This window comes from Grus americana, chromosome 5 (genome assembly GCF_028858705.1).
Source record: "Grus americana isolate bGruAme1 chromosome 5, bGruAme1.mat, whole genome shotgun sequence".
Classification (NCBI taxonomy): Eukaryota; Metazoa; Chordata; class Aves; order Gruiformes; family Gruidae; genus Grus; species Grus americana.
In genome coordinates this window covers 62,114,091-62,186,179 of record NC_072856.1, presented here as the reverse complement: position 1 = coordinate 62,186,179, position 72,089 = coordinate 62,114,091, and the positions used below count along the sequence as shown (strand labels likewise).

Genomic DNA, 72,089 nt, shown 5'->3' with positions numbered 1-72,089 from the left:
TGTCCTCCCACTACTGCACATGACATAAATGAAATACTGAGGGAAAAAAACAGCTATAGATCCACTCTTCTGCAGATGGCTAATGTACATAAAAAGGATTTTGTATTATGTATTTGCATAAATAAAGGGAAGACAGCATTACTGGTAGGTAGTACCTGGCTGGCATTTACATCTGTCAAGCCTAAATGAGAGCAGGGTGTTTATGAAGTGGAATGATTTAACATGCCAGTCTTCTCTCAGCTGTCATCTATTTCAGGAATTTCAAATCTTTCTAAATTAAGCTTATTTCTCCTTCTTGCCTGGCTCCAGAGTGGGAAAAACTTTACTGGAATAAACAAATAATTCATTTTAGTTAAATCATACTGGTGGTAGGGAGGAAAAGGTGAAGGCAGAACAGAGCAACTACTTTAGCACAATAAAATATTGACATGGATAAGTGAAAGAGGGAATAAAAGGGAGGGAGAACATGTGATTATCCAGCATCCCAAATGTGCAGTGTAAACAAAACTTTTGTGGTGACGGATGGCTAGAGATCGGCTTGGCTTGTCAGGATGGAGAGCAATGGCTCAGCCTGCTGGGAAGCCTCATTGCTCAGGTGATGGAGCAAGTATTCTGTATTTATTCAACAACTTTGCTGTGAGCCAGGGAATCGGGTCCTGGTGTCAGGCTCAGAAAGGGAGGCTGGCAAGTTATCTCTCCTAATCCTGAAAGAGAGTTTCTTCTAACAGCTGATCCTGCATGGTGGAAGCCAGGGTGAGTGCTGCCCTTACACATGGTTACTTCATCATACGCTCCTCGGGAGGGAATTGCAACTCCCAGCCAGCTGGAAGAATTGTCTCGTGACTATTCCAGATTTTTTGCCTCTCACATCTAGCTCTTACCAGTTCCCACTACTCTCTGCTTGTTTTCTTCTTATCTTCCTTCCCTTCTCTGCCTTGTCCTAGATTAGATCTTCCTCCATGCCACACCTGACTCGTGCTGGCACAGACTCTTTCTCCAGGGAAGCTGGATGCACCTGGTAAGATAAATCCTGCTGCTAGAAGCTGCGGACAGTGAACATTAAGCAGCAATTAGTGTGACCTGAGCTCTTTGTGGTGGTGCAATACCAGGAAACTGGATAGCGTGCAATTCCCGTTGGTGGATTTACCGCAGTCACTTGGTGTGGGCGATACGAAGATGAGAACAAGCTCTTGGTGACTAATTGTACTTCCTCAAGGGCCTGGACTTTTCTTGGAGGTCTTTCTCAATGCTAGACTTCTCCAAAGAACTCCTGATAGTTTCTCGCCAGCTCACCTGTCTGGCTTCTTATCAGCCTGCTGAGCCATGAATCCCAGATGGGTGTTTAAGAACCCCAGGCACCCAACAAGACCTGGCCGGTTGCACCAAAGTTCAGAAGACCTTGATTCACACTTGCAGGTTGTGATGTGCTTTTCAGAGGTGCAGGCCTTTGAAGCAGCAGCAGCAGCGATGGATTTTAAACTTATTTCAAGGAGTAGGTGATGGAGACACTGTGCCAGTTCTAATCTGAAGCAGCTACGGTTTCATTGCTGTGTGCCAGACTAGCAGCTGGAGAATGCTGGGGAGCATGTTGTGCTTTGATGTTTCCAAAATGCAGTCCTGGGGGATTTCAGTGTAACCAAAAATGTTTGAAGTGCTGGCCTCTTGCCACATTTTGGGATGAAGAATGTTTCTGAAAACCTTTGCAGTTCTGTTTGGAACTGGAGTGCGTTTTGCCCATGCAGCCCCAGGCAGGACTGAGATGGATGTACTGTGGAATTGTCTCACTGTCTTACAGCACCTCTAATTCATAACCCCAGGTCAACAGCAAAATGCTAAGGACCAGATTTTCAGAACTTAACTCTAACTGAAGATCTTATTCTTATTGTCCTGGGGAAAAGGAATATCCAGTAGCTCACATTCCTATATGTACATCTCCACTTCTATACATGCAAAAATTCCTGCAGAAAGCAATGTGTTGGGTTTGGTTTTTTTTTTTTTTTTTTAATAAGGCGGTAACATGTCTTCTCAGTTGAAATGGCTGTAAAAGGTAAAATACAGAATGTAAGCCACTAGATTAATTGTATTTAGCATGTTTCTAATTCTGGCCTGAAAGGAATTAGTGTCACAGCAGCGGGAAAAAATAACTGTGCTGTTTTGTTGTTCTTCAGTGAAGATTCAAATATAAATTACTCATATATCCATTAGAAAAATGTGAGTTCTGGAGCTCATAAAAGATTAGCAGAGAAGGGACTTTGTCATACATTGGTGTTAGCGTGGCTCTAATCAGCAAGGCTTAGCAGGATCTTGTCCATGTAATTTATAAAGAAGTGCTATGAATGGAGGGCTTTTCCCTCACGCTCCTCACAGCCCCTTACTTTGCTTTTCTTTCTCACCTTCCTTCAAGGTCTATGCCTTCGTTTGGCTTGCTGAGCCCTCACACAAGTCACTGAGAAGCCTTTGGCCAAGAAATGGGTTAAAGAGTCAGCCTTGCAGTAGACAATTAGTCTCTTCTGGCAATATTCTAATTAATCCTGTTATTAGGCTTTGCCTCTAATTGCTGTAGGTGAGGCTTGACCCCAATAAAAGCCACCCCCTTTGGCATGGTGCCTCCAACATGCCACGACCCAGGTGATGGAGCAGCAGATGCTCTGGATGGAGTTACGTGTGCAGGAATTTGCCTTTGCGCTGCTTCATTGGCCACCGCCGCAGATGGCAGCCTGCAAGGAGTAATGTAGCGCGAAGTCTCCTTCCTGGATGTCTGGGCAATTTGATTCAGGGGCCGGTACCGCACCGCGTTTGCTCAGTGGGGCGTCCCAGTCTTCAGGTGCATGATGTGCCACCGCAGCCTGCTGTCGATAAAAGGCTTTAGATTAAAAGCCTTGATCATCTCCCGTTAATGCTTCACACCAACGGTGCTTTTAAAAGATTGTCTCGATGATAAAATGAGTGACCTTCACATCCAAGAGTTTCAGAAGTGCCAGCTATGCCCTCCCATTCGATTATTATTACTGGTTATAATGTCGTGCTATAAATTGTATTAAGACTAGGCGTAGCACTGAGACAGAGCTATCCGTTCTCCCCAGTCTCCATCTCACTGGGAGCATGTTTCTCTTTGTGCTCATTCAACAACAGTTCACACCTTCACAGTTTCCTGCACTTCACCCTGAATTTTGCTCCTCAGCATTTTTTAAGCTGGGTAGAGTGCTTCATCCTCCAAAGCAGCTTCAATTTTAATGATAAAAGCAACTGCTAGCCTCATGTAGGTGGTGTCAGGTGCTTCTGGCCCATCAGCCAGAGGTAGAGCGTTTTCCCTGATGCTGCAAAAAATGGGAGAAAAGTCTCTGAACAGGGGTGAGGGTAGGGAAGAGGACAAACTCAAAATAAGTGACTGTAACAGTGCTTTTGTATTTTAAAGAGTCCTTGCATGCCAAACAGGAACCTCTTGTTTTTCAGGCACTGCATGTGCTTGAATTGGCTGATGGTTACATCTCTTGATGAGTTCTTAAAGCTGCTTCCTGCTGAATCATGCAACCTCATCTCGCTGTGCCTGTGCGGATACTGCAGCAGGGAGGACAGTGCTGGGTTCAAGAGAGGCTCTGAAACTTTAATGAAACGCCTCTGAACTAAGCAAGGTTCGTACACCATGCATGTTTGAAAAGCTCGTTTGCCGCTCACGTTATGGTTTGAAAGAGCCACCACTATTTCTGTCCTGTTTCATTCTTCCTTCCCTGGCTGTTCTGTACTGGCTTCAGAGTATTTTTGCTGCCATTCAGTCACCTGCCAGAGCCTGCTTCTGCAGCCCTTCCTTGGATGGGTGCGTCTGATTTGGTGGGTGCTGCAGCAAGCAATGGTGACCGCTGGCAGTGGTTGTGTTCATGTTACTCATCTGAATCACTGTGCATGAAGCCCTTCATGCTTTTCTGGATGCATGTACCAGACTCTGTTTTGCTGGGTTGCTTTGGACCATTCAGAAGCTGTACATTTTCAGCAGGTTCAGAGGGTGCTCAGTATCTCTCTGAAAGCTCTCAGCGCCATGCAGTGTTGGGCAATCTCATTACTCCTCTTCTGCCACCAGTGTTAGATTGAAATCAGAAGGCTTACCTTCAGGAACAGCATCCCAAATGGCTGTAGCAGGAATAAAACCCTGTGCTTGGTCCAGTTGGCAGTTTATAGCCCAAGATTTGCCTTGGACATGGTATTTCCAGCAGAGGGTTAATTCTGTCATCCTTAGTCCATGCCAGTTGAACCCTTGGGTGTGATGCAAAATAACAGATGCCTACAAGGCATCTTCTTACCTCTCCAGAAATGCGCTGCTTTAGACACAAGGAAGGTGCCTGTGGACATTAACAGAATTGATACACAGAGGGTGAAAATTTTCCCAGAAATGTCTTTCTGTTCAAGAGTGTGACTCTTCCACTCCTACTCACTGGATAAATGCTGTGTTGGTAGGGATGCTACAGACCAGGGGAGAGGAACCTGCTGTGGGATTACCCATGAGATAAGGCTGGCATGGTTTGGTCCAACTTCTGTATCCCATCTCTCCTCTGGCCTTTGCAAGCTCACCTTTCTGGCCACATTTATGACTGAGCTTTATGGGTTTTCAGAATGATTTCTGGAGCTCTTTCTGATCAATACACAGTAGCGGCCCCTCTCTGGAGAGCATGTTCTGACATGATATTACCCTGCCATCCGTTCTCTTCTCAGTTTATAGCTCTACTTAATATTTAAATGGGTTTCTTGCTGCAGTGCTTGTGCCCCGTTTACCCAAATAATCTATATCTCAATGACTTCTAAATCCACTTCACAAGTTGTTATATTCATTATAAATGAGTTGTAGTGCAACCTGCATCACAAGTAGATATTCTCATCTGGAGGTCTATGCTGAGATCCAGTATGAGCAGCGAATATATTAAACCCATAAAACCCCCAAGACATACTGTACCATACAAAATGAGCTCTAACTACATGCTTTATTCCTCCTTATCACTTGTATTCACCACTCGTTCAATGAAAATGTACTACACGTGCACCAGGCAGCTGTTCACGCAGCCACAGCACCTCGTACAGCTCCGACCGAGGTTTTGCAAGCGGCTGGCACTTGTAGCAAGGCTATTTGGAGATGGCTGAGACAGCCATCTCTGCCGTTAGATGTGTGACTCTAACTGCTTATGCAGGAGGGGCCCAGTCCAGCAGAGTCCTGGGCCCTGCAGCGCAAGAGGAACCAGCATCCCATGCTCGGTTTCAAGCCTGTGACTGCTCTCACTGATTTCAGTGGCACCAGGCTTGCTGGCTGCTTTTTCAAAGTTGAAGATGCAGCTTGGTGTTGAATGGCCAAAGGATTCAGGGGCCAAGGATTCAGACGTGCCTCTGCATCTGTCACAGTCAGCTTCATCTGCCTAAGAGCTTTGTCTGGTAGGATCTTAGCTCCATTTTAATCTCAAATCCCGGCTGATTGCTCTGCTAAAGCCAACTTCACGACTGCTTCACTCCCAAAATGCTGTGTATCTGAGAATCCTGTATAGATGTTGCTCTTGAGATTTAACTTCCTTTTTAACTCTCTCTTTTTTTTTTTTTTTTTTTTATCACCATGGAGTAGTAGCTTTAAAAGGGATTTGAAAAAAAGGAAATCTGGAGTTTGGAAGAGACTCCCTACCCCATTCTGACAATGAATGCAGGAGAAATATTAGAACTTGGCAATATTCCTTTACTTGTAAAATTTGATAGATTTAGATTTGACTGGTTTGCCTTGGATTGAGTAGGAATGTTATTAGTGCATGAAATTCAATGAGCTCTAATGCTATTTAAAAAGCCCTAATGAGAAGGGTGCTTTTGTGTCAAATTCTATTGTTTTTTTCTTCCTTTTCTGCTTTCCTTATTTGAAGAGCTCTAAAAATATTTTTAACAGCTAAGGAGGGAAATAGACTTTTGTCTGAAGGACCTGGGGGAGGAGGGGAGTCTGGGGGAAGGAGAGTGAATTGATTTGGTTGGTAGCTTTTACTGTATGTATGTGTTCTCCTGTGAACCATTAAATTGGGGAGTTTGCTCCGGTTACAGCTGGTGCTAATTGTGATCTCAGTTTACTGACTGGCCTCCTTGTCTTTCCAATCAAGATTCATTGTCTTTCCTGTCTGTTGAGATTTTTGTGTGACTTACGGGGAAAGTATCAGCTTAAAGGACAAAAATTTGAGATGATCAGTTTTTACAGTGAATTATTTTTGGTTTTAAGTCATCTCTTTATTAAATGCAATATTCCTGTCCATAAGACCTGGTAAGGAACAGTGCACTTTGATTATTTGTGATGGGGGATGCAGTTTCTACAAAATTGTCATTTGGTGTAAGGAAACCCTTTATTTATTTTAACAAAATCCACAAGGTTAAAAAAAAATCTAAACAATATTTTTTGATCTGAATAAAAACGTTTAGTTTGTTGAACCAAACTGAAGCAGCTTATTTCAAATCAGCTCATTGTTAAATTGGGTCTGTCCATGTCTTGAAAGTGCTGTCCACTGCCCAGATGTGGCTCCCTGAGTGTTATTTTTGCTTTGATTGGGCTTTGTGGTGCATTATGGAAGTTGTTCCTATAGGCACATTATAGGAGCTATATTCTGGGTATGAAACCCAACCCACAAAAAGGATAAGAGCAATGCACTCACAAACACCCGCTTGCAGTAGGCACCAAGGACCGTAAGCTGATGCAGTTACCGTCAAATAGCCTTGAAGCAAACTGTTTCTAACGACATGTTAAAATAAGATCTTTCATGGTTTAAATAATCTTTGAACTTAAATTCTGAGAAGGACTTTGATATTTTAGCTTTTTCTCCAGCTTGGAGACAAAACCAAACAATTTATGATCATAATTTACTGTGCAATATTAAATCTGATTTTTTTTTGCTTTGTTCTAGTACTACACACACAAGCAAAATTGATCAAAACCTCCTGCTTCAGATTTGTATTTTATACCATTTTATGCCCTTTTATTTTTTTTTTTTCACATTTTAAAACGTTTCAGCTCCAAAAGCTTGACAGGTCCCTGCACAGAAAGCCCTAGGACAAGGAACCCCAAATATACTGTTTCCTTCTTTCTCACTAGCCTCTTAAAACAAAGTCTGTATTTTATGTCAACAGACAGAACAGCCTTCTTCTAACTGCAATACATTTGATGACAATTCACTTTATATGAGGTCTTACGTAATGCACAGTTTATCTCCTAGGTAGAATTTCTTTTTGACTTCTTAGCTGGAAGTACAAATGATTACTCCTGCAGCAGGGAAAACCACCCCTTCTGCATGCCCCGTGTTTGCATGTCTTGCTTCTGCTGCACTGCATGGATAGGAGGTAACACTAGTTTTCAAAAACTCCTAAGTCAGTCAAAAGCTAGGTTTTAAGGTTTTTTTGCAGATCCAGTGTGCAGATTTAGCTGCAGCACCCAGAAGCCTGGAAGTAGTGCAATAATTCCAGTTTGCACCTTCACAAAGGCTGTCTGGGCTGTGTCCCAGGGCAAAGAGATGAGCTGCTCCTATATGTAGCTGAAAACTCTCTGCACCTTGTGGCCCTGAAGCTGTTTGCTCAGCTAAATCTGTTTGCTCAGCTAAATATTCCTAGAACAAAGCAAAAAATGGGTCCAAGTCATCTGGCCTGACTTGTGCAGAACACAGTCAAGTCACAGGTGGGGCGACTCTGGCAAAGTGGGGGGCAATGGTCCTCTCCTGTTGTCTCCAGATAACTGGAGGAAGCTCAGCACCTTGCAGGATGCAGCCATTATAAAATCTCCTCTGACATTGATCATGGCATCGTGCAAAGTATCAGAGATCGGCAAATAATTATTACTAATTATGTCCAATAGTGGTTTCAAATCTGTTGCTTATTTTCTGTTTTCAGATGTTCTGCTCTGGTTGCCCAAACCAGAAGTTCTAAAACACCTTGCAAAAGGCAGCTTTTGCAGTATAGTGTCTCCTCCTCTTTGAAAAGGATACAGTCCCATAAATCATGCACAGGAGCCCGGTCTTTGCAATCATCTAGTCCAGGCTACAGACTTAAGAGAGAAAAAATAATCAGCTCAGTCTGTGGATGCCTCATCCCCAGAATTAATTGTTCAGGTTTTGATCATTATCTCTTGGCTCTTTTGCAGATATTTTTTCCCAAGTTCATTTAAGATAAAGCTAAAAATGAAGCTTTCATCGCAATATCAAACATCTTTCTGTAAACATTAAAAAAATACCTCTCTATATAGTTCAAGGATCTATTATTGTTCTATTAACTGTGTGACATCTACATATTGGCACAGGGTTTCATGTCCTGGTCGTTCTCGAGGGACTATACCACTGCTATATTGCTGGCACAGCCGTTTTTCCGGGGTAACTGGTGCACAAGGGCAGTGCTGTATTAAGTGCAACATATGCTAGAAATCAGAAATGGAAATGCCTCATCATTACAGTAAGAGCAGTAAGCCAAGGCTTAGTTAGCAGCTGGGACACAATATAAAAATAGTAAACCTGGGTGAGAAGGGCTCATAGGAGAAAAATGCAATAAAAGAAGCAGGAACTTCTAATTTTCATTTTCAAAACTGACTGGGGAAAACATTGTTGCACAGATCTTTCATCAACATAGAAACAATGGACCCCCAAAACGAGTCTGTTGAAATCGTCAGTGAAAAATCTCAAGGGTTTTGGCTGAATACTCTTGTTTTCTTCTGAAGTGGTTGTTCTTTTTCAGTTAAAAATGGAAAATTTCAAGGAAAGAAGATGCTTCTTTTTAAAATCTGCCTTTCATCAAAACCTCAAGTACAAGCAGAAAAGGGAAGACTTCTGAGATAAAACTTCTACACATTTTCAAATTTTTTTTATGCAGTTATTTGTAGAGCATATTACTAATACTTTAGGCTTTTTTTTTTTTTTTTTGCTGGGTGAAAAGGGTAAATATATTCCAGAAAGGATATCTTGTTATAAATCTCAGTGTCACATCACAAAGAAAAACTTCTTCACCTGCCCTGAAATAACTGTAGATACTTGGGGAACCTTGAGATAGGGACCAAACTGCACTGCTGCTAGACTGGATGTGGAGCAGGGGACCGAGGACCTGCGCCTCAGGAGGGCTCTGGGGTGGCGCAGGCATGGCATTAGTCTCCTTTGCTCTGTAGGGATGCACCCAGCTTCATAACGGTTGGACTTGATGTTCTTAAAGGTCTTTTCCAACCTAAATGATTCTATAACCAGAGTACTATGTGCTGTGCTGTTCCGTGTCTGGGCCTTTTCTATGGTGTGCTGATACCTGTGGTCTGTCAGAAAGAAGTTAGCTCAAAAAATAGTTGTAGGCTAAAGCCAGCCAGTACTGGCATGGCTCTTTGCAGTAGCCAGTGGGGCAGACTGGATGAGCTTCTGGCCTTAAATCCTTGAAGAGCAATGATGAACCTTTTGGGACTGTATGCAGCAGGCTGCAAATTGGCAAGGCTAAAGGTGTCTAGAAGGGAGTAGCCTGTGGAACATATGGAAGAGCAGGGACCTGGCAATCATGAAGCCTGGGAAAAGAAAGTCCTTGGGTTAGGAAGAATTTTTTCTGCGTAAGGGAGTGGCTTGTGGTCAGCGAGAGCACAACAACCATCTCAGCAGCTGCGCTGTCTGCTAGTTATATGACTGTGCTGACCCCAGCGAGAACTTCTGCATCCCCATATGTGATCAATGGGCAGCACCTGGGGTTTGGCACACTGGGCTCTGGTTTAGGGTCTCAGGATTCAGCTAATCAGGAATTTGTTGTTGAACTGTTATGTTCCATTTAGTATTATGACATGTAGCTCCACGGGATGTTTCATGCCTCGTCGTCTTTTGTAGCACCTTACACCAAGGTGCTGCTTGCACAGGGTTCCCCGAGCAGCTTCTCAGAGCCATCTGCTGCTTAGAGAGCATCCAGCTCCCTCCCATCACCTGCACCCAGACCCACACCATGGCTAGGTGGTACACTGGATCCGTGAACCGGTCCCAGTTAAAAATCCTCCCTCTCCTCCTCTTCCTTGGCAGGGTTGTTTATAAGCATGATCATTCCTTGACCATTGCAGGGCCCTCATTCGTGGGCACAACTGAGAGAATTGATCCATGGTGGAGGGTGGCAGGGTCCATGTAGCTGCTGCGCTGCAGCCCTAAAAGATATTTAGATTATTCCCTCAGAAGTGCCGTGAGTGACAAGAACTTATACAATAGCTATGCCTCTTGTTTCTATCCAACACTTCACTGTGAAATGCTGTGGACTGCCCAGAAATAGGGTCAGCATGGGCAACTGCTCTTAAGGCCACTAGGCATCTTTCTTTGGAAGTTGGTTCTATGAGTGGCTCAGCAAAAAATATTCTTGAAACACTTGATAACAGGAAGTTTTAAGTCTTTAATAAGCATTTAAAAAAACCAACCAAACAAAAACTTTTATAGAAAATTGGGGGTTTTGTTAAATTGTTTGGTCAAAGAACCAAACCAGGGTGGTCTTTGCTTGAGTTTTAGGTGTTCCTTGTGCCCCATTCATTTGTCCTCCTCACATGTGCCTCCTTCTTTCCAACAGCACTTCAAGCCTCACTTACCATCTCATGGAACTTTGATGCTTTATGGGAAATGTAGTGCATTTGAGGATCTGGCATTGCAGAGAGGAAAAGAACTACAGTTCCTATGAGGACTTACAGCATCTATTTTTAGCCAAAATATTCTTTTTCTTTAAAGTTTTTAGGGGAAAGAAAAAAAAAAAACCCAAAAACCATTCACAGTAAAATTGTAATGAATGGTAGGGTGGTAACTGCTGCTGACAGTTTCCACTTAAAATTTTGTGTATTTGTTTCTGCCAGTCTAGTGGTTCTCTGTTGCATTACTGTGTAAAAGAATATGCCATGGCTGGTGAGCAAACTTGGAAACCTGACTCTAGGGCTCGCCCTCTTCACTGGTGTCTGAAGACACTGTTTTTTTTGTTGTTGGGATATTCAGCTGTTTGTTCATTCTAAAGCCTTCAAGTCCGATCAACAGGTGCAACTTTTCTGATAGACTTGGTAGTGATGTTTCAGTGTGGCATCAGTTTGTAGTCTGAGAGTTTATTGTTATGGCTGTTCTTGTGCAAACTGAATGGGCTGATGTTATTGTTCCGTTTCTTTTGTTTCCTCATGCCTTCAGCATTCATCCTCTTTTCACAGCAGTACTGATTCTTCCAATACATATTTCACAAAAAAAAGTCTGCAGACTTGCTGGATCTGACCAGAGTCATGTGGACAGTGTTGACCTGGCCCCTGCCAGCCCTATCAGTGTCACTGTAAGAAACCTGGTGTTTGCTGGGGATAAGTAGGAAAATCTTTCCTATGCAAGCTGGAAAAGCTGCCCTGACAGATTGCTTTAATGTTCTAGATGGTACCCACAGCCCCACACACCTGACCTGAAATCTCATCAGCCAGGTCTGTCCTAAGTGTCACACAGGGCCAGTAGCCTGAGAAAGCACAAGCACTCCTGCACACTATGTGAGCCTCCTCCTGGCCTCCAAAAGGGAGGCATTGGTGCACATGGGCTTCTGCTAATAGTGGATCTGTCGTAGGTATGTGCTGGTCATGACAGCTTGATCTTTTTAATATGGTGCATTGCTGTAGATACAAGTGTGCCTTGAGGAAGCACTTGAAGCAGCAGAGGATAGTAACTTTGTGAATTAGTTCAAGGAGGTGCCCTAAAAAAACTTCCATCAATGGCATCATCCTGCTGTGCAGTTTCAGCACAAAGACTAGTCAATGCTCTATCTTGCTCCATGCTGAATTTGCAGATGACTATGTTTCATCAGTCTGGCTCTGCCAGTTCTTCAAAAACACCAATGTGCAAGGGAGGAAATGAGGCACACGAAGACAGTACTATTGTAATAAACTCATGACCTTACTAACCTCTGGCCCCATATTCATACTAAAAATACTGTGACCAAATAAGACTACAGCTTTCAACAGATGGAGAGTCAATACAACATTGCTGAATTAATTTCATTTACACAGCTAAGAAAATCCAGTATACACCAGTTACAGTGAATATATTTCTGCCCTCTAAGTTGACCTCTTAGAAAATTTTAACAGAGCTATACAAAAAGTAAGAGAGAAATAGTAGATGGTCATCGAATTAGGAGAAGGAATTGCCTGAAAATGGCATTTGGGAGACTTTTTAAATAATAGAGTTGGAAACACAATGAAAATAGCCCTATCAAAATAGAATATATGTGACAGAATTTTTATAAAGCATCACAAGACTTCTGTGAATATAATATGCAAGCTGGGAATATTGGATTCAAAATTATATAAAGCTCCCAGTCAAGCTCCATCTCATTGCAAAGAGCTGTAGTGGCTTTAGGCAGATGCTAAGAGGTTGCAAGCAAGTGCTTAAGCAGTCTTACATAAGAGATAAATATGATGGATCCACATGTAGTAGAAGCACTTAGGATAAAGTGAATCTCCCAAAAATCACAGTAGAGGCAAAGCTGGAAGCTGTGATGGATTCATCTGAGGCTACTGTATGAACTACAGCATAAGAGGCCAATTAATTCTCAGGCTATACAGTGAGTAGATTATAGGATCAAGGACTTTTTGCATTTGGAAACCAAATGCAAGGTTAGAGCTGAAAAGACTAGGAAGCAAGGAAGATCCTTGGAGACAATAGCCCATGTGTATTGGATCCAGCTGCTCTCTGCAGCTATACCCATGATTTTTCCGTGTTCTGAAAAAGCATTTGCAGATGCAGTCCTACCAAAAGGTGAGATGACACTGCACAGAGCAGGCCTGATTTCATCTTACTTATGCACGTATAAGTTGCATTGTATGACTGTACATCCAACGTGACGTCTGCAAGGAGGACTTTACGCGGTGCGCGGCTCTAAAAATAGCTCTGTAATGGTCCTGCCTGGCGTGTGTGCATGCATACACATACACACACACTTACACACTCCTATGATGAATAGAGACGTACACAGGCTGCCTCTCCCAGTCCCTAGTCAGACTGCATGGTTACACATTTCAAGACCAACACAACATGTGATGCATCCTACTTTTTCAGAGACTACTTCTCAAAAATAAAATGGAAAGTTTAATCCTCCCCCCCCAACCTGTTTTTTTAAACCTTCTCAAATGATGTTTCTTTGTGCTGTAATTTGGGAGCTGTATAAATATATTCTGCTGCAAAGGGTGATAATTACCACGCCCACACAATTTTATAATACACACATCTAATTGTAGTACAGTTATTTGTGGCAGCCAAGCACTCAAAATACACTTTTATTGTATGCCTCTCAGCAATGATAAAAAAGGCTTTTTATTGCTACCTGAATGTATACTTTCAGGGCATTTTTATTTCACCTAACTAATCTGCTTTTAGATTTTTCCCTTTGTGCGGCTTTCAAAATTCCCTTTCTGCAATTAAAAATATAGGTAATTAGTAGGGCCTATAAAGACTCTCTGGGAATGTCTTTTCAGTGCATCAGTGTCCTGCTGAGATGCCCAAGCTGGATCCAAAAAAAGGTGAAAGACCTTCCCATTGGTACAGCAGAAAGAAATTCAGATACTGTGATTTCTTGTGGGTCAGCCTGGTCAGGGCAGGACCTTGACCAAGGCGGGGGAGGGGATAGTCAAGGTCTATTTATCATCCTTTTATATATGTCTTGCTGAAGGAAAAGCTCCCTTTCTCTCCTGAGAAGCAACAGCCTTTTCCACAATTAACCCCTATTCTCAGAGGTTTTACCTGCACTGTCCAACTAGTGCCATCTTTTGCTCCCACATCCTGGTCCCTTGATTGCCAGCACTCCACGATGTTGGATGTCGCTCTGGTCTGAAAAAGGCTCTCAGAGGCAATCAGCTGTTTCTCTTTGAATTTAAATCCCAGTATTGTTCTGGGAATGGTTTACCCCAGGGGCTGTCCCCTACAGGCAGTCCTTATAGTTTCCCTATAGGGTGGTCCTTTGTCTCCTCTGAGCTCAAGACCTGATCTACCCAACCTCTCCCTGCCTGTGCCTGAGGGGCAGTTCATTCCTTAATTGCTTCCCGAAGCCTGTACTTATTAGAACTTGTTTTGGGATTTGCTGGAGAGAAGCCTGAGCCTGAAATTCTCACTCCCTCATGTAGTCTTAGCTCTCAAGATTTAGCGTGCCTGTGCTGTGCTATAGGCCTTCACCATCCGAACAGACTGCGATTTGCTTTCCGCTTGCTTTTTGTGAGAGGGAAGAGTATGTCCAGCACAGTCAGAGGGAGCTTTGGGTCAGATCACCAAGGGTCCTGCCTCTGACCAGGTGGCTGTGGTCATTTTTAACTCCAGGCAAAAAAAAATCTCCATGAGCAGAAAACATAATTTAACCATGTCCTGACTGAGTCAGGGAGAGATCTTGCCTCTCAGCTCGCTGGAAGGAGACAGAAAGAAATGGCTGCGACACCCCTGAGTGAGACGTCCAGGGGGTGTATCCTGCACAGTGAGTCAGGGGAAGCTGTCAGGCGAGTCACGTTGGTTTTTAGCAGGCACTGTGCAAAGCAATCCCTCTGTGCTTCTTGGAGAGATTTACCCTCTTGAGGTTAAGCTGCTGCAATTTTGACGGTGGAGGGAAAAAAACCCCCCACAATTCAAAGGCAGGGTTTCAAAGTCAGGCTCATACGTGGGATTATGGCAGAAAGATTGGGACTAGGGTGAGAGGCAAGGAGAAGGGGGCATGGAGATAGCTGGCACTGAAATTTTGCGTGACAGCCTGCTCGGCAGCCGGCAGCAGCACAGACCCTGCATGGTGTGGCTTGCTGCAGCACACCTGATGCTGGGACATCTGACCATGCTTCCCCTTTCTCTAGAGATCTCCACATTTCAGCTTCATGGGCTGGAGCAGGCCTTTGCTGATCTTAAGCTCCTTCTATCCTCGGGGTGTTTCTCTTCATCCTGTTGAAAGACCTCTCTTTAAAAAGGATGGACAAGCAAACCCTTTAGCTCTCAAACACAGTGAAGGGGGCTGAACACATCTCACTCCCTTGGAAAGGACACAAAACTGAGTGCTTAAACCCACTGGCAGTGCAGAAATCCTCCACCCTGGTGCTGCTGCAGGACCTGCAGAAGCCCTGGAGATTTCCAGCATGGTTGTGGTGTCAGGACCCTGCCACCTTCTGCCACCACAGTGTTCGTCAAAGGACACCTGGCACCTCTCCTATGGCTAAAGCAGGGGCAAGCCAGGCTGCCAAGTCTCCAAGGGCACAGCTGCAGCCCAGATGCCTTGGGTCACAACTTGTTGCCAGGAGGCAATTAATCTAATTGCCTAATTTGAGGGACCAGGTGGACAAGCCCTTTGGAACCTGACCCTCTCTCCCGGCTGTGGCCCTCTTTGGACAGTCTAGGTTTCATCCTGGATTGTCTGTGTCCTCCTGTGCCCATTTCTCCACTTCCCCATTTTTGCTGTCTCCCTGGGCTTCCAGCATGGATCCCAGCATCAGCCCTTCCAGTCCCTTCACCTTCCCATTCTTCCAGCATGTCCTGAAACCAATTTTCAAAACAGCTCTCACTGTGGAACTTTTCTGCTGGGACCCTGCTGTCTACCATATTTTATTCCACGATTGTCACCCTTACCAGTTTACCAAGGTGTCACTGAAGCCTAGCCCCGAGGACTTCTGTCACATAGGCACAGAGCAAACTTGCAAAATATCAGCCTGACCCAGCATCCCCCACTGTCTTTCTGGTACAATGACAGTAATAACTGTTGGTAGTCTAGCTGTCTTTATTGATTCATTTAGATTATTTTTGAATAATCTTGCTCAGCACCTTTTTCATGTCCTGTCTAATATTGATTAGAAAATCTTGAAAACATTAGTTCGCTGGAGGTAAACAAATACAATAGAAGTGTTGAAGAGAGATATGTCAAGTGTGCCACCAAAAGATAGGTCAAGTATCAATTTTTGCCTGCCTCTGAGCCAAGGTGAGCCAAAACACACTGAATGAACATTTGGAGACAAGAGGAGACTGCAGAAAGTTACCGCTTTAGGGGCTGTAACACTTGACTCCAGCTAGAAGCAATGCCAAAGCACCTAGATCAGCAGCGTGGTGCGAGGTCCAGGACACCGTGGTCACTGCTCAATGAGAAAAGTGGCACATCCTTTGGGAAATACAAGTAGGTGTCTACCAGAGCCCTTTCACACAGGCTTAACTGGGTTTTTTTTTCTCTCTGAGAAGAAGATGCTGTTGCTCCTTCTTTGGTGTGTGGGTCTGGCCTGACAGCTGAGCTTGAGGAACGCCAGTTACCCTTGCTGGCAAAATAGGTGGCAGGTACCACAGACCCTGGTGCAGTGCAGGCACAGAGCTGCCCAGTGCTATGAGGCTTTAACCTCAGCAGGGGTATGTCTGAAGCAGGCTGGAAAATCCTCCCTGGGCAGATATGCAGTACCTTCACCTGGAATTGCATTGCTCTACTTGTGCTCCAAGACACAGGACCCAGGTGTCCTGGCTTAAGCGTCTGCTCTGCATGCCTTATAAGTTATTGAATGATTGGGAATTGAGAATATCCCTGTGAATATTCTGATTTGACAAGTACATGCACAGATAATAACAGAAAGCTTTTATTATGGAAATAGAGATCAAGTTAAAAAAAACAAGAGCCCTGTTTGTTAAAGCTTCGGTTGCAGTGTAATATGTTACATTTGGTGACTCACCCTGAGAGTCATCGGGACATGCATACTAATGCTGCGATGCAGTAGGCTGGGTAATGAAGAGCGAAAGATCATTCCAGTTAGGAAGATGACCGAAACAGCTCTGCTCATCCACTACCTGCATCTCTGTCATGGCTAATGTGCAGAGCACCTTATCTGTATCCCTAATCTGCTTAAACGCATGACTCACACAACAGGCCCATGCCAGAAAGATGATGGTGAGAGATCTGAACGCTGGGGCTGGCAAGTCCCCTCCCAGCCAGCTTACCAGCGGCCAGCGGACTGAGCAAGCTGTGTCCCTCGGTCCTGGGGCGGAAACTCTGAGCCAGCGATGACGTCGCAGTCCAAGTGCTCCGGGCATCTCCGCTGAAACAGCAGGGCAGTACCTCAGATGAGATCACTTTCTCGTGCTGGCACTCTGGTCCTGACTTGTGGTGGGTGTCCGGGAGGCTGGGAGCGGGGAGGGAGCATTTCAGCTGGCAAATGAAGCGTGCTTTGAAAACACAACTATATTAAGAGCGTGTAAAAGGCTGATAGATTCCCTCCCTTCTCAAGGTGAAGCTTTGCTTATTGAAGGAACCAGTCCTACCATCTGATAGGCACGTGGTAAATGCAATCTGTATGAGTGCCATTTACGTGTGTGCAGCCTAGACTGGCTCATGTGTGCCTATTGCAAGGTATGAGGATTTGCTCCTCATCATCTTCAGGAGTGGGGCATTGCTGGAACCCTCCTTTGACTCCTCTTCAAATACTTCAAACTTGCCAAAGCACTAGGAAGGCCTAGAACTGCTAAGCTCCTTTAAGAAATAAAATGAACTCATGCTCCTGAAATGACAAACAACCCAAGTTAGCACTAACAGGGGGTTGTAGGTCCTTCACTCAAATGGCTGCACTGGGAAGATGGAGTGGCAGGGGTGACAGGAACAAGGGAGGCAAGTGGATTCATGGACTGGGACCTGCTATTGAACTGCTGCATGACCACAGAAGTATATTCACAGCCGTCCTCAGGTGGTACAAGCTCGCTGTGGAATATCTTGGCTTCCTCCCTTGCTGCTGCTGCTGCTTTTAACTCTGAAGTTTGCCTGGCTGAGGGATGTCTGTGTGGATCAGGGCCTGGTGATGTTGATGGAGTGTTGCAATATCTTTCCCATTGAGTGACAGGCAGCATATGAATCATCAGCTGGTACTGAAGGGGGGGCTACCATCTCCTTCAGTCTCGTTTCCCCTTTGACAGGGCTCCCCAGGGCTCGTCACACTTGAGGCTTGTATAGTCAAGGTCTTACTCTTGGTTTTATCTTGGGAAGAGTAATTGAGTAATTGCCTAAATAGGATGGGGAGATAAACGTCTTGATGGCTCTTAGGAAAAGATCCAATGAGCTCCTAAAAGCCAGGTATTACAGCATCTAAGTTCGAGGAGCCAGGCCTCAATGCTGCAATTCAGCATTTAGTGTGAGCGGCCTGTGGGGCCAGAGGAGAGTGAGCCCCAAAGGAGTGCCGAAGTGCATCTCCTGCGTGCTGGCAGAGCGTGCAGCTCCTGCAGCGAGGCACGAGAGAAATACTGAGGGTTTCGGTGCCTAAGTAGTTTTCTGGATCTGCCTCTTGGCAAAACTGCTTATTTTAGAGCAGTTGGGAATTCATCTGTGCTCTTCGTTGGTTTCAGTTTTGGGATCCTGCCTTCACCCTGCAATGGGCTGAGGCAGCCAGGTGAAACAGCCGAACTGTATCCATCTGGACCAGGATTTTGTAGGAGTCTCTCAATAAACAAGTTGATCCTTACATGCTGTTCAGACCTTCCAGCAATGCTGTCCTAGAGACATCTTTAGATGCACAGATTCTTACAGGGGTGTTATGTCTCTCATCTAGATATTCCCCAGGAGCTGCCATACCCCTGGCAGCTTCAGCTACCCCCATGGCATGAGAGCAAAGAGCTTGACTGCAATTGCCTGTGCAGAAATGGTAAATAACCAGCCTTTTCTCACTTCTCTTTAGTGACTGATCCTCTCCCCCCACTCTGCGCGGGGTGGGCAGAGCAGCGTTGAAAGTGCTGCCGCTGAAAGGCTTGTCCCTTGTTTATTCCTCAAATAAACCTTTCATTTATCAGCTGACATTTCGGCCAAGCTGTCTTTCCTTGGGGCTTGGCAGGAACTGAGCTAGAAACTTGTTTAACTTGGTGGAAGGGCTCTCCAGCAAGAGAAGTCTGGCAATGCTGAAGGGTGCTGGGGGTTGTCAGCTCCCTTTTGGAGGCAAGGAAAACCTCACAACACATCAGTCTGCTCCTAACAGTTTGTTACCTCCCGATGTTCATCTACTTAGACTTCAGCCTCTTCACTGGGCAAATGGGAGTAATTTAGTCATTATTTCCAGCAGCAAATTGACTCCATTAGAGTTCAGCTGCCCGATGCTCCAGCTGCTAAAGGGGTGGGAGTGGTGCTGTCTGGCTGCTACAAATTAGACATCTCTGTTCCTGGTTTGCCTTTACCGCTCGCCTTTCCCTCTCTGCATCCCTTCCAACTCAGACCTTGGTCTGATGCTTTTTTCACCTTTTCTCAAAGCCCTGGTCTCCTTTTTGTTTTCATGCACAATGCAGCATTGGCAGGTTTGTCGACTTTGCCATCTTTCCTGTGCCCCCCTCTATCCGCGATGCTCCTCTTTCAGGCGGCGTGTAACACAGTCGCTGCAGACATCTGTCATCAGCTGGGCCCCCTTTGACTTGTACCATGCAACTCCCCTTTCCCACTCTCCACCTTTGGTTCACAGCAAGTGGTGAGCCTGAGGGACGGGGCAAAGCCTCCCCTCCCTTTATGGCAAATTCATGCATGGGCACAGCTACCGCTTAGGCTTTGTGTTCAGGAACAGAAACGCTAGTGACCCTTTTGTGTTATATTGACCATTTGTTAAATCTTTAAAGTCCATCTGTTTAGGCTGAACTCCTTTTAACGACTGGACATGAACAATTTAGTGATGATTTTTCAGGAGAAAATTGGCTTGGTTTGAACTTCGGTGCCCATTGCTCCAGCTGGTAAAGCGCGGACACTGGTTTCGTGACATGAACACAGCTTTGCAAGGGATCGTTAAGGGCTGGTGGCCAGCCCCATCGGGAGAGTACAACAGATGTGATTTTCTTATCTCTGGCACCCCAAGGCTCTCCCTCCCCACTTTCCTCTCTATGTGCTGGGAGAGATGCTGTTTGTTCTGCTGATCGTCTCGTTAGGACATTACAATTCTGTTGTTATACACTGGTATTTTTCCATTCCCCCTCCTAATGCTGATGCTCATATAAGTTTACTGTTCTGGCTCTGGCAAGTTTTTTTCCAGCCATTTGTGTCTAAACTGCTGCCCCTCTACAGCATATGTTGATGCCCCAAAGGGTCAGAGTCACAGGGAACTGCATCTTTGAGATGAAACATTTCAGATCAAACCACTCTCAATCGCCTTGGCTCTGAGCGAGTTCTGAAAACTGTGTGGGTCAAGAAGTAAAAAGAACCCAACACCCAGGGAACAAGAAATTATACTGATGAAAAAACGAAACAACTAAAAGTCCTGCTAGATGCAAACGTTTTTATGCAGGCTATTTGGGGGGAAGCCCCCAACATTTTACTCTGTATCTGCAAGGTACAAGTGCCAGCAAATAGGAACGTGGCAGAAGGTGACCTGATTTTGATAACAGCTTTTTCTCAAGCAGTTGATGGTTGTCACTAGTGTTTTTCTGTAACTCGGGAGAGCAAAAATGAAGCAATATACAGAAATTTGAGAACTGGACTTTATGGCAGATCTGGTACTGATCTGGGACTGAACTGCTTTAGTGGAAGGTTTAGGTCTCTCAGATCCTCATTGTATTTATGACTGGGACGTGGGGCAAAAATAACACAGAAAGATTTAAATTGTGAAAATTAGAATGCGACAAACAAAGGACGTTATCAAGCCTAAACTGAAATATATAAAGCACACAGAAATCCAGAACAGGAGAAGAAAGGAGATCTAGAAAGAAAAGGGATGTTCAAAGTGATGTACCACAAAAAGTGACACACTAAGCTGAACACGCTGCGGACTGGTAGCACTATCCTACTGTCCTACTAGAAGAAGATCAGCAAAGCCTGAGATGAGACCTATCATATGTATTTTCAGTAGACACATTAGCTCTGACAGTGATCCAGAGTTTTGTGGCATAAATTTAAGCAGTTTGCAGCGAGTGCATATTGCTGCTAATTCCAATTATCTGTAGTTCAGTGGACTGAAGGGAACCAATGTCAGTCCTGTAAATTATCTGCCAGGCAGGGTTACAGGATGAGACTCTGGCCTGGTTGTAGTTTGGTGAATCACCAGTGGCGCAGCATGAGTTGTTGCCTGCTGAAAACAGGAATGTTAGACACTGAAAGTCAGTGGCAACTCGTATCTGGATAAAGTGCCAGATAAAGCAAAGGAGATCAACCTCCACATTACACTCAGTGTAGTGTCGAGCCATACACACGGCCGGCACTTTGTGAGAACGATGTTTTGAGTGTCTGAAATTGGAAACAAGAGCTGCAAACAACAGCAGTGTTATGAAAGCTGTCCCTATAGCTGGGTGGTACTGTCATTTAGAGAGACGTGTATTCAGAGTAATGGGAAACAGCTCCAAATCCCAAGAAGAGTGGTAAAAAAGTGCACTGAGAAAGTGTCAAATACAACAGCCATCGGAGGCTGAAACGGCTGAAGCTCGGGCATGATACGGGCAGAACTGATGGATTTACTACTGCTGGGAAACACTTGTGCTGATATTTCAGGGTGATCCATGGGTACATGCTAGAGATGCCAGAGAGTCTGATTTAATGTTGGCTGAGGAAGGCAGTGTTAGACGTGTATTTCTGAGAGTCTCTCTGCCCTCCAGAGCTATTTACAAGCCTGCATTGTGCTCAGCCTTTTTCTGTGCAGAGCTGGTGGGTCTGTGACACTGAGGATGCCATGGTCAGTAGATGGCACAGCTTTGGGTGATACTGTTGCCCTCTTCTGTGCTGGATCACTTCCCACCAGTGGTACAGACACCACCATTTGAGAAATCACCTCAGAAACAGCACTTTGGGAAAGAGTGTGGACTTCACATGATGGTAGATCTCCCATGTTGCTGATAGGTCAGTTACTTTTATTATAAACAGCAGCAGCAAAGGACTAATAAGCACTTATTTTCCATCAGAATTTGTCTGTCCCCAGCTCCTCTCCACTGGGTCGTGTTATAGTACAGTCAGGTGGATGAAGAGAGGCCTTTATACCATGTGAAGATGTTAAAGTCTTTGAAAGCAGTCTTCAGCTGGATCGTGCATGCTGCCATTGAGCATCCTCACTGCAACAGTGGCCTGGCAATTTGGGATGGGGTGGGCTTTTCCCTGAGTTTGTTTTAAAGGAAGTAGTTCAGGTTTTAGCCTCCTTGTCTGGAAAGCTGCATTCAGCCTCCATCTTTGCTTTCAATGCAACCTCAGGAGGAAAATGGCAACTTATCTATTTCTCCTTTATAGTCAACCTCAGCTGTTTTGGGCTCTGAACTGTCAGCAAAGGAGAAATAACACGTGGGGATTTGCAGGTTGTTATGCTTTTCAGCAGGCCCCTGACACACAGTTGAGAAGGATGTATGCCAGCCAGGGCACTTGGGGGTTTTCCCTGGGGAAGGAAGGTCTGGGTTACCCTGAAATGGAAACTAGTCCGTGAGTCAAGAGCCTTGTCTGTGGCAGAAATTGGTTAGCTGCTGACCAGTAATTCCTGATAGTCACATCATGTTTCATGCCATGAAATAAAGGCCCTCACAGTCTGTTCTGAACTGAGCAGCCCCTACACCCTTCTGCTTCGCTTCCTCAGCTTTCCTTAAGCTTCATTAAGGAAACCAAACATCCAGCGTTTATACGAACTGACACCTTTTCATTATTGTTGAAGAGGATGAAATGCAATCGTTTGCTGCAATTCACTTTTGTGTAATATCACAAATGCCAAAAAAGGCTCGAAGCACTTGTATTTCCTTGCCACCTTCTGCTTAGCAGCCCCAACAGCCCAGGTGTTAATGGGGAAACACCTGGGCTCTGGCTCTTCTTGTGTGTAGGTTGCAGCCCCTCTCCCTGTGTGTGCACTTAAATACATGCACACATATGCTCCCCACAGTTTAAGTGGCTGCTGACAAATAATTTGGCTATGCACATGGAGAAAACTCTCTACTTTGGAAGCCTTTGTATATATGTGATTTAGGGGAGGATCTTTTTTTCAAATCAGAGCAGCTTGTGTATTCAGCTCTCTTCTGTTTCAGCCCTGAGCGCCAACTAAGTACGGATGGACCTTCACAACCATTCCTAAGCTTTGTGTTGCTCGGACCTCAAGTTCCAGTGTCTGTACATGTTCACTTAACTGGACGGTAAACTTTGACAATGAATAATGTGTGGCCGAAGGGAGAACAGGAAGAAATGAATGGTGGGATTCTGCATCTGGGGAAGGAATGGGGATATGGGATGAGGGTTAAGGTGGGCCACTGATGTTATTTTTTAAAGTGGGACCTTATTAACAAAGATTAGGTTGAGGAATGCTAACAGCTCAGGCAACAGCTCAGTTTTATTTTTGTCTTCCAGTTGCTCAGTAACATTAAACATGTGTCTTGACTAATAAGCAATGATGATTTTTGACCCGATGGGGGGGCACTCTGTAACTGCCTATTTTTTAAGCTTTTAAATGTATGTATAATGATACATACACAAGCTGAACAGGGCAGATGCTTGATGAAAAAGGAAGAAGGGGACTGCGAAAGAATACCCCTCTCCTTCTTCCCTCCTGTATCCCAAACATTTTCATGCATCTTTTGAGCATCTCAGCATCTTCTGTTCAGCCACAACCACCTCTCTCAAACTGAGGTCTCCTCTTCCCTGCTGCAAACGCCACTGTCACCTTGCAATTGCTACTCCAGAGTCCAGAAGGAAAGCGTTTACCCCCGCCTTTTCTCTGCTCCTGGCCTTTGGCAGCTCTTCCTCACTTCACTTTCAGGATTTGCTGTCGTGGTTCAAGTGAGAGATCTCTGCCTTTTTCACTGTGAAGGCACTGGCAAAGCTAGACACATCAGTCCTGTGTTTATTTACAGGTCAGGTACAGGACAGGCAAGAGCAATCTGAGATTTCCCATGCTGCTTTACATAGCACTGACCTCTGCAATGACCCACACTGTCATGGAGGCTAAGAGGTAGTTCAAACTCTGCATCAGCTCAGCCCTCAGTCCACAGAATATCATACGGGATGGCTCAAATATGCCAAATTGTGTGTTGTGATTAAGTGGAATGGTCCATGATCTATTAAGATCTGAGCAAATTACAGCCACATTAATTAAACATAGGCTCTCTGGTTGAGCCTAAGCCACAGATGGCATCCCACAGATGGAATGCCACTCTTGATATTCACAGAGCCACTCAGCCCTTTAACTTCAGCTTGCGCTGATTAGCAGAGCAATTTATTTTAGGTGCAGCTATTGGCCTCTGCTGAGGAGAGTGCTCTTAAATGGATATCACTGACAAGAGCCTTGTATAGAGAAAGAGGCGCAATGGGGAGCAGGGATAATGGAAGCTCCAAAAGTTATCAGCTGTTCTTCCATCCTGGCCTGTCAAAGCAGCAGGAAGGGAATTGGGCACTGAGTTCCCACTGATGTTCAGCAGCATTTGCCTATTTTACTATGGTAGGTGCTGTTTTTTGACTGATTGTAGCTGTGATCTTTTGGAGGATGTTATGATTAGATCTTCTAATACTGAATGTGGAGCATTTTTATAATGGAAACATTTACCCCTTTGAAGCTGAGTCCTAAAGTCATCGTTGCCTCTCCCTCCAGAAGGCTCAAGTTATGGCTCACTGGTTTTTGTGTTGTCTTTTTGGCAGTGCTTGTGGGAAAGATGCACGGTAGCATAGCAGGGTTTATTTAGCAGGAATGGCTACTGGTGATAACCTAGAGTGGGGCCCCATTCTGTTAAGCACTATGTATCCTCTGTGCCGAAGACGGGAAGGATTATATGAAATAAAATTTCTTACATCTGGCCACGTGGAAACTGATGCATGGATAAGAAATGACTTTTCCAAGGTCATAAAAAAAAAAAAATCTGTGGCAAAGCTAAGACCTAGCACAAGACAGTCTGAGTTCTAGGCCAGCACAATAATGTCAATTATAATTATTAATGTCAGAGGAGGAGGATGGAAGAATAGAGGAATGACATTTCTGCAAGGAAGAGGATGGCAGGGAATTATTTAACACTTTAAGGCATCCTGACACTGTGTGTAAAGATAAGTGTGGGATTCTAAAATCAAAATAGATTTCTTTTAAAATACACCATCTCATTTCTAACATTAATTTTTAGTTAGAGAGGTGGGAAGGACTTTGCTATTACTGCCTTTGAAAGAAGGCAGCCTGTGACATCGGTAATTACGAGCAGTGCTGGAAAGGGCTTGCATGCTTTTCCTTCATCTGCTTCAGGGACTCTTTTTTAACTGTAAGTGGCCAGGCTTGCCTGAAGATGCAGTGGTTGCCCTGATAAAGGTTCATCTTCAGAAGTAAGTTGAAGGTAGTTTGGAGGTTCTGGGGTGTATTCTGGCTACCTGGCTCCTGGATCAGAGCTGGCTTGTGTCTTCTGTTGCTAAAGGCAGCACTGGCCAACAACCACCATGTAACGGTGCAGTTCCTGGAAGAGTGGGGAGCATGTGAGTGCAAAACTCTGGAAAAGCTGGGAGATCACTTTTTTGGATGAGCAAGAAGAGCAACCCAATGCTTTGGCAACTGTGATGTGGATATATATGTCTCCCTATAGACAACAGTGAGGCATGAAATACTTGGGGACAGCTTGTCCATATCTCAGGAAAGAGGCATGGACTTAATGTTTGAAGCAAGGCATAGACTACAAAGATTGGAGGGCAGGGCTCTGGAAAAACAGTGCTTCCCACTGGTCCCTTCTCTCCATTGACATCTCTAGGGGACCATCTGCAGCCTGTAATAGAAAGTTAAGACCCACCAGTTTAGAGCTGTGACGAACCAAGGGCAATTAGTTTCGGGCCTTTATCCTCCTTAGCTGAAGCTTATTTAAGTTCTTTCATGTGGGCTGTGGTTGTTCTGGGAGTGCTTTCTTCTGTAAACAGCTGCGGGGAGCACCGGCTTTCTTTAGTGCAGCATCTGTAGTTGCTCCTCACTTGGCCAGTAATAGAAGGCTGTGGCTCTACTTTTGTTCGTCATCATGTGTGCTGGCTCCAAGCCTAGACCTTTGGCCAGGACTGCTCACATTTTGCTCCTCAGCAGTAAAGTTTGTGCATTTGAATCCTTGTGTTGAATCCCTTGTGTTTAAATAATTGCTCATAGGTAAGGAAAATAAGGTTTTGCTGGAACATCCAGGTACTGTAATCTATTTTTCTAAGATTTTAGGCAGGGGGATGTGCTGGAGTAGTATAATTTTCATTACTTTTGGGGTTTTTGTTGTTGTTGTTGTTGTTTGGGGTTTTTTGTTTGTTTGTTTTAGAGAAGTGTAGGGTTTAGGGAAACTTCTGTTCTCCAGATAAGCCTATTGCCCACTTCATATTTCAGTGGGCTTGACTGAAACATAGATGAAGTTGTCTTGGGCAGGGACTTCATATGGAGTCTAGTGGGAGGTTTCTCTAGAGCACTAAGGTTAATAGCAACAGTACCAGCGTGCAGAGGTGCCTTGGGGCCAGTGGCTGGAGACCTGGAGGTTGAGCTGGAACAAAGACTCTCCAGTTTCATGGTGGGAGCTGTCTTGATACTAGGGGACAATTTAGTTCTCCCTCAATTTTGTGGCTGCTTGGAGGATTTCTTGGAGTCAGGGCTACAAACTTCTGCAGATTGTTTGTAGAAAAAATTGGAAAAATCTGTTTCCGAAAAAGTAATTAAATTTTTCTTCCTATATGAAACTAAGATTTTCAAGTTTTCATTCATACTCTGAATAAAAACTGAAATGTCTGAATTCTCAGTAGTAGGGAAATACTAAGTTATGACCAGTTCTGAGTGGAACTATGCTTTTCTTTTCCACTTTGGCCTTGTGTTCCTAGTTAATTCTCACTTTCATCTGGGTTATTTTAGGTCAGAGCTAGCTGAGCTGGACCAGGTGATTTTTTTTTTTTTCTTTCCCCTGCTCTACCAGATACTTGCAGGCTTCTGGGGATGCATTAATTCAGTGTCTGTTGAAAGATCTGTTTTCTGTCAGTACGTTTCTTTGCTCTAGTAAGCTGTTGGGGTGCTCTGCTGGGTTTAATATTCTCAGATAGTGAGTCCTTGATCTTGGTTAACCTGAAGTTCTACCATGAAAGTCAAGTTATGCAGATACTGTTAGTTAGCTACAAAAGTTTTGCTCTGAGACATACTGAAGTCTTTGGAAGGCTTCTCCTGATTTTATTTGCTATAGAATTAGTATTAAGTTCATTATTTTCAAAATATGGTACAACCTGATTTCTTTTCTCTCCCCCTCCATCACTTCTGAATATATAGCTTTCAATACAAGCATCAGCAAAATTTACTTGTAACTATATTAGTTTTACTATAAGGAGTATTTTATATAAATTCTCATAATATAGGTTCCAATATAAGACTTAGCTATCTTTTCCTTTGGAAAGCATTTTTCTGTCCTTTCTTCCCCAGCTTTATAATATTGGGAGATCTGTCCCTTCCCAAAAGTGTGCTGTTGGTATAGCTGGCTGTTACTGGTAATTATAGCCTTTCACAAATGAATAGCCTCCTTTGGATTGTACTCTACAAGAACCACGACTGTTTCTGTGGATAGGGAGCAGTGAAACTGAGAATGCTGGAAATTTTCCTTCAAAAATACTATTGTGTTTGAAAATTTTCACCATCTGCTTGCCTTGATATGATGAAGACCAATGGAAGGACAATGGAAAAAAAACCCAGTTTATTCAGGAGACAATGATATGAAAGGGCAAATTAGTCCTTCCTTATCACAAAACTCCTGAAAACTGGGGGAAACCAAAGCCTACCTCCTTCTCATTTTGAAGTAATCATTCGCATAATAACCCACCCAGTCTTGTCCCAGCTCTGTTGATAGCAAAGCTTATTGATTATTTATCCGTATTCATGGTGCCCTTCCTGACCCTATTTAATTTAGATCCTGTGCGGGCACTTATCTTTGTGGTCACTGTGGTTTAATGTTAGTGACTGAAAAATGATACAAGCGGGCTTGCAGCCTCAGAAGCCATTAGGCCCTATCACCTTCGGTTGCCATCTCTTCTGTCCTATCTCGGGACTGATAAGCTTCCTGTCAATATGATGAAAGACACTTTCCATCATTCCTTATCCGGGTGTTTAAATTGTTATGCCCATGCATGTGATGAAATGCAGGGGACCTTCATCGCCAGCACTTCTCAGACAATTTCTACAGGGTGTTTTTTCTCCTATTCCAGCATGCTGCTCCAGCGCACATGTTTACTTTGTAGAAACTTAGTAAGTTCAGCTCCATGCACAAAAGTCCTACACATCCATCTCTTGGCTGGAGATGGACAAAGCCCTGAATTGTGCTATCCATGCTCAAAAGCACTGGAGCAGAGCTGAGAGTCCAGGGGAGCTGAGGATTTGTTTAACGGCAGTGGATTTGGCCAGTGTACTGGCAGGAAGTGAGCCCAAGGCGCAGGCGCCCTGTGCGAGGCCCTGGGTGGGATGCCATGCCGAGAAGAACAAGGAGGCCATTATTAAAGCAGGGCCCAGCAGAGCAAAGGTAGTGCTGAGAGACTTCAGAGAGGAGGTTGTTTCACCGGAGAAGCTGGCCTGCGGCAATGAGCCCTGGGAGGCTGAATACCTCACCAGACAAGAAGGAATGAAGCAAGCCACTGAATGAAGCGACTTTGAGGCTGCGCAGTTATTGGTTTGGAAGTATCCCCTACAATGCAGGTCTCCTGAGGACTGTGTGCATGTGTAGGGCTACACAGCCCTTAGCGATACCTTGGCTGGATGCTGTTAAATAAGGTTTTAAGAATCAGAAGACAAAGCGTTATAGACTGGAGGGGCTGGGACTGCAAGCCCTCTGTGGCAAAGGACTCTTTCTTCCCCTGTCTGCAGGCTGCCTAACACAGCAGGGGCCCTGGTCTGTCATTAAAGCTTACTCCGAGCTAGCTCAGTCCAAATCACCAATATGATGGTTGACTGGCAGGAGCTTTGGAGGGGGAAAATGGCAATTACAAACTAAATGGAAAGGGGGAAATAATGGAAAAATGGAAGTTATAGAACAGAACGGACCACAGAATGAAAAGGGACTTTCTGGAAACTTAATAAAGCATCATTACCTTTGCTAGAAGTACACGGAGAACTGCAGTGGTAGAATGTGAATCAGAAAAAGTGATGCCTGCCCAATGGCAGTCGTAGCCCTTGGATTGTTTGCTGCTGGCCTTTTCTATCAGCCTTCTCTGTGTTTTCACAAAAAGAGTGGTGGCATCGAGGGAAACATGCTGCTGTTTTTATATTCTACCAGTTCCCCTTCTTCCACTTAGCAGCAGTAGCATGCAAATATGTCTGATTTGATTTTTCTACTGTTTCCTGAAGAAAGGTAGTCTCCACCAACTCAGAATCCCCTGGGGTGTCAAAGGGGACTGGGGAGAGAGGATGAAGTTAATACATTTTCAGTTCTCTCTAGATAGTTTTTTTTATTTCATTTTTCCTTAGGAATACGTATTCAGTGACCCTTCTTGCTTTTCCACTGGAGATGTGATTACCTTGTAGCAGTTCAACATAGTTTTCTATCAGTATTTACCAAGCCATAAGAACCAGGGACTGAAATAAATCTACTTTGGACTACTTCAGCTGTAAGAATGTATAGAAGACCTTATTTACTATGAAATTAAACAAGGATAGATACCTGTTTACAATCCCTGGAATGAAGCCAACAGACGTGTTTCATTACTATGGCTAGAAGGAAAAACATCCTCTATAGAATTTTTTTTTTGACCAAAGTAAAAGAATTAAAAGAACTCAAATTACTTTGCTCCTTGTATTAGATTAACAATTGAAAGACAGACAAAATGGTTCATTTTGTTAAAAAAAGATCTTGGACCATGTTCACAAAAGAACCCCTGTCAAACCACTAACTTGTCCCATGTACCTGCATTTTTACTGAATATTTGAGAAGAAAAGCTTGAAATGCCAACCATTATTTGTTTAAAAAAGGGAAAAGAAAAATGAAAAAAAAGCAGCCATTAGCTAACTGCTGTGTGTCAGCTGGTGAGTTTGATCAGCAGTGCATTTTGTAGGGTTATGCACTGTCATTATATTAGTTGATTGTGCCTCAGAAATAAAATATTAGCATGCCTCTGATTGCAGAAGTTCAATAATAGCAGATAGTGGTAATACAGTGCAACTAGGGACAACGAGGAGCAGTCAACAGCAGTAGCAAAGTACTATCTAATTGTCTATTTGAGGCCCATCTTGTCTCTCTTAATTTAGCCAGCTGCCAAGAATGGCTTTTATAACCTATTCAGGTATCTGGGTTCAGATCGGCCCTTCGACTCCTTCCACTCTGCCCATGTCTTCCTTAGCACAGATGATCATGACTTTGAACTCTACTGAAGGAAGTCTTGCTGAATTTACAAACTCTGGGTATTCGAAAGCAACCGATAAGCCAAGGATCTTTCTTTTTATATGGACGTGGGCTAAATAAACTCAAATCACACTTTCAATCTAGGATACTGCTACTGGGATGACCCTCTCCACAGCCCTGAGCGCGTGATGCACAGCTATGCTGTGAACTCAGAGCAGAGACTGGTTTTCGGTTGTGTGTTTGTGTAGGCTGAGGACATGGGATTCCTATATGGGATCAAAACCAGATGAACAGTGATAATGTAGGCTGTACTGGTAAATGATTAGTGTCCTGAAATGTGAACTCTGCCTTTCTGATTGACATCCTGCTTACCTTTCCTTCTACCTGCCCGCACAGCCTTGGCCTCCCCAGCCCCTGGCTGTATAATTCTGTTTTGGTCTTTTGGGTGTTGGCAGCACAGCTGGGCTGTGGGTCAGCTCTGCCCCTTTCTGAGCCAGACAGGCATCAGCTCCCTCCTGTTCAAAAACCCTGTAAGGGGGTGAGCCCTGCTGAGAGAGAAGACTCATTAGCACAGGCACAGTGTGTGTTAATGAGTCTAAATAGCTTCTGGAGGAAGCTCGTGGCTTTCCAGCACACAGAGTGGGTGGAGCGCTGCACCTCACTGTTATCAGCATCCCCTTCCCTGGGTCTGGTTTGCTGAAGTGCACGTTTCAGTAGGAAAGGGAAGAAAAATGGATAGATTTCTAATTTCTTGACTGTTCCTTCCACAAACAACCCTTCCCTGGAGCCTGCAGATTTATCACAGCTGAGAGGGAATTCTGTGGCAGCTTCTTATTAAAATATTGGCAGCCTATTACTGTTCCTTACAAATGATGCAGATGGATCACCGACTGAAACAGTGCTGAAAGGCAGCTCTGTCTGAGGTGAAATGCTCTTTGTCCATCACTGCTACCTGCACTTACTTTCCCTTACTGGAAAGCAGATTCTTAATATTTTTTTTGTATTTTGCCTACCTCAGCAAATCAAGATCCTGAAAGTGATTTCAGAGGCTCTCTTATCTTTTAACAAATATCTATGGTCTGTAGCTGTCCTGACCTTGAATTGGTTACCCGTGCATTTCTCACATCAAGATTAGATTATTGCGACTCCCTCCTGACAGCCTGCCCTGATAAGACCCTGTACAATTTCCAGCTGGTGCTGAATGCTGCTGCCAGGCTCCTGTAATAGAGAGATGATCTCCACATTTCACCTCTGTCCAAAGTGCTGTGTTATTTGCCAGTTAAGCAATATATCGACTTGAAGAGTTCCCTGTTAAAGATGAACTGCACTTTTTATCCACACTCGTGCACGCGTGTGCTTTGATAAGTGAGATGAAAGCACGGGTAGGTGCTGGCTGCCCTGTGTAATGATAATAGGAAGGGCACTTGGCACCTAACCTCACATTACCTGCGTTACTGACAGATTATTTGCAGCTCACCTCTAAACAGGATGGCATGAGTCCAGCCTATTTTTTCCTGTATCTTTTTAATTTCCTCACCTAACAGTAAAAACCTGAATTGATATCAGCTGGCTGCCCTGCCCCACTGACTGATAACTCCTGTGTTTCACAAAATTGGATGCAGGAGACGGCTGCCATTGGGGATGGAAGCAGGAGATGCTCTGTGGCTAAATGCAGCAGTTCCTGTATCCAGCGCTACAGAGCTAAGCTTGCACACAGCCTGCTTCAGCAGACGTGTGTAGATCGGGAATCATCATATGCCGTACGCCACGGTGTGTTACTACAAACACTGTGAAGCTGCAGGAAACTACAAAGTGCCAATTGAAAAATGAGTAGCAGGGGGCCTAGCAGGAGAAAGAGGTGCAGGGGATGGTTGAAATGTGATATTGTGCACGATCTAATAAAAACCAAGGTGGGTGAAGAACTTTTTTTACTTCTTAGCACTTAGATATTCCTTTTTTTTTCTGTATTTAAAAATATTTTCAGCTTCCATGATTGGTTGGGAAAAGGAGACTGTTTCGGTAAGGCAGCTGTTGATGTTCTTGCTTAATTTTTTTTTTCTTTAGAACTATACATTTTTACATCCTTGATATATGGGGCATATTGAGGAAGATGAGGAACTGCATGCTTTCACAAAAAGTATCCTTCCTACCTCCCCCAGGCTGACCTGTTTCCTTCCTGTCCCAGTCAGGCTAAAGGAGCCTGTCCCTCCCAAATGGAGGGATTAACCCCTCTTCCAGTCTGCCAAGGCGTTGGTGGATTTTCCATTACCAGAAACTTTCAAATCTTTTCTTAAATGACATGTTCTAGTTTAAATGTGTTTTGGTTTGGTTTGGGTTTTTTTTTCAAACAGTGATCAAACTTAAAGGCAAAAGTGGATCCTCTAGGCTTTTTAATTTTTGATAACTCTGTAAAACACCAGTAATTGAGACAAGGTGAATGCTTCTCTCCTGTGCCTCACTGGCTCCAGAGGACACCCAGCCTTGACAGCACTGAGCTAGAGGCCATGTCAGATTCTGCATTGCCACTTCATGATTGTACAGATGCAGGTAGAATGAGTCTTCCCTGAAACTGAATTTTGCTGTCATATGCAAGAGGGGTTTTATGTTGTTGCCTAACTTTATAATTAACTGGGAACTTTTTACCTGCCATTAGCTGCAAAGGTAAAAGTGAAATACCACAGGGCTTCACGGAGTCACTTCTCACTCTTCAAGGTCATAATTCTGCAAGGGAGGAGGGATTTTGTGTTGCCTTTTTTTGTTTGAACTTTAGGAGTGGAGAGGGTGGTCAGTGTAATGCTCACGTTTGTCATTGGTGAGACTCTCCATCCCTTGGGATTACATCAGAGAGCAACAATGTGGTAAGGAGAAGTTAGTAAAAAATTATGTGGAGGTGCTTTGCATTAACTTCATTAGCCCATCTTTTGCTAGTTTTTGTTGCTTTCACAATCCAAAGACTTCTCCTAAATATTAAAAAGGCAAAAAAATGCTTCTAAGCAGATGAGCTCAATCTGTTTCAAGAAATACCATGTTCACAAAGCATATGCACGGTACTCAAAATAGCTAATTTCTTTTTAGCAATGATAGCTCCATAATGCCCTTGACCTTCCAAAGAGAAGAGATTTGTACTATTGCAGTATATAGGATTTTAATATTAAAAGAGGTTAAATAGCAGAAAATGAAAAGCTCTTTGCTTCCTCTTTGGTAAGAAGTGAGCTAATGCCAGCAATTTCCATGGCAACTGCAAACAGACCGTCCTGTTCACTTCCATGTTATAAATAAAACAAAAATATTCTCTAAATTACATGCTGTGCCTACATGTATTTGCTATCACCATGTTCAGCAGACACTGGGAAATATTTCTGTACATGATTTGTTAGGAAAGATTACAAGGTTTATGCAAACTCAGTAGTCTTGGTGGGCTATGTTCCTTTGAGAAAATAATAAAAATAACCTCAAAACAATGCCATCCTTTTCACTGCTGATATTCTCAGAGTTTTGCAAAGAATTACAAGTCCAAAACCGATAGCTTACCAGCAGCTGGTGTAAACAATAATAAACTTGCAGCAGCATAATTTTGAATAGGAACAAAAATAATTTTAAAAAGGGTAGGTGATGACTGGGACTTTTGCCTTTATATTTCTGATGGGACACACAAAGACTGGAAGGATAGTTGTTTTGTGACTTATTTTGCACAGATTGCGGTAAGACTGGACCTACCTTGTGTGCCCTCTCTGTTTTCTAAGTCTAAAATGTCAGCTACTCCAGTTCACAGCAATTCTTTAGGCATGGGAAGTTTCCATTCTGTCCTCCTTCAGGTCCATGAAGTAGTCTTTCCCACTTGTGCAGCTGCAGGGCTCAGATGAGGCTTTGGAGCAAGGGATAAAGCACAAAACTTCTTGTGCAAAAGCAGCTGAAGAACTTTTCTCCAAATTCCTCAGCCCCAGCTGGCATTCAGTCAGAGGACAAGCCCTGCAGAGGCATCTGGGACACTGCTCACTTGCAGCACTGCTCCAGAAGTGGAGATCTATTTTTCCAGTGTGGGGTGACCATCCCATATGCAGCTTCCCAGCCATAAAAGAAGGGTTGGGAGATGTGAGAAGAGCTTTCGGAGACAGCTGCTTCCATTAACTGCTCCTTGAGGCCTGAGGTGACCTTGAAGAAGTAACTCGTACTGCTAAAAGCAGAAAGATGCATTAGACTGAACCTGTCGCTCTCTGCAGGGTTTTTGCTGGGACTGCCCTGTCCATTTGCAGGTTGCTCGGAATTCAGCAGCACAAGTGCTCGCTGGCCGGAGCCATTAGGATCCTATTGTGCTTACTCGGCGTCCTGTCTGCAGGCTGAGTGTGGATGGCCAGATCACTTGATATTATTGGGTTTTAAAAGCACTTATGAGTACTGGCCTTGCCTCTTTTCACACCCAGGTTCTCAGGCTGTATTATATCAGCAAGTACGTGCGCTCACATCTGTATGTTGAGTTAGCAGGAGATGTAGACGTTGCAAAGGAGACTCATTTCCACTAGTGCCATCAAGTTATCTGTCTCCTACCTTAAAATAAAAAATTCTAGTGATTGGCCTGTCCTGTTGCTTTCAGACAGAAATCTCTAAAAAGGTATTATCCTTCCTGTGTGTGTGAAAGTGTCTTGTTTTTTCAATCTCTTTATTACAAGAAGATGTTACGTTGGGTTTGGTTGCTGAGGTTAGTTGCAGTTTACTATACTTGTGTATGTGTAAAGGAGGTAGGTAAAGATTTTTTTTTTTGTATCATGTATTTTAATTCCTATATTTTAATTCCTTCCAAAGGTTGAACAGAAACTTGTAAATACAGGATAATAAACACCTTGGCATAGCAGTGAGTGATTTAATAGATTCTGTTTATTAAAGACAATTTTTTTTTCAGTTAAAATTACAGGCAAGGTTTCTAATTACAGTACAAATTTTCAAGTGTATTTTGCTCCGCTAAAAATCTGTGTAGCGGACAGTACTGCACTTGAATCAGAGCTGGGAATCCAGCCAGAGATGTGACCCCCTTGATCCTGCCATTCTGAGATTTTTTTAAAAGCACAATTGAGGGTGAGGTGGAGGAGGAAATGTCTCCATTTTCTGTTATTGAGTGTTGAATCCTGCCTCATCCCAGGCTTGGCTCAGCCACCTCAGGTTCCACCTTCCTTTTATTTACACTGGAGATCTCTGCTATTTACATAAAAGATTTCTGCAATGCTCTTGAAATTATACTGACAAGTTTAACCACTTTTGTAGTGTCAGACATACCTTATGCTAGTCTATGAGTTTACAGTGATTTTTAACTTTAAAGGAATAAGGAGGTGGCTGAGGAGCTCCGTTAGTGCCATACCTTCAGTAGGCAGGGACCTTTCCACATTGCTTACCTGCGCAACATGAAGGCACCGTGGTAGGGATGCTTGCTGTTTGGCCAAACTGGGGTCACTTTTGAGGCTTCATTAGGGATTCCAGTCCTGCACCTCTGTGCAGAAGATGCTCTGTCACACCAGTCTCGATGGTTTGCATGAAGTCAGTGCTTTCCTGATGCGCCAAGATGCCTGTGAAGGGGTGGGAGAGAGGACAATATGGTCTGGGCAATGATGTGGGGCGCTACCGAGCACAGCCAGAGGTTTGCATAGAGGAAGAGATTTCAAATATGACCCATACCCAATTCCACTGCTTCCAAACCCATTGTCAGTGCCCTGAGGGAATAAATAGGCCTTAATGGCTCTGACCAGCTTCACTGGGGACCCACATTCCTGTCAGGGACTCCATTTAAGCTCAAGCCTGGGCCTTCAGACTTTTCATGACCTATGTCGTGGGTGGGCCTTGGAGCTATATTGCAGGTATCTGGTCTCATGGATGGACACCCTGAATGTACGTTGTGAATTGTCTCTCAGCCTGTATTTGCCCCTGTCTCCTGGATGGACTTTTGACCCATGTTGTAGCCTTGTCTCCTAGCCCTGTCTCCATTTGTTCCTGACTAGATTCCCTGGCTGGCCCCTGGATCTGGTGCACTACCTGCCTGGTCTTGCATTATTGATGGACTCTTTTCCCAGCATCTGACTCTGCCCACCATATTCAGACTCTGTGGGACTGTGCCCCATTGGTGAGGGCATTGCCTGGGCTAGAGTCACCCTTTCCTCCCAGGCTGTCCCCACCTTGGGGAGCAGCCATCTCTCACTGCTCCCCAGTGCTGGCTGTACAGAAGTCTCTGCTGCCATGATCTCTCACCCATTGCTCCGCAGTGCCCCTGCTCTTACCAAAGCACTGTCCCTCCCAGCCTTGAGTCATGCCTCCTGAGGGACATCTACCATAGACCTCTGTGTCTAACTCCCCTGAACTTCTCCACCTCAGGTAGAGGGGGTAAGAGTCTCAGATCTCAGCACATGGTTTCTTCCTTCTCTCCTGGCATTGTCACTTCTCTTACAAGACCAAGCATCTATATGTATCTCTCGCCCTGGAGTCAACGCCACTGGACAGCAGGATACAGCAGCCTGCCTGGGCTGTTCCTGCTTTGCCAGGTAACCGTGTTTTGTTACCCCCCTACGTGGAGTTCTTCTCTTTGCATTATGTGGTTGAGGAGTGGAGGGGATGTCTGGCCCTTTATGTTTATTTGGGCAGATGTAAAGTAATTGACATGTTTCAGTAGGTATCAGGGGAAAGGGGGGGGGGAAGGATCCTTCAAGCCTCTCTGGTTGCTAAGAGACAGATGCTTCAACTTTGAGAGCCTCCATGCACACAGGGAATATTATCCTGGCAAATTGGACTTTCAAATCTGGCAGCAAGGGAAAAAAGGTGATGCCCAAAAAAATAGAGGGCATTTAGGTGATTTGATTTCAGAGACATCTGTTCTCCTTTGCTAGGAGGGCAGGGGGCCGCTCCAGTTAGTGAACATATGTGACCACGTTATATGTAATAAGTTTACTTGTGAGTGTTTTGCTCCTATGCTCACAGCTTGGCCAGGTGACCCCCTTTCTCTCCTTCTTTCTGGCCTGGTTAATTTTTAACTCGGCTTTTGTGTACAAAACTTGATTGTGTAGTCAGGCCGTGTGTAGCACTTGCTTTGAAGCCCAGAATGGGTTTGCATGCAGATGGAGGGCATGATCGAGTAGCAGTTTAAAGTTTTATACCCACGGGACCTGCAAGCCTCCCTTGTAAGAGTCTTCTACTACCTGGTGCAGGATGCCAAAGCACAGAGCCTGCTCATCTGTAGCATTCGCGTCTGGAATAGCAGCTGCATCCCTTGGCTGCTTTGCTGTAGCTTCTCTGACTGTGTAACTTTCTCCAAAAGCACTGCTGTTGATTGTCCGCCAAGTGAAGCTTTAGGAAGGATGCTGTAAAGGCTGTGACCTCCTTCTTTTCTATGTTTAGACTCTCTGCATCACATGTTGGCACAGAGTTAAGTGCTAACACTATTGCATTGCTCCTGTCACAGTTTGTAAAAGGATGCAGGCAAACCTCTGAGCCGCCTGTGTTCTCCTCAGTCTGTAAAATGGGCCAGGAGGCTGGTGTGCACTCCAGACCGATACAGAGAAGCCATGGTGCTCTCACTGCAATTTCTGTGCTGCAGGATGTCCTACTTGCACGCTGCTCTGTTGGTGTGCCTTGGGCTGCAGCTGACCACGCAGTGCTTGCATGACGTTGTTGCTCTAGTTGTAAGGCTTGTGTTTGCAGAGCAGCGAAGAGGGGAATTAGGATCTGGGGCTGCTTGGTCCTGCATTGCCCTGGGGGCAAGGCTTGCATTGCCCTGGGTCTTTCATGTGCTCTACAAACGATGCTCTTTCAGATAGAAACTCCCACAGCTGTAGTGTTTGGACACAAAGTGTCGGCAGTACCAACTGTTTAGTGGGCAAATCATGGTTTCAATCTCAGTCACGATTCACTGAGGGGCACACCTGAGTGTGGTGTGATTAGTTCGAAAGTACATAAATGACCCAGAGTCTCAGAGGTGTCCACGTGAACTCTGCCACTTGTGGAGTATTAAACACCTACATCAGGTACAGGCTTTGAGTGGAAAGATTTCACCTCACTGGGTTCTGGCTCAAACAGCCACCTTCAGCCTTTTTCTTGAAGGCATGGGAAAAGACAAACCCAAATATATTTGCAATATAAAAGGTAAACAATATCAAAACATGATATTCTAATAGTACCTGTGGTTCCTGTTCCTTGTGATTGCAGAGAATTATTTAAGACCCACCTTCTTGTTTGCTGGCCCTTTTGAAGGCATTAAAGAAGGTAACAATGGTGTTTTGGAGGAGGAGGTTAGCTGAGATGGACTAGGACTGCTCATGCTCTGGGAGCCTGATTCTGCTTCCTTCCAGACTAATGTGCCAAAAGGAGGGGGGGGAAGCAACCTGCGAGGAGACTGCTACCTTCATTTCTTTTACCGACAGCTACTGACTCCAACTTATAGGCTTGCCTGACATCAGCAGTCAATCCTGTACCTGCTTACTGGCCATTTTGCTTTTGGGCAAGCACAAATCAGATCCAGGCTGGGCATCATACCAGAGAGCTCTTGAGGTTGAGAGTTTATGAAGCGAAGTGCAGGCCTTCTCTCAGGCTGGTGCTTCAGCCAGTAGTAGAGCAATTGTTAATTTTACCATTACTAAATTTTTGAGATGTTGTCTTTATGCATCTCACAAGCTCACAGTAGCTTTGGAGAATGACCAGTATTGGCCATCTAAACTAGATGCTTTCTATCTTATTTGCTAAACAGAATGTAAAAGAAAAAGTAGAAAATACATTAAAAGTGAAAAGGAGAAGATGCATGAAAAAGGGAATAGGAAGGGGTTTTTGATCTTTAGCCAGTGTTTGTGATTAAAGCTGAAGCTGAGAGCTAATGTCAGAGGCCTTCCCTGGGGCAGTTTCCTTTCAAGATCAGGACAAAGGGTCAGCCATGTTATGGTGGACCAGAGACTAAAGGAGGAGACGAATATGTGGTAGAGTTCCTATTTTTCAGGTCACCCGTCCTCATGGGACTAGTGTCAGATAAGGTAGCCTACGAAGCGGTGACAGACCCATCCTGTTGCTATTTTGCTCAGTAATTTCCAGCATACCCAGTTTGGGCTTGTCACTCTGGTCCCTGCCCTTCCTGTTTACCAGGTGTGAGCTAAACTCAGCTTTCTCTGAGCAGAGTCCCTGACCTTCCTGCTTAGGTGAATTTAACCAGTTAATAAATTTCATGGACTTTTCTGTGCAAAATCGCACAAGAGGCTGATTTTCATTTCTGTTGGACAATGGACAGTGCATGGCCACATGTTCAATCTCACTCTTGATGCTGTCCTTACTGTGCAAAGAGGTCTGCATTTTCACCTGGAGAAGAACCAGCCCAAAACATTCTAGTTTTCCAGGAAATTAAGGCTCAGAGCCAAACTTTTTAATGCAATCTCTTTTCCAGCTTTTTTTTTTTTTGCTTTCCTCTGCCTAATTGGAATCGCCTGTCAGTGTGCATTCCTAATATACTTTTCTGAACACAGCTCCTGAACCCTACATGGTAATGTAAAACCATTGCTCTGTGCTGTCTGTAACAGATGGGAAATGTAATCTTCAGGGTCCTGTGACAGGGTCTGCTCATTATTATATGAACGAGAGAAGAAACGTAAAGGTGCAACGTACATTTATTTCCTGACATCTTGTTTAAAAGTCAATGGGCCCGATTCTTACTCACTGTAAGAGCTGCTGGGAGCTCTTTGGTGTAAGAGACCTCTAACATGAAAGGAGAATTCCCTAATATGACTTGTTTTTTTTTTAATACTCTCTAAGTTCTCTCACCTTAGGCTTTTTAATCTAGCTTGTCATTCAGGCAGCTTTGAGTACTGGCATGCATTTATGAGAGAGTGGGTGACAAGGTGATTCCCACAACTAAATGAATCTCAGGATATTTGTTCTCAGAATCTGTTTAGCCTGAAGTTTTTGCTTCTGTCTCAGACCTGAAGAAGAGCTGCGGGCCCCTCTCCAGCTGCATCTGTGTGTATGTGATTTATTTATTTATTTAATTTTATTTTTCAAAGACATCTCTTCCTGCAAACCTGCCTCATTCTCACACCTCTGAGGCTGTACCAGAAGACCTATAAAGGATACATTTACTAGGGGGAACATCTTCAGTCTCCATGTTTTGACTGAAAGTCTGGAATCTGTTGGGATGCGAACAACCTTCTCATGAAAGTGGATTGTATATTGCTTCTTTGAGACAGTTTGTGTATAGTTATCAGGTCTATGATGTTAAAAGCACTGGTGATTCAGACCAGTAAGACTTACTCAGACCAGAGAAGCCTTAACTAAAGCTAAAAGACCAGATAACTAAAACGCTGCTAGCGCATTTTTTTTCATTCTGCAGGTACTGAAGTAGCTTGAATGACAATGTTCAGAGAACTGAAAGAACCCAAGTAATGCATTTTTCTGTTGGACAATGCCTTCTCTTTTCTCCTTCACTGTGTCCTTTTCTGCCTCTGATCTGTCTGCTGGCAGCAGGCCAGGTATAAAGTCCCTGGTATCTGATCTTCTGCTATCCTCTTACCTTCCCTGCCCCGTGCAGATCATTGTGCTATCTGACCCTGTGTGAAGTTCCAGTGTGGTGGACTCCACTTCCCTATCAGACCTACCAGTCTAGCTGGTTTCAGCATTTCAGCAATCTTCTGTGTGGGTTGGTGCATTACCCGTAAGGAGTGGAGTTTCATGCTGGAGCTATTATGCCCTACTTATTTTTAATCCTTCTTCACCATCAGCACCTTTGCCAAGAGTTGGAGTCAAGCTTTGCAAGAACTGGTTTGATCTTGCTTGCATCTTAGGTAACATCTGTATCAGCATTTGCATATTGATTCCTGGCGGAGGGGTTCACAAGCCAGATTTCGTTTAAAAAGCAATTGTTTTCCAATAATAATTCCTTTATCTACAGGTATGCACACAGACACACATGTGGGTTTTGGACATGCTTACAGCAGTTCCCTCCAATCCTGCAATGTGTTTGTTTATGGGAAAATGAATGACACTGGATTCTGATCAGGGGAAGGGAGTTCATCCCAAGTTTATTTGGAGATCTTTTAAAAACAAACAAGGCTAATTTGAAAGCTCAAGCATTTCAGTTATCAAAAGTCTTTGACTCATCATATTTCTTAGTCTGAGCCAAAGCCCACATAATAAAGTTGCTATGTAGGTATTAGCCTTTCCCTTTGCAACTTGCTATTTTTTGTGCAGGATGAAGCCATAAACATTGTTCCTTTGATTCCTGTTTCCAGAGGGAGGTAACATCCATTGTGGAAACTACTTTTTAGGGTGGTGCTGGCTGGAGCCAGATGTGTATTACAATGCCACCACAGTTGTGCCATCACATGTCACATCACGTACTGGTAATTAAAGAGTAGACTCTTGGGTCACCTTGGTACACTGAGCCACTTAGTAAGCTTTCCCTAAGAGGGTTTGGTAAGTACCCACCCCTCCATACAGAAAACAGAAAGCCTTCCCTTTCCCCATTTCCTCATGATGCCGAGTGTTTATTTCTAGTTACTAATGTACGAGTGTTGAGGAAGGGAGGGAGAACAGCATAAACCCCGAGCTGTTTGTATTTCATAGATCTAATTACTGTATCTTGACGTGGAAATGTATACAGGCACGTGAATGTATACTAGAATTAGGCAAATACAGCACAAATATATTTGTGCATTGTCCTTCCAAATGAGCTAAACCAACTGATGTTTCAATGATTGATTTTCTACTGTATGCAATTGCAGCCTGGCTTATTGGTTTATTTGTGAATAGCTGAGCAACTGAGGTTTTCGCTCTCTATAATTTCTGCAGAAAGCAGAAATCACAGCAAATACACAGTAAATAATTATCCATGAGAGTATTTGTACAACAAATGATGCTATGGCCTTTCTGAAATTTACTTGTAATGTAGAGAGTTCATAAGGGAAGAGTGAGAGCATGGATCTACCCATGGGTAGTGACAAAGTTGGGAACATACACTGTCCTTCACATTTGACAGTGTATTATTTCTACTGCTGTGGAAGAAAACTAACATCCTTTCCCACTGAAGAGTCTGAAATATTTCCTAAAACCTTTTTAGGCCTTATCTATTCTCGTTCCCTTTGGGCGATGGACGTAATGAAAGTCAGTGTCTTTTCATGTAACATGACGTGAAGCTAAGGAACTCTTTCCTGCAGGCTGTTCTGGTTGCTGGAAGTTCATATGAGTTTATGGGGAGACTGGACAAGTTCATGGAAAAGAAATCCATGCAGAGTTATTAGACAACAGTGAAGCACCTCTGCTTCTGAAAGTCTGAGACTCAGGCTGCTGGTGATCGGAAGAGTGTTCTTCAAGTGTTGCAATGCCCTGTTTTTTAATTCTTCCCTATATATCTGCTGTAGGCTACTGATGGAGACAGGTTACTGCTCTTCCCTGTACAGTCTTTCCATCCTTGGACCCTGTGAGGGAACCGTGAGGTCTGTTATTGAAGCTGGGATAAGTGAGCTGTTGTGTCCAGCCAGCACACGCAGGTCACTATGCAAGGAAATATTTTAAATCTTGCATAGCCCCTTCTGGGGATAGGTCTAAGTTCTCTTTTGGATCAAGGCAGGCATGAACAGACTATTTGTGATGATTGAGTTACAAAATACAGCTTGCATTCCTAACTGATCCATTGCATGTTTAAGAAAAATAGAATAAAAGTGATGAAAATCACTGCCTCAGCTTGTAATTTGTGATCAGACAAAAGGGTTAAGATCTTGGAATGATGACTTGTTCATCCAGCTGCAGTGCATATGCAGACACACATAAAACATGGCAATGAATATTTTATTCATATTAAGATATCAATGAACTACACGTGTTGCACAGATAACAGGAGGGACCAATGTGCCAAACAGAGATGCCTTGCTGTTGCTCTTTAGGTTTGATTCTATCACATTTGAAACAGTAAGAATTTTGCTACTGACTTTGGCAGAACCAGGATTTTCATCCTCAAGTATCAAATTGCAGGAATTCAAGCACCTATCTTTACACAGTCCACATTGGAAACAAAATGTTTCTTTTAGTGATTTACAGAGGTGATGTATTCCTAACGGCTCATCAGCTTAAATTTCCTCTCACGTATTCTAAGAGGAGGCAAAAAAATAAAAAAAAAAAAAAGAACAATGGAGAAAAAGTAGTATGTTGAATTAATAATACAATTTATACACCGAAAGGAATTTAAAAAATATCTTTCTATAGAAATTACTTCAGAAATACATCAGAGGCACAAATTAGGCCCTCTGAGGTATGAGTAAGTGTGAGGATGTAACACATGGTAATCAAATCATGTCATTTCATAGTCATGGAGGTGATCAAAGCATTAATAAAAACTGCAAGGTCACCTTGAATTGAGGATTCAGTTTTGAGTGTTAAATGTTTCTTTCAAACACTTATCTTTGGTTTGTGAGACTTCCAATGACTTGGGGAAAATTTTGTCCCTGTGCATGAATCACCGTTACTTCAGAGAAATATAAAGCTGAGTATGTGCCTATACATCCCACTTGATAGAGCTGACCTAGCCTACACGGGGCTCTGAGTAACCCCAGCTGAAAGGATGATAAGGTACAGCAAAGGGATGGGTCAGGCTGATCCTGCAGGATTCTCAGCCCAATTCTTTTCCTGCATCAGACACAGACTATTGCAAATACAGACAGCTAAACCCCTAGGGTTTCCAGGTGGCAGAAAACTGTGGGCTTTTTTATTCCGTTTTCTCTCAGTCTAAAACAAGACGCCTTCTTTACTTCACGTGAACCAGAAAACCTAAGAAAAGTCTTTTTCAGACACATCAATACACTGTTTCTGAAATGAAATATGCTTCCCAGATGCTGCAGCTTCTCAGAGAAATTGATGATCTTGTCAGTTCTGCTGCTGGTAGCAGCTGCACATGTCTCAGGATTTGTGGCTGGGCTGGAGCCAGTGCCACTCTGGCTTTCACAGTCCCAGTTCTCCATCAGAGACCAGTCTACTTGGGTGGCTCTGGTGTCCCAGGACCACCACCTTTGGGGAAACCTGCAGGAGTGATCTAGCCCAGGGCTGAGCCAGCAGCTGGTGAGACCATTTGAAACCTCTGACTCTGAAGGCCCCCATGGGCCTGGCATCCCATGACTCTTCTGCCCTCGAGTGATTCGCGGATTCACACAGAATGGTAGAGATCGGAAGGGACCTCTGGAGATCATCTAGTCCAACCCCCCTCCTAGACCAGGATCACCTAGAGCAGGTTGCACAGGATCATGTCCAGGTGGGTTTTGAATATCTCCAGAGAAGGAGACTCCACAACTTCTCTGGGCAGCCTGTTCCAGTGCTTGGTCACCCTCAGAGCAAAGAAGTTTTTCCTCATGCTGAGATGGAACTGCCTGTGTTCCAGTTTGTGCCCATTGCTCCTTGTCCTGTTGCTGGGCACCATTGAGAAGAGTCTGTCCCCTTCCTCTAGACATCCACCCTTTAGATATTTATGAGCGTAGATAAGATCCCCTCTCAGTCTTCTCTTCTCCAGGCTAAACAGACCCAGCTCTCTCAGCCTTTCCTCATACAAGAGATGCTCCAGTCCCCTAATCATCTTTGTAGATGTGTAATCATCTTGAGTGACATGCTTGATGCCATGGCCCAGAGCTGTTGTCTCAAGAAACCCCATCTCCTTAACCCTGACATAACCAATCTCGTGAGTCATTCCCAAATCTGGAACTGCACACTGGCTGCAGCCCCTCAAACTTGGGTGCATTTCCCCAGTTCTGGGGCCCTGGGGTTTCCATAGCATCAGGTTCCTTGGTTTCTGCAACAGGTCACTGATGCAAAGATATTTTTGGCAAAATGTCAAGGGCTCCATCAGATGTAATCACAGCCTCTTGACTATGATGTGGCTCCTGATTTACGTGGGGAAAAGTGAGACAAACCAGGACCTTGTGATGGCCTGGAAATGCTTGACTAGAACTAGTCAGGAAATGCTTTGTTTTCTTGTTGCAAAATTTGAGGAAAGTAATAAATAGTTCTAATTTTTACAGACATAATTTAGTGAATAACTTTTCCTGGCAAATTGTAAGGACATTTTTTGTATTCGAAGCTTTGTTGTTTTTGAGGAGAACGCCATGAAAATGTTGAATCAAAATCTGCTCTGGGAAAACTGATTTAAAATTGGAAGACTTTCTGACGTAATCTATTTTGCTTGAAGAGATTTTAAGCTTAGTACAAAATCCAATTTTCTGTTGAGGGAAAAATATTGTCAATTGTTCTGGATTTTGGGGCAGCTCTTTAGTTCCCCTGGGGTGGAATAGTACAAAGTAATCTTAATGGCTATCTGAAAAAAAAAAATGAACTGAGAATTTCCCCAGGAGCAGGAGGTCACCAGGCCAAGAAATCAAGCAAAGAAGGCTGGAGCAGGAGACTCTGCTGATTCCTGGCTGGGAAGATGGCGTCTCAGAGGCTGGTTTTGTAGCTTGTTGTTACACTCTGTGTGGCAAAACTCCACGCTGACTAATTGCAACTTAAATATGCTCTCAGTGGATGATTACTAAGTGTGGAAACATTTATATTTTCCAAATAATTTCAAACAAAACAACCACTGGCTAATGAAAAAGAAAAATTCATCACCAAATCCCCTCAGTCCTGTTAAGCGTTCCTGCTCGGGAATATCATGATCTGCACAAGGACATGGTCCTTGCAAGAGAAAGAATAAAGTGCCTGCGTGCTGCTAGTGACCTCAGTGGGAATTCCTAGTTGCTGGAGAAATATTGGTCTGTGCCTATGGGGGAGGCTGTTATGTGCCCAGCCCGCTCTTCTGACACAGGACTAATGGTTGTTTGTAAACACGTCCAGCCTTGGTGGCATAGAGGATGCAGAATCATGTCAGATATTAATTACACTGTGAATAAATACAGAGATGGAAACTCTATTTTTATCACTAGGTAGGTAGTGTATATTTACTCTGATTTTCTCAGTACTGCCTTTCATCTTGGATTCATTGCATCAATAAGTACATTCATTAAGTCATTTTGCAGAGTCCTCGCAAGCTGAATTCTCTTCTAAGATGCAGCTACTCATGTAGCTTATAAAGTAAGCATATAAAGTAGATTATTCACCATAAAAGAACATTTGGGGCATTCCTACATTTCCAAAGATTTTCCAGGACTCATCCTTGCCCTCACACAGATTATGTGTGTGGATGAAATGAAACACGATTATATACTGCTGCACATACAGCATGCGTATTCACACCTCCTTTATGCCATAGATTTTTATAGCTGTTAAATTTCCTTTTCATTATATTTGAGTTGCTAAGATGAAGGCTTGTTTTATCAAAACTAATTACATGGTATGTATTTAATGTTCTGTCCCTAAGGTTTTCATAGTAATAAAATTGATTGTTACTGATTAAAATGGTTCTATTACATCAGCTTAATGTCACTTGAGGTGAACGCAGTATTAGAAAAATGGCCATTAAAATGTCGAATAGAAAACACAGAAGCCAAGATTAAATAATAGGAAAATATTTTTTTTAATGGACACTTTTTAAAAAAATGGATTATGATCAAGAATTTTAAAACGTTTCACTTGGCAGGGAGCGGTATCTGAGATGTATACAAAATCTTATTGTTGTTATTGCTTTTATACAACTTCTTGTGTCATTGTCGTGTATGGAACAACGCAGGCAAATATGAACAGTCCTGCCATGTAAGGTAAAACTGTCCATAGAGTGGCAAAAATGAAGCTGATATTTGGAAAAAAATCTGCCTAATGATGAGCATCCTTTATTCTCTGTCAAAGTAAACCCAGGAGGTAATTAAGGTTTATTACGGGGGAAGGAGGGTAAGGGTACAGCCGTGGGCTCTGCTGCAGTTGTTGGAAAGGTCTGGAGATGTCAGTGGGAGCCATCCTGGGCTGGGACAGAGGGAGCGAAGAGGGTGGGCACAGGAAAGCATCACTGAGAAAGAGGAAGAAACAAATTTTGAAAGGAGGAGTCAAAAGAAGGGAGATACAAGACTGAGAAAAGGAGGAGATGTTAAAGAACAAGTCAGTATAATCTGGGCATTTTTAAGGGGAGAAGTCAAACTCTGGGGCTTCCTCCACTCCATTTTAGGTTAGAAACTATGGAGAATATAAAATTATCTTTGTTTTACTGCTATTATAATGCAGCTTTGAAAGAGTTGTGCATGGCTGCACTGTCAGTGAGTCAGTACCCTCATGATTTGTCAAAATATTTAGTATTTTCTTGAATCCCAACTTCCTGGAGTCATGTGACAAGCTGAGGTCTGCTCTCTCTCTCAAAACCTGGAAATGTGATTAGTGTTTAGCTACTCAAAAGACAAGTAAGACGAACTAGAAAGGTGTCACTTTATAAAATCCGCATGATTTTTAAGCTGCTCCTGTAGGTTAGAGCCTCACTTCAGAGCAGCTCCCCATAACTTTCCCCATCCTCTCGTGATGGAATTTTTAACAAATTGAGAACTATCTGACCACCCTCCATGCCTCCTCTCTCTACAGTCTCTGTCAATTTTATCAATAATTCCATATTCTTTTTTTTCTGAGGCTGAATGTTAGTACTTGATGCCATTTGCATCTCACTGTCTTTTTCAAGAAGGCCAAAGTGTCCCACTTCACTTTGACTTCAACTAAACATGTTCAGAAGAGCTGAATGCAGTTGTCTGGTTAAAACTGAAATTTGCAGAAGGGGCAACAACTTTTCCTTTAATTTGAGGCTTAGAGACACAGTGGAGTTGGAACGTGTTCTGTAAACCATGGCTGGGAAGTGGCACGATGCAACACCAGAAGAAAAATCTGGGAGGTCTGTGGGAGGAGGAGGGGAGAAGGAAAAGTCCTGAAAACTGGAAGCTTACAGAGGAAATCCATAAATAGATAGTAACAATGAAACAATAACAACCGCAGTGGACAGTGCGCCTTTGAGATTTCAGTGACATTTTCCTGGGAATAGAAGATATATCCATCCATAAACAACTTGGGAAACACTCCAGACAAAAATTATTCTTGACATAAAAAGGCATTTTCTTGAGCTTAATAACTCTATAGGAGATGGTGACCAAAGACTGGGGAGTGAGAGTCTTAACCCCAATATTGTGAGAAGACAACTGCTGTACAATATACACAAGGAAGGAATAAACTTAATTCAAGACAGTATGAATCTTTTCCTATAGAGGTATGCTTTTCAAAACTTTTAAATGCTGTGTGCACTTTTATTTCCTTCCTCAGTCAGTATTAACCCATCCTTGACATTCCATTAAGTTGACAATACTGTTTAATTACCAGAAAGGAGAGCTTTGTATCCATGGAGAGAATGATTCTTCTTATTTGCCAAGAAAGAGTGATTGTGTATTAGGCCCTTGAGGGTAGGAAGACAGAAGAGGAAACAAGGAAACAGGAGAATTTGAGGCATCCTAGCTTGTAAAGTGTGTGTGCAAAAAGAAATTATTGCATTTTTCCTGTAGCCGAATCATGGCCAGTCCCAGTAAAATAGGTATTTTTATTCTACAGCTTACATGTGACTTTCTATTCTGTACTTAGATCAGTCAAGAATATAAAAAGGCTACAAAATGGTGATGGAATAGGATTTTTGGCATTCCCTTTGTTAAACCAACCCTTCTTCTGAAGGGCATTTTTCTGGGTCCTAGAGGAACTTTGTTCTTCGAAGTAGTCCTTAGGCCAGGAGTTGGTAGGAAATCTGCCATGTTTGTCCACAGCTTAAGGACAATGCTTTGGGCCAGGTATGTGTGTGCTTTTCACTGACGCCCAGACTAGAATGGGATGATTTTCAGTTAAACATCCCGTTTATTTACTGAAAAATGAATTTTTGAGGAAACTAGAAATGTTTGTCAATCAGCACTGGATTTGGTCTCTTACACTTTCAGATTAAAAAGAAATCAGAGGAGAACTCTTTTTAATTTAAAATGTTTCATTTTTAAGTTAAACCTTTGAACATTACGATTTGCAGTGGTATCTTGTGGTAAACTGTAGCAAAGCAACATTGGCAAGAAATCCTTTGTTTCAGGCTGAAAGAAGTATTTTAAATAACCTATTTCACTGAGACATTCAAACGCTTTCTTTTCAGATCAGCCTGAAACAACTGCAATCCGACCAGGAAATGTGAAGTTGGTCATTTACATAATACCACGCAAAACAGAGTTTTGGTACTGGACAGCAGGACCTGATGCTCAACAGCTGCATAAATCTCAGGGTTTTAACATTTTAAGAGAAGCCTGGACCAGGAAAACGTCCTCTCTTTGTCTGATTCATGTTGTCAGATGGTAAAAGGATTCAGGGGGGAAATGGGACATATAGGTGTTTTGAGATATTCATACCATCTTTAGGCTTCTAATAAAGGTACCTGGTTTATGAGCCTAGACAGGTTATATATTCCATGGGGAGAGGTAAACTCCTAATCGAGCTCTTAAATCTTCTCTAAATCTCTGCTGACTGTAAAGCAGCCTAAGCAACGCACTCAGATTGGGTACCTAGAAGTAGGATGTATGGATGCCTTCCTTGGATTCCTCAAAAGACCATATTGGGGAATTTCAGGTAATATTTTCAATGTTTAACGAGCAATGGCTCAGCTAGAACCTGGGAGGAACTGACATGTCGTTTCCCAACATCTGGCAATGCAACCTGTGGGAGGACGGCAGCGTCTTGTTGCCTGTTTCACAGTGTACTGAATTTAAGTATCTTGGAGCATTCAAACTTAGGATACATGTGTAATATCCACTGAAATGATAGTTATTCTTGTGTTTACAGAGTTAGGGAAAATAGACAGGAAGAGAGAGCTGGGAAGCGGGAAGGCTGGCTGCTAGCAGTAATTGCCGGCTGTGCGTGCGCAGGAAAGAACCTTGTGCCTTTATGAAAACCTGCTTTTAGAGCGGTTAAATAAGGGGGAGAGGCAGGAAGTGGAAGGAGTGGCTCCAGCAATTCTTAGCTAGATGTTTATAGCAAAGAAAGGGTAATTGTAACCATAGATTGAACTGCAGCAAAATGGAGCTAATTATACTTTGCCACCAGTCTATCTCTTGCATTTACAATATTCCCATTACAGTAGGTACCTGGAGCCATAAGAGCAAAGTGTATCTCCTTTTTTTTTCCTTACATAGAATTTCCACTAATGAAGATGCTACAGAAGAGTCTGCCTAAAAGTGAATTGTTAGCTCCTCAGCTGATGTAAATCACTGTAATCCCATTGAAGTCAACACTGAAGATTTAACATCATGCTAATTGAAGTCAATGGAGCTAGGCTGATATATACCAGCTGAGGTAAATTCCCCAGTGCATTCTTTCTAGCTCTTACGAGTGTTTGGAGCCTGCGCTCTGGTTTGAGTCACAGAGAGACCCCAGCTGTGCAGTTCAAACCAGGCTCCTTATTTAGAGCTGACCTTTCCTAAATTTCAGTCATGGTGTTGGACTGGTGATTTCAGTCCAGGTTCATCCCTGCACTTAATTTGCAGGGTTTTTTTCATCTTCTTGTTCCTTGTGGTAGCATTCCCATGTGTTTGCAGATTTTTGCTTTTTTGGCCTGTGTTATCTAATTAGGTCTGATATATTTAGCTGTCACAGAGTACAACAATCTGTAGCTAGGCTTCTGTTATTATTGATGGTAATATTGTATGGAAGGATCCCCAGATGGTGTTAAACATAGTCTTATGAGTTCCTTTTCTGGTGTGTAAGCAAATGCTCAGTCTACGGAAGACCTGCTGTCTGATTTGGTCTCTCTCTTCGTTATGCAGTGATCTTTGAGCAAAAGCTGTAGCAAATCGTGAATGCTCTCTTCTCATTTTCTATATCTGATGACAATTCATAGGACATAGTATTTTGGGGGGAAGTAGAAGCAAAAGCCAGATTACATATATTTTCTTCCATGGAGCCATTAGAATGTGTGGAGTTGTACAGGTGAATTGCTTTATAACAACAAAGCCAGCTTCTAGTGAAGCAGAGGCATAATCTGAGCATCAAACAGTCTCTTTGCAGATGGTATGAATGAAGTCAGGGATGGCATGGCCTCTAGGTGCCCTCTTCTGTAGTGAATATTCTAATCAGCAGGCTCTTACTTGAAAAACATGTGAATTGCAATGACTGTATCCAACTTTGTCCCTCTTTTAAGAAGCCAATGGCAAGAAAGACGATCCAATGAAACCTTTTACTCAGATAAGGAGGCAGCCAGTGGCTTCTGAGCTAGGGGGAAAGAACACCCAAATCACAGTTTTAGACACACACAGAATTTAGCTGCTTTAGTCTCAATTTAGACATCTGAGGTCTCTGTTATATTTAGCTTTTAATCTTTGAGTGTTGTGGAAATAATTGAACTTCCAACATCCTGTGCAGTGGTGTGTGCGTTAAGAGCAGCTTTAAGGGTTGCATTAAATGTGCTCACAAACACATGCAAATGCATTTGGCCATAGGATAGATTTAGGTTTCTGACTCTTTGTGCAGTAGGTGAGAATATTGCCATGGATTTTACAGTTACATGCACGAAGCATTCTGTGTCACCACTGCCTGTATTTTTAGGCTTTCTTTCAGGACATGATGCCAGTTGCCACTAGGAAAAGGCCTAGAGAACTGGTGAGGAACATGAGGCTTGTGAGAAGCAGTTTGCTGGGAACAGTAGCTCCACAAGAAACGTTGGGTTTAGCAGGCACTGTTTTCCAGATGGACAATACTGCTGTGAGCAGCTGCAGATGAAATCTTCAAAGCCAGTATGGGAGGTGGAGATGAAGGGAAGAGAGTAGAAAATTCTGCAAGCTGCTAAGACGATGAGAGAAGCCAGTCATTAAAATCATATAATGGTTGAAAGAATGGCAAGAGTGCTCCTCCCTAAAAATGCGACAAATTATTTTCTTCCTTGCTGCTTGGGGGAATTACTGCTCTGCTGCATCCTGACATTTCTTCTCTCCTTGGGGCATGGTAGGCATCCTGTAGAGACATTCTGTTCTTGCTGCTGCTTTCAGTGCTACCAGAGGGCCTGATTCTGTTTGCTGAAATCCCTGGGAAAGCTCCTATGGTCTCCCATCAGTGTAGGACCGACTGCTGGAAATGGTATTCCAAAGTAGAAATCTGGTTGGCAGATTTCTAACCAGCTAAGAATTGAGTTTTGTTAGGCTGAACACAAGTTATCTGAAAGCCAAAGGATGTACATGGGCTGGTTTTCCTGATATTAGATGTTTTTTAGATATTTCATTTCATGTGATAGCATTTTACTAGCAGCAAAGGCTGTCTCTGTTGTCCTGGGCTCCTGATGCAAAAGGGGAGAGACAGCCATGGATGTGTAGAAGAGGACTGCATTGCATAAAACTCTGTGAGACTGAAGGCAGGACTATTTTCCTATTGAGAATTGCAGCCAGTTTTGCCTCTGACAGGGTAAAATGAGGACCAATAAGCAGATGGCTATGGACTCAAGGCACTTAAAAGCTGTTAGGGTATGTCTTTGTGGCAGGACACAGCACTGTGCAGATACCAACCCTGTCTGTGAATGAGCGAGGATAGCACAGAGCAGTTTAAGGATGCTATCATATCGACAACTCATCGATGCAAATAGGTGTTGATAAATAATATGCAGCTGATCACTAGTTTTAGCAATGTACCTAACTCTAGAGTCTTCTCCTCTGTTCCGTATTGGATCATGACTTTATGAAGCCCCTTACACAATGCTGCAGGTCAGCAGCATGTGTCTATACGGGCAAATCTGCAGATAGCTCAGGACCTTTGAGGTGAGCTAGTAACAGCTGGAGAAGATCCTGGGCCTCTGTCACTTGTGCTGGCAGGTAACACCTCCAATAAAGGAGTCTGCCTATGTTTTATATGCGCTTACCCTTGACTGTATAAAGCCCCTCATAGGGGCTATACAGCCCTTCAAATCTGTAGGGAAAGAGACAGTCAGTTCTGAGGTTTACCCAGCAGGACTAGGAGAGGCTGATGCTGTTGGAAAGAGATTTGGTCTCACTGGCACAGCTAGTGCCTTACAAAACCGCAGGCTAGCAGACCTAGCACGTTACAATATGAAAGTTTCCCCTGTGTGGGCCTGTTTGGAGTTCTGGGAAGAGGGACAGCATTAAGTCTCTCTTCCTTCGTAACTGTGTATATTGTGGGCAAAAGAGAAGTGCCTGCAAAGTCTGTTCTGTTTGCCATGAGTCTGTCCTCCCACTGTGTTGTGACAGCCTGGCTTTGCTACAGCCCCTTCTGCCTCCGTCCCTGCCCTTACAGTCCACAAATGCAGATGGGTAAGCAAGTTACGTCTGCGGTCCAACTGGGAGAGCTGTCTGAAATGGCTAGCTTTGCTCCCTTCAGCAGAAACAAAATAAAATATATGAATGTCTATTGCCCTGTTGTAAAATTTTCACATCAACTGTGATTTTGCTCTGAGCTTTATCTGATCCACTCTGTACTAAAAATAGTGGCTAGTTACAAAACACCTAAGTGAGTGGACGTCAAGTGCCCATTACCCACCAAACCTGAATAATCCTCTCCATTCCTTCTTTAGTTGATTTGAAAATAAAAGGAAGGACTTGAGTAAGCCTGTCTGATTTCTGGAGCAGTTAGCAAAAATGAAGGTTGAAAATCTTGATCTCTGGTACAGAGCAGGCCTCCATGTTCTTGTCTTGCCTCATGTGGCAAGACATGGGTTTCCTTGAACTGCTGAGCTACTCAGATGAGCAAAGGCAGTATTTAGCCCAACACGGGCCTTGTTTTCAGAACAGATTAATTTTGTTGATGGGGCTCTACTCATGTGCATCACTAGAGAAACCTCTAGCATTTGGGACCATTTAAGTTTGCCGAATCTTCTTGCTCAGGCTCTGGCAGAGGCTGGTGGATACAGAGGCTGTCCATGGCTCTAGCAGCAGTGGACTGTGGCTAACATGTTCGCTTTAGCAGAGCCAAAAGTTGTCTGGGTTCATATGGGCTTTACTGGAGGGGCTCTCCTCATCCAAGTGAGCATGGTCATCCCCTGAAAGCTCTCCTAAGAAGAGATGGTGAAAACATCTCCTGTCTCCATCTTGGCTGCCATATTTCCCTAGAGATGAAACCACCCCAAAGTCTCTGCTTCTGTTTTCCATGCCTACTGGATTTGGTGGAGCAGATACAGGTGAAAAATTCTCTCCATTCCCTCTTGTGCATTCAGTCCCATGCTCAGGCACAACTAAAATCTGTGCCAAGAGGCAATTCAGGTTAGGAAAGAGATATGCCATTTTTCTCTACCTCTGCTTCTTGTCACATTTTGTTAAACGCGGTCATGTAGCATGTAATGAAGACATCTGTTCGTTTTGTAGGAAACTGTGAAAAAGTGCGTGCGTTTGCCTTGTGCCATCTGTTGCCATTCTGATAAACAGTTGAAAGCTCTGGCAAACATAAACAAAAACAGTGCGCTTTGGTGCTAACTGCACCATTTTCTTTCTTGGTGCTCTGTATTTGAGCCTTTCCTTGTGATACGTTCACTATTTGGGGCTCTGGTCCGCTGTAAGGAGATCTGATGCTCAGCAAACACTGCAGTTCTTTCTTCTGCCCGTGTCCCTCCCCTGAACTTGAGACAGTAAATAGAAGCAGGAGTTCCTGAGCTGCTGGAATGATGTGAAATACTGTCTGTGCACCTGGATGGCTCAACTTTCCCCCTCCAAATTTTGTGCCTCTGAGTGGAAACTTGGCTGAATCAAGGAAATGATTCGGGGAATATACTACTGATCAGGAGGGATTTAGATGTATTATACAGGATTATTATTTTTCCAGAAGTCTATCTTGTGAGCAAAGGTTCTGCGTTACAGAATGTGTTGAAAATAAGTAGCTTACAATGGATTTCTGGAGATTCTGTGAAGATGAAGCACTATTACTGTAAGGAAAGACAAAAAAAGGGCACTTTGGTGAGGCTCATGCTGTCAGAGAAACACAAATAAGACAATGTGGGAGAGGAGGGTATTGTGGCTAGTTAAAAGCAGACAGTGGAGAAAGAACACGTACAAACTTTTGAGTTTGGCTTTCAATGTAAGAGCATATAGTAGTTCTCAAATATTACTGTATAAACATATTTTCTTCTTTTTTTAAAGACCAGAGGTACTTGCACAGAAGTCTTTAGCATGTGTTACTTTGCATACACAGACTGAATCTACAGAAATAGTTTCTGTGAAGGGGAAAAAAGACCCCTGTTAACTCCTTATGCTACATCCTTGCTAAATATAGTGTTTTCTAGTGACGGTGCAGTTTTGCTGGCATATATAGACTGTGCCAGTTAACAGCTAAATTACCTTTTGTAGCTTTCTGCCTGAGTTGCATATAAAGTGGGCTATGCTGCAGGTTGAAAACAAAATGTACTGTTCTAACAATTATTAAAATTCATGTCTTATAAAGTACTTTCTGCAAAGAAGTTTCATGCAGATTGTCTAAGCCTATATTGCAGTCTTCTTGCGCCTGTTCTAACAAGGAAAACAGTATGAGTACACAGTGGTAAAAATATAAAGAAGCGAGGAAAAGATCATAGGAGAAATAACAGATCTTCTTTTGAGACAAGCCATGGAAATGTGAAATTAAAAAGTACTCTAATGCATACTGACAGGGAGCAGAGACACAGCTCACATTGCAACTATAGCTGTTCATAACAGCTAGTTATTTTTAGTCAGGTTTCCTTAGGAAGCCAGGCTTATGAGCACAGAGGGGTATGTTTGTGTGTGTATACACATGCATCTGCCTGTGCGCTGTCCTTATGACTTCAATCTGCTGGTCTCTTCTAGCAGAGTTTGACAGAGAGATGGTAGTTTGCATCCTGACAGGTTTCCTGAGGGTGGATGGGGAGGGGAGTTTGACTCCATCCCGTGTTAGGCGTGAAGGAATTCACACGGGTAGAGACTAGAATAACATCCCAGCTACAGGAAAACCTTGAGAGGGAAGGTCTATCACCTTGTTAGACACAGGAGAATCTGGCTGCAAGGCACCAAATCATAGGAAAACAGGTTTCAACAGCTCCAGTGCTTATGGAATAACTTTTGAGGAGGTGGGACTTCTGGCAAAAGCTTCATTTTGGCAACTTCAGCAGACTCTCCTTCTCTGGGAACCAGGCAGGGAAGAGAACATGAAGCACAGACACAGCAGTGGGTTACACCAGCTCTTGGGAGTAGAGCTGCCAGGGGCTGGAGTTTCTATTTCTGAGAAGATGTTGTAGCTTTTGGGGGGAGGAGTGACAAACTAGACGAGCACGAGTAATGTCCTTTGTGGGAACATATATCAAATGATCTTAATTTTTATTTTAATGTCACACTGGTTTTTTAAGTATATGAAAAAATGTTGAACTTTCATGCTGTAAAACATTTTGAGAGTCAAAACGCCATTGAAATTATTTTCTTCAGTTTCAGTAGAATTGTATGTTCCTGCAAAAGGTTAATTTTTATGAAACAGCATTTTTTAATTAAAAAAAAGGAACCTTGTCAGAAAGAGTTTATTGCTTGGAGTCCAACCAATTTCAGTATCAAATGATAAATCAATCTGTACAATTACAGCTCTAACTGGGATTAGGTCACAGTAAAGCTTATGAGTACTCAAGTCTTAATTAGTTCACTGAGATCAGTGTGACTCTATATTGACTTGGTAAGTCTTGAATCAAGCTCTGAAGGTTTGATGAGCAGAAGGACTAAGTGCCATGGTACCTAAATTTCACTGACATCTCCCCAGCTGGGGCTCGCTGTCATGACTCTCTTGGAGTTTGGGAAGTAATCAGATGTGCCATTCCTTTATTTTTGTTTTCCTCCTCCTACCCCCTGTTTGGTAACAGTCTTAGGGCCTGGGCCTGCATCAAAACATCCCTCTACCTGGGGGATGGGAAACCCTCATTTCCCACTTGAACCACTAGGTTTGGAGATTCTTCTTGGCTTCTTCTCTTAGAGCTCTTCTGTTTTGCATTGGAATAGTCACACTGACATTGTCATAGAGAGTCTCTCTGGAGACTTATGGTAGGGGCACTCATAGGACTATAACCTCTTTTGTAGACTCCTTGATAACCTGAGTAGTAGTATCTTTATGCAAGGCAGGAGCTCCTGGCTTTGGGTGAACTCCAGCTTTGTCCCCTCTCTTCTGCCATGGTCCTACTTCAGGGATCAGGCAAGGGTATGTGAAGTTTCCATGCTTCCAGCTGGGTCAAAGAGATTTTATTCTTTCTTGTTTGACCTGGTCCATGGACAGATGGCTGTGCTGCATGTCTGTACATTTACATGAAGGAGATATGAGTTGCAAGCTGTGTTGCTGTATTTCTGTAACTGATTTTGAACAGCTTTGATAAGAGGCTCCAGAAGAAGCCCAGCCTCTGGGAAAGGAGGGGGAATTTGAATCCTGTCTTCCCACGTTCCAGCCAAACACACTTATTATTAGGCTAGAAGTTAAAAGTGAAGAGTGTGGACCTTCCATGCTTTGGCCAGAACCTGGTGCAGGTCTACTCTTTGCTTTACTTCTCAAATGTTTTCTTAATTGAAGGATTCTTTCATATAATAAAAATATTTAAAAATCACAAGTTGTTTTTTTACCTGTTGCCTAACTGGGTTTTAATATGGCCCCATTTTACTTGTGTCCCTGCTCATGCATATGGGACTGTCTGGTTTTGTTCAGTGAGTTTTCAAGTCCTCTCCCGATGTGTTATGTGCTGCCATGTGTCTCTGGCTGAGAAATACAGCTACAGGGGTATTGGGCTCTACAGGTGTAAGTTAGGCAGGGAAACATCGGGTTTGTGACTCACAGTAGGGCAAATGAGATGGTGTCTATCTGCTCAACAACATAAAGACTTGGACAGTTCTAATAATGCCTCAAAGTGCTAATTTTTTGTCCCTAAAGTTAAGCTAAATTTATTAGCAAAAATATAGGTACCTTGCAACTTGAGGTGCCCAAGGGTTAGGTTGCAGTGCTCTGGGAATTTTTAACTTAAACTGGTTTGTTTTTTGTGTAAAAATATCAACTAGAGGCTTTAAACAACAACAAGGCTCCAAATCATGTTGGCAGTGAGAAAGAATCCCTACTCTGAGAAGATGACTGTCTTGCTAGGCAGCAAATGAAGAAAGAACGAGTACAGGGAGTGCGGGGAAGTAATTAGTGTGTCACATTGATCAGTGGAGATGGGATTCTTGAAGCCTCTGCCTTGTGCTTTTACCTGTGCTCCTTAAGTGCCATTTTACATCTGGGCCAGCTTCTAGATGTGCTGGTTACTGCTGTTTGTCTCTGGCATCAAATGGGGATCTCGGATCAGTTTAACCCATTTATAACTTGTTCTTAGTCATATAGCAACTGTAGAAGAGTGGTCAGTATTTGAGTGGCCATGAACACTGGATGCTTTTTCTCCTCAGCTGTTTCTTATGTCTTATGGTGTTGGTGAGGAGATACTTATGCTCTAGTATCTGCCTTATGTATGAGAGGACAAGTCTATAGAAATAGCAATCTGTCCCCTTATTAAAGACCTTGAGGCACAGACTGTTTATGAGAAGAGGAACTGGAAGTAATACAAGGTCATCATCTAAGATAGTGGGATCCCTTATGATGTCCCAATCCAGTCGATATTCAGGATTGGCGGGTTTATAGGACTGGTTTCCTCTCCTATGGCTGGACAGAAACCTGCTGGGTGTTACCCACTAATTTAGCAGTCCCCTTAAAATAGCAGTGGATGCTGTAGCCAGGCTACCCTGCTGAGGGACCTCTTTTGGATTCCAGTTTATGTTTAGTGTGTTGCATTCCTCTACTTTCCAAAGTCATTCTTCAGTCCTCCACTGCCCATCAGTCTTCCTTGTTTTTGTTCTGTGGAATGTCTGTTGGACAACAAGGTGATGGACTGTATCTCCAGCTACTTTAAAAAACAAGGAAGAAGATACTGAGCAAAACCTTAAGTAAACACCATGAATATGTAAAATGTTGAGCATACAATTAAATAGCACCTCTGTGTGGAAAATTAATGTTGGCTGTATTAATGGCTTTGTTGGAATGGAAGGGGGGCACATAAGGAATAATCTCTGCTATATCTGAAAGTGAAGGCCGTTTGCAGTGGTGGTAGTAGAGGGCAAGAGGTCACAACACTTTGAGACCAGCAGCTCAGGCAGTTTTCAGTCCACCTCACAGTCTGTTTAGCTAGCCTGTATTTCATCAGTTTGTCTATGAAGATGTTATGGGAGACAGTGTCAAAAGCCTTAGTGAAATCAAAATAAACATCCTCCCTCATCCACCAAGCCTGTCATCTCATTGTAAAAGGCTATCAGGATAGCCAGGCATGATTTACCCCTCTTAAACCCATGCTAACTACTCCAAATCACCTTCTTGTCCTTCATATGCTTGGAAATGGATTCCAGGAGGATTTGTTCCATCACCTTCCTAGTGATCAGGGTGAGGCTGATGTGCCTGTAGTTGTCCAGACCCTCTTCCTTGCCGTTCTTGAAGACAGGAGTGACATTTGCTTTTGTCCAGTCCGCAGGAACCTCCCGTCTCCCCATGATTATTGAAAGTGGTCTCATAGTGACATCGGCCACCTCCCCAGCATTCACGGGTGCATCCTGTTAGGTCCCATGGAAGTTTTTGTCCAGTTTGTTTAAATGTTGCCTAAATTGATCATCCTCTCCAGAGGGTAAGTCTTCCTTGCTCCAGCATTTCCTACTGTCCTCAGGGACCAGGGGATCCTCAAGACCACTCTTTGCAGTAAAGACCCAAGAGAAGAAGGCATCAGGTTTCTCAGGCTGGGGGCCCGTGTTCCCACCTATGTGAGCTTGTGTCTTTGCTGCTGATAGGAAAGAGAATGAAGGTTAGTTCTGCATCTTGAAATAAGGTGTTTAACTGAAGGAAAATAGGTCATGATCTTTTGATCATTTTTTGGTAAATGAGAACCCTTTTATGTTGTATTGCTGACACTTGTGAGTGTAAGTGACAGAAGACCAAAATGTCTGTTAGCCCAGTTATGTCTTACATGCAGCAAAGCAGCTATTAACACAAAAGAGAAACAGGACCCCCCGTGGTTTGTCTTTTGCATTCAGTTATTCATTCCAGTAACCAATATGGGAAAGTTTTACCAGGTAACTTTGTTTCTGAGGCAACAAATCACAGCAAGCAGATTGATCATGAGCTAGCGACTAGGGAGAGACAGAAGGAAAAAACCAACACCCTCCAGCTATAATGTTTCCTAAAGTTAACATGTTGCATAAGAGGTGTAAATGATACGAGGTCTGAGGACTGCTGAATTTCCAAATGCTTTGCTGCAATATCTTGGGCTGGCAATTAATCAATTTTCTGTGCCTTTCAGAGTTTTTCTCTGAACAATGCTCTTCCTCTGAAGCTCATTAGCCATCAAAACCTGTCATGTCTACACATGTTTTTCTTGCACCTCATTAAGAGATTATTGATTGTTGGCTTCTACCCCTTTCAGAATTTGCTTCAGAAAATTAATTTCAACCACGACTGCAATTTAACTGAATGCTTTTGCCAATGCTTGATAATGACTTGCATTGTTAAAATTAAAAGTTTTCATCATATTTATTTTATTTTGCCCCCTGCAAAACACGAATCATCTTCATCTGAAGTAAAAATAGGGAGAAGCCTCACCTTGTTAAAAATGTATAATATTGTCTTAAGATAGATTGAAGCCTGAAGCAATTTCAGAAATGCAAGAAAACTTCATAATTGCCATTGATCGATTTGTAACAAGTGTATCTTGTGGCCACCAGCTTTCTCTTGCTATATGAGATTTGTCAATATAGTCATTCCATTGAGGGAGGAACATAGGCCAAGCAATTAACATTTTTTTTCAGAATTGCTTTGGTAATTAGGGACAATTTTTCACTGGTAGGTTATTAATTATTCAGCTCTCATGGGTTTCTTTTAATAGGAAACATTGGCAAGTTCTCTCCGCAGTCATGAATGAACTTCTCCTGAGTCATCAGCCAGTGAAGTCAGTCAAATCTTCTTTTGCTCAGGAAGAAGAAAAAAGGCTATTTACATCTAGCAGTTCCTCGATGTTTTGTCCATTCTGGTTAGTGCATGTAGCGAAGGGTAGGCTTGGCTTTAAAAGCTGCTGTGGCAGGCAATGCAATGGTACCCATTCTACACGGAAACAATTGAAGTAGAGAAAGATGAAGGACTAGATTTGTCCAAGGTTTCTAACTGGTCTTGGAGGCTGATAATTACCTAATGAGAGTCTCAGAAGTACCCTCATAAGGTGAGGCATCAAGATTCTGTTGTTTCCATGCTGAAATCAAGTAGATGCGGAGCATCAAACCTTTTTGTATACTTTTGACATTGTGGTGAGATGATTACAGCACCCCATCCTGGAAGATGTATCACTAAGGGTCTTCTTCCCAAGAGACCTTGACTGACAAAGCTGTGTTAAGAGGTTTTCCTTCTTTACCCAGCATCATTGCTGGCTGCTTGTTCCTGCCTTCTGCTTTTATCACACAGGTTTTATAGACCCTCTCAGTCGTGTTAAAATTGTCTTTTGTGACAACAGTGGAACATGGACAGATGAAGTACTATGAGTCACAATCAACACTCAAGAACTGTACTGTGCAGCTGGAGGGCAGTGGTTTCTGGAAGAGAATCATAGGATCATTGAGGCTGGAAGGGACTTCTAGAGATGGTCTAGTTCAAGCCCCTTGCTCAAAGCAGGGTCAACTAGAGCAGTTTTCTCAGTGCCATGTCCAGTCAGGTTTGAATACCTTCAAGAATGGAGACTCTACAACTTCTTCGAGCAACTGGTTCCAGCATTCAATTACCCTCGGAATTAATTTTTTTCTTATGTTTTTGTGAATTTTCTTGTATTTAATTTTGTGCCTGTTGCCCCTTTACTGAGCACCACTGAGATTTATCTGGCTCTGTCATCTTTATTCCTCCCTGTCAGATATTTATACACATTGATAAGATTCCCCTGAGTCTTTTCTTGTCTAGGCTAGGCAATCTTGGCTTTCTCAACCTCATCTCATATGTAGGTGAGGGGTGGTGACATTTGAATCTGGCTTCACTGTCAAGAGTAAGCTTGTGAAAAGTCACTCTAAGGATACCTGATAACTGGAGCTGAGGTTTCTGGTTCCCCAGAGCTCTCTATTCAAGCCTTGCTGGTGGTTTTTTGACCTTTCATCCCTCTAGATAGAAAGATGAATAGTGGACCTGACTAGATGGGCCCTTCTGATCTTCAAAGCCTCAGATGGAGAAGTTTCCCCCTCCATGATGTTGGTTGAGATATGCTCCATGCTTTATGTCCCAGCCTCCCACTGTTAATGATACCCCTCCACTCTCTTGGCAAGAATGGCTGGGTTGACCCATCTGTCTCACTTAACTAATTAGGGATTGATTGGGTGAGATTCATACTGTCAATTTATTTTAAACAAGGCAGGTTAACCTGCAATCTGTGGTCTCCCATAGTATACTGAAAAACAACATTTTAAATTCCAAGTTAAAATTACAAATCTATTCAACCACCAATAATAAGAAAACAAAATCTACAGACACATTCGCTGTGGTAATTGTTCTGCATATCACTGGAGGAGACACATTTAAATGGCTTTCAGTTAGGAAATATGTTATCTATGTAATTTTAAAGCCATTTAAAATGAAAAGAAACTTTTTAAAAAAAAAATCACGTGGGCAAAGGTTTTGTTTCATGGAAGAGACAGGCCAGTTAGTTACCTGATTTTGTATTCTAACCTCTTGCATGATGAGCTTCTCCCACTAACTTCTGCACACAACTCTCTTGCCTTGTGACTGGATACTTGGGAATTCACAGCCCATTGCTTAATCCTGGGTACATTTGCCTGAGGATAACTAACTGTCTGTCCTGGTCCCAGAGTGGTCTTTGACTTGACAGACTACTCTTCAAGCAGGATCAGTACCCACCAGCTGCTCCCTCCTGTTAGTTCAGTTCTGGTTATGCTGGCTTCTGTTCAGCTCATACCAGTGTGCTTAATCAAATTACCACCTGTCACTTCTCTGTTTCTGGACTGTACAACCCAGCATGAGACAACCAAGTTCAATCCTAGTCTTGCTGCAGTCAGTGGTAAAGCTACCATCAACCTTAGGGAGATAAGAGTTTCCCTTGGTGTTTGATAAGGTGGTCTACAATTATGGAGATACCTATCTATAACCCATTGCTTTTCTGACATTAGAAACTGGGAACTGCCAGGCAGGCAGTTCACTGTGCTATGTGGAAAGTCAGTCCAGTGCCTCTCTGGCCATTGGCAGTTTCGCATGCTCCAGTGAGAAGCTCAGAGGCATTGATGGATGACAATGACTGGATTTGTAATGCTACTGCATTAAGCGTAATATGTGGATAAGAGCTGTGGGTGAAATCCCCCTTCCTACAAGTGCCAGGCTTGCAAAAGCATTCAAGGTGCATACTTCTTGCTGCAGTTGGTGGTATTCTGTTACTGTAAGTGTATTTATGGATCAAGGTTGCTGCTATGGACCTTCTTCCTCAGAGTAAGAGAATAAGCTCAGGGCCTCTGGGCAGGTTAGGTGTAAAGTACCTACTGTTATGACCACGAATGGCCAGAGACCAATGTGCTCTGCCTTGAGAAGTATTCTCATCCACAAGACTGCTATGTTCCCAGGTCTCAGGCTGTTATGGGCACCACTATACTCTTCATGAAGGTGTTGAGTTCTAACTTAAAAGCAGCTGGACTTCTTTTGCTCTACTGTTCCCCTTGGCAGGCTATTTCAGACCCTAATTGCTGTAGTGGTTAGGAATCCTCTTTTAATTTCCAACCTAAATGTATTCATGGCCAATTTATATTCATTTGTTCTTGTGCCAGTATTGCCCATTAACTCAAATAGTTCTTTTGTCTTCTGGTGTTTATCCTCAGGATAGATTTGTAGAGAGCAGTCTTCCCCCTTTCACCAGCTATTTTGCTAGTCTAAACAAGCTGAGCCCCTTTGGTGTCCTCTTGTAAAACTGGTTCTTCATTCTGATTGATCTTGGTCTCTTATCCAGTTTGAAGTCAGCTGTACTCACACAGACACAAATCCAGAACTCTTTCCTGCCTCTAGAGGCTATATCATCTTCCTGACTTAAGTAAATGCATTTGCTCTGTGGGCCCATTGGCCAAGCATTACCATTCTCCTCATGTATCCCTGTTCTTCATATTTCTCTAAGCAGAAGGTAGCTGAATAATCCAGTTCCATCGTTAGAAAGATTTGTGAACGACACCAGCCACATGTCCTGCTGTAGCAAAACTGCTGTATTTCATTTGTGTTGGACTATGGCTAATGCAGAGACTTTGTTTTAGGCTGGTTTCTCTCATGTGGTGCTCTTGATCTTTCCCTCCTGTCTCCTCTCCTATTTTTTTTGGCAGGGGGAAGCCCTTAAGAGGGTAGTCAATAGGATGGTGTGTAAGAGCAAGCCCTGCTTTCTTCCTGACTTTTCTTCCTGTCTGCCAGCACAGTTGTATTCAGCTGGAGGATCACATTGAATATTTCCAGCTGCTCTGACATCTCTTAGCTTTTCAGAAGTCTGAATTTCCTCTTTACTGGCAAAGATTTAAATGCCTTTCGTTAGGCCTTGGTCTTCATCAGACAAAATATCAGTGGTTCGTTCAGTTTTCATGATGAAGAGCAATCCTACTGGGAGAACATCAGTGAACTTCTGAGCTAAAACTGGTAAGCTTTGAGGGTTTTGTTCACTGGTGTTGGCAAGACTCTGGAACAGTTCCCTGCAGGTCTAATTATTTTTACTAGACAAACTCCCATTGCAATGAATAGGAAGTTTGGACTGTACCATGATTTCAATGGACTTTATGTTGTAAGAGTGTCATATCGGAATAATTCATAACGTACCATGACAAGGGACCACACTGTGAGAGGAACGTGCTTGCTGGCGTGTCTCATATAAGCAGGGCTATGCTCTAGCAATAGTTCAATATCATATTTTGACTGTGTATATTGTTTCAATTCGCAGTGTCTTGGCAGTGCAAGCAGTCACATTTCCTAGTGTTTTAAAAGAACAAGGAAAATTAAATATGCGAGAGCATTAGAGTACTATGCAGCATTTCACATAAAACCACAAAATTAAGGCAACCCAGACATATGCCTGCTGCTCTGCCTTTTGTTTGCATCAACGTGCCTCTCAGCTTCAGCTCTGTGACATCTACCACTTTGAAGGGACAGTTCTATGAGTTTGTGATGATTAAGAGTAATTTAAGAGTGAATTAAGGACAGACTGTGGTGGCAGTATTATGCTTCAAACTTGTTTCTTTTTTTTTGTTTGTTTTTCTTTCAAAATTTTCCCTAACATCGGAGTCATGGGTAGGACTGGCTTTACTCACAGAGCCTGACTTAGAGAGGGTCCATGTGTCTGTGAGGGTCAGGGTTAGTATGGTAGAGACTGGGAGATAGTTTATGCCTGGTTCTGACAGTGTTTTTTCTTGGTTAGCCCTGAGCAAGTTATTTCTATTCCTTACTCTTCTCTCTCTCCCTCCCACTTTCTTTGTTCCAGTGCTTTAAGACCTGGTAGGGGTGTGCAGGGGTAGGATGTTCCCAAAATATTGCCTGGTATTTGGTAACCCATGCAACAGTTGGTATGTTTGTGTTAAAACACTACTGTCTTTTTGTGTATTCCTGGACCTCATCTTTGGAAAGGTCTTTTTTTCTCATCCTGCCAAAATGCAGCATAGAAAGAGCTAGGATTGTTTGTATTTTTGGGTGGAGAGGAGATATTTTTCTGAGAACTGGTACAGAAAAGAAGTTCAATTTCTATGCTGTTAACTTTTCATTGAAACTTCCTAAATTTCTGTGTTCATAAAGAAGTTCTTTGTGAAGTTGTTCAGGTCAAAATATTTTTCACCTCAAAAACTTCTGGAAGAAGATGTTTAACCAGCTCTCCAATACAGTCTTGTTGGAGCCAGTGAAAAATAAAGGTAAGGTTCAAAAGACTTGGGGGGCAAAACCACTTCATGTTCCTAATCTGTGTTCTTGTAGGTGGTACGCTCCCTCCTCGTGAGTAAATCCTGAAGTGTGTTACAGCAGTGCAGTGTTCTCCTGTTGCACATACTACACCTGGGCTGTGGATCAAGGATGGCATTTGATCTTCAGAGCTGTGTCTCATCTACTGTTAACGAAGGCAGGACTGTCTAGGAGATGAGACGTGAGAAATAAACACAAGGGATCACACTGAAACACTGTGAGTCAAACTTGATCACAACATTCTTTTTTTGCCTTGAACTCCTTATTTAGAAAATTGGTCAGAATAACACTCCGTTTCTCGCAGCCTGAGTCTGTCCTGTCTGTTTGGATTGCAGGCTTGTTGGGACTCCCATTATTCTTGTACAGAGACTGGCATTATGGGATGCAACAGTTGCAGGGCGGTCCCAGGCGTGATGACAATAAAATATTAAATGATGATAGTGGGAAGATTGTGTGTAAAAGTCAGAATCCTTGGCACAGGTCTTAGACTAGAACTTGATCCAGGCAGGAAAGATGCAACTGTCCCTTATAATTTAGACACAGAGCTGGTAGTCCAAGCACTACATATCCCAATTCTGTTGATCAGTGAAAGCTTTATAAACAGAATAACAAAACACAGGACCCCAGAGGTTGTGTCAGGGGAGTACTTTAGAGGAGTAAAAAGTTGGTCTATGCTTTTGTTTCCATGGGCACCCTCCAGTTACTGTTATGAAGCAGGGATTATTGGCTCAATAATTAATTCACTGATTTACAAATAAAGGGTGTAACGCATCAGGGTGCACTTTTTATATGAGAAAATGCTACATTATAGCTTTCAGATTACTTGCTGAATGTACAAAGTTAAGGTAGTTTCACTTTGGTGTGTCAGTCAATAACTTCAATTAGTGGAGGATGTGGGAAGAAAAGGCGAAAGAAAACTAAAAGAAAACTTCCTACTGTCTGATCCTCTGCATAGGAGATACACTTGCAAAAGCCAAAGAAGAATAGTCTGCACATAGAAAGAGCATCTAACAGGGCTACTGACAACCAGGATCGTGAGAAAATAGCAGCGGGATGTTTTAATCAATACAGAAGGAGGGGTGATTGATTTTAGGGATAGCAAGGGGTTACTCAGCCAATAATTAGCCACCTTATCAAAGTTATCTGGTAAAACCATGGATTATGCTGGACTCAGAGTATTGGCTCTGTGAGGAGAGTTCAGATCTGGATTTTCCTCTTCCCCAGTGCTCTTTGCTGCTGACATTCTGCCGCAGTCGGTGTCCTTTGTTCTTTTTCACAGGCAAAGGGATTCTCTTGTGCTACAGCATCAGCGCAGAAGCTCTGGGAAGAGCCGCCGTGTCAGCGCATGACAGGAGGCAGAGCCAGAGCTGTTCAGGAAATCTTTGTGCTGTTTCTTTTATGCTAAGTTTCTCTACATTAAAATGGGGCAGGGGGGATTACAAGGTGAGTGTAGGAAGATTATCAAGTAGTTTTATATTTTACCATCCTCCCCATCTTTGCCTGTCTTCCAGTGTCTCCAGTCATTCAAGAATGCTTAAAGAGCCCTTGTTAAAGGAGATGGTACCCCTTCTCAGGGCAGAAATACTCAGTGGTGCAATCGTTACCGAGATGGCTGAAATAAATGGCTGAAATAAAGCAGGTGGAAATCTTGTTGCTGTCGTTTGAGGAGTTCTGAAGCACTGTCCTTATTCCTGTGACTAACCTGAGCCTTTTCTGCAAACACTTGACCATCCAGCTCAGAGTGCAAAATAATTTGTAGAATATACTTTCTTCTTAATTTCTGGCCACTGCTATTTCTGACTCATTTCTGTGTCTAAACAGGGGACTTTTTAGAAATAATATTTTGTGTCTTAAGATAATGACCCCAATCCACCAATGCTGTGAATAAGACTATTCTGTACTCTACCAGGATTACAATTTGCTTGTGCTACAGTATTTTGCAGACCCCTCAGAAAAGACCAAAACCATTTCAGACTTTGATAAACCCGGATAATGAGAGAGTTCCTTCCCTGTTTAGGGCTGGCTGAACATTTTTGATCAGTCTCTTTTTAGCAAAATGTACTTTTGCCAAACTGAATACATATATGGAAAAGTCTTCTGAAGAGACAGAAAGATGCTCTGCATTTGCAAGAATGAAAATGTATTTGATCTTGTTTTACAGCAGATGATCTCAAATATGATAGGACTAAATGAACCATTCAGTAACTTTAGTAAGTCTGTGGCAGAGCTAGGATCTCAATTTTGCTGCTCTAAGCCCTAATTCCAGAGTTTTAAACACAGAATCATCTTGTTCCTCCTTTATGTCTTTAAACTTAGAATCATAGAATCATAGAATGGTTTTGGTTGGAAGGCACCTTCAAGATCACCTAATTCCAACCCCCTGCCATGGGCAGGGACACCCTCCACTAGACCAGGTTGCCCAAAGCCCCATCCAACCTGGCCTTGAACACTTCCAGGGATGGGGCATCCACAACTTCTCTGGGCAACCTGTTCCAGTGCCTCACCACCCTCACAGGGAAGAATTTCTTCCTAATATCTAATCTAAATCTCCCCTCCTTCAGCTTAAACCCATTACCCCTTGTCCTGTCACTACACTCCCTGATAAACAGTCCCTCTCCAGCTTTCTTGTAGGCCCCTTAGGTACTGGAAGGCTCCTATAAACTCCTATAATCCATGGACCCCATGATAGTGTAATGGATAAGAGTGTGGATGAACGGTTACAAGAACATTAATTGTATACCTGGCTTTCCCGTTACTGATGAAGACCACTCAAACTTTGTACCTTGGTTTCTTTTAACTGTAAGTAAAGATAATGCTGCCACCTCAGTTTTGCATTGTTCCCAAAGTGCTATGTGCTCTTATTTTGCTTGCTGAACACTCAGGGCCAAGACCTGTACTTGTTACTTGGCACTGCTAAAATCAGTGGATTATTTGCGTGTTAATGCATTACATATGCAGGGTTCATGGCAGTTGCATCTGTGAAAGCCTACAGGAGCTGTGGTAAGGTCTTGTCCTAGCACAGTTCTTACAGACTTCTCCTGTTGCCTTCAGAGAGGTTCTTCTTTCGCATAGTGTTTGGCATGTGCTGAAATATCTAGTTGAATTGAAAGGTAAGAACAGTGGATGCGATGCCAGTTTTGCCAGAGTGCAATACTCTGAGGGTTGCACAAGAAATAATGGGCAACTACATGAAGATGCAGGGAAGATGTGTTTGAAATTCTAATTTTGTTGTTTATGCTCAGACAACTCAAACTGTTCTCAAGGTATTTCTGTATAAAGCATAAAAATTTCTAATTAAACTTATAAATCAAGAACACATGTACTGAAATATTTCCCGCTGCTGGATGCAGAGAGTATTTATGTGATGTGTCAAGGAGCAAAAGGTGCTGTAGAAGCAGCAAGTAGTTGCAGATTGCATATTGAAATACTCGTGGTGTACAGGGCAGTTGATAAAAATAACCTTGTCCATATTGATGAACCTGGTCACAGACATGCATTTATTTTTACATATAACTTCAGTGCCTGCATGCGTAAGTGTGTCTTTCCATAATATAAGGAAGAACACTCTTTATACCAGGTATCTCTCCTCAAATATTAGGTATCCCTCTATTGGAAAAAAAAAATCGCCATCAAGCTGAAATCCAAAAGTCACCATTCTCAGTCAAAAAACCAGGAAGGAGTAATCAGACTAACTTGGCTCAATGTGTATGTAATCCCCAACTGCTTTCCTTGATTCAGCTCGAAATATAGGCTGTCAGGGTTTGTTATACTGTATTAAAACATTTTCTTAGAGATCAGACTAGAATCAGAGCATGGACTAAGTGGTACTGTGTGGATGGAACATAAACCTGTTACTATCTGTTGCTGTTTTGTATTTAAAAGAGAGATGGTACTGCAACCAGGTCTGACTGAATATCCCCTTATAGGACTAATTAATGTCCAATGCACCCAGAAAGATCAGACTGGTATTGTGTGTTCATTTAAGTGTTTTTTTAAAATCAGGAGGATGGCATTTGACCTGCTGGTTAGTGGATCCTGTTGCTAGGAGTAAATCTGACCCTCAATAATTAGTGCTAGAGAGCTTCTTTTGGCCTCCAGCTCTGGGATGAAAGGTTACAGTGCTGCGATGCTGTTCAAAATCCATTAACCAAACAGAGTCTTAAGGAGCCTTTGGACTTCTTGACCTTATCCAATCTCTAACAAACAAATTCTCTAAGCTAATCAATGAAACAGAGTAACTTTGAGGTCTTTACATCTACCTACTCTTTAGTGTTTTTAATCCAATGCTATAAGGGGAATGATTTTCTCCTGCTCTTAACATAAAGGCTGATAACCCTTTGAGCTGTGTTTCGTGCATCTTGCTAGGACGCCGTTCTCCTAGACATTATTTTTAAGACTACAGAGATAAGCAATACTGCTAGTAGGCACTGTTAGACCTGACAAACACATTCAGCCATTTGGAGCCTAAAAGTACTTGACTAGCCCCGGCAGTAGGTGAGATTTTCACATGCACAGCTGTAACAATATGAAAACTCTTTGTGAACAGCATGCGCCATCTTCCTGTGGATGCATAAGCAAAAGGGACATGAATTATGTGTAAACACTGGTAGGCTTGAAGCCCAAGAGAAGGGATGACTAAGTCGTATCTCTGCTATAGATGCAGACATAATGAAAAATCTCAGGTTTCTTGGGCACACAGAGAAGATCCCAGTGGTCTTGGCATTACGAGGGGGCCCATCAAACTGCATTAGCAGACTAATTAAGTGTGCAGCTTAAACTTAATTTTCCTGGTAGCATTAAGATGGATTAAACATTATTCATTTTGTGATGTCCTTGGTTCTCTGTTAGTATTTTTCAATCCTCTTCCCACCTTGTCATTTTGTTTCAATCAGTAATATTACTGTTTTCAGTTTAGGAAATGCGCATGAACATGATTTAAAAATAGGATTTTCTGAGCAAATCTTCATAACGTACAGCACCTGGGTTCCTATTTCTCATAAGAAAAGCACTCCTTCTTTTAATGAAATAGGTTAATTATGTAAAGCGTGAACATAGTGGGTAAGCGGAGAAAATTTGCTAATCTGTAAATGAGGAGGAGGATCCATTTTATAAGGTGCACTTTCTTATTGCTCTGTTTCTTTTTCTGCCATGCAAACTAGGTGAGGCTGTGTATTGGCACCAGTATGAAACGGTAGGATACCAAGTATTCTGATTTGTGTTTCTGCTTTGTTTTCTGATACATATGTCCATTTGCAGTGCAAATACACAGTACAGTCTTACACAGAATGGGAGCTGCAGCCTTGTTCCCTAGATCTTAATACTTCTCTTTATGACTCTCTACAGAAACCTGGAAAGATTCAGACGCTTGGGGGTAAGGAGTTAATTTTTCTTGGTTTTTTTTTTTTTTTTTTTTTTTTCTGGGAAGACATCTTTGATTTTTGTAATTATTTAAGTAGTCTTGAAGTGCTAAATCTTGCTCTGCAGGTAAACCCAGATCCTGCAAATAGATGCCCAGATGCTGATTGCACATGCGATGGGAGTTTGACTGATGTGTCTATTAATAGGCTATGAGAGATCTGTTCTCTCAGACTTGAAATCTGGCATTCTGTCCCAAGGATTTGGTGGACTCTTCAGTCTATTAAGACATGAAACTCCTGGACATCATACTAAAACTTGTGTGTTCAGTGACAGAAATAGTGGCCTGTTCAGAATTTGGCTTCTGGGCATCTGCATACTGATATGATCTTTAATTACATGATCACATACTGCCTTTCCATCTGAGTCTCTAGGTAGATTAACAACTATAAAATATCTAAAAGAGAAGAAATTATAGAACGACTTGAAACAGATAGTTGTGATTTATTTCATTTTGTGAAATGAATGCTCTGATAAAGGGTAGGGTAGTGCGGCATCTCCAAGCTAAAGAAATAGAGTACCTTTTAATCCCTTTTATGTGTCCTTCAAATCTGCCATTAGTCTTTACTGCACCAGGGTCCCTGGACTTGATGATCTTAAAGATCTTTTCCAAACTAAATGATTCTATGATTCTATGAAATGATTCTAAGCATGTCA

General features: G+C 43.0%; 1 long non-coding RNA gene across 1 annotated transcript; it reads left to right on the top strand.

Moving 5' to 3' along the window:
• The first annotated feature begins 22,907 nt into the window (after nucleotides 1-22,907).
• LOC129207068 (uncharacterized) lies at nucleotides 22,908-67,516 on the top strand. Its single transcript, XR_008577360.1, has 3 exons — nucleotides 22,908-23,009; nucleotides 66,033-66,234; nucleotides 67,297-67,516. It is a non-coding gene; the product is annotated as an uncharacterized LOC129207068 (long non-coding RNA).
• The last annotated feature ends 4,573 nt before the right edge of the window (nucleotides 67,517-72,089 follow it).